Raw genomic sequence first — 72,089 nt, forward strand, 5'->3', positions numbered from 1 at the left:
GCCACTCCTTAACAGCATTCTCATAATATTTCTGAGAAAAATATTTGCGTAATCTGTCAAAAATAAAGACAAAGGGCTAGATTTACTAAGCTGCGGGTTTGAAAAAGTGGGAATGCTGCCTATAGCAACCAATCAGATTCTAGTTTTCATTTATTTAGTACCTTCTACAAAATGACAGCTAGAATCTAATTGGTTGCTATAGGCAACATCCCCACTTTTTCAAACCCGCAGCTTAGTAAATCTAGCCCAAAGTGTTTGCCTACTGAAAAATGAAAAATCTAAGTTTCATTACAGTAAAGTGAGATTATGAAAATATACAGTGTTCCAAAAGGAAATGGTAGAAATAAATAAATTAGGCGACATTTGTGTAAGATATACAGGCCTAGCACCTATCCGATGGAGCTAGTGACTTGTATCACTAAAAGTGTCAGTTCTTGCAATCAAATCAATAGTGTATAAGGAAAGTATTGTCAACTGGTGTCCCCAACTGGGGAGAATGTGACATGATTAAGAAAAGGGAATGTAAACAGGTAGAAAGGAGGGAAGGTCAGGGGAAAGGATAATGATGGGCAGGGATAAAGAGTAGGAAAGATGCTGTGTATCTCAATGCAAATTCCCACGGCAGTCCACTAAAACCCCCAATGGTTATAGCCTAAAATCACCCTGACTTTGTTGGGCATTTAGTTTCGGCTCCATCCATTGGTTCCAGTATCCAGTGATCTCATCGTGGTCTCCCACTACTACAGCCACTGTAACAGTGAATGTTTTTGACATGTCCAGGTTTCTATAAGTTGTGAACACATGAAAACGTTCGCAGGGAGTTGGGGCATTCAAATCGGGAAGACAATATATAAACTGGTTCTGAACAATGTTCAGTGTCAGAGCAACAGGTTTCCTACTTCTAGCAACTGTCTCTATTATTTGTGCTATATTACCTTGCTGACTGATTCCTTCAACAAAATGGCTGCTGTTATTGTTCTTACTTAGTTATTTGGCTCTAGTGTATGGTTCTTATATTTTGTCACAAATGTTTTTTTGTGACTTTAGAAAAAAGAAACTGCAGAAAGTAAGTTACCTGTGCTCCTCTGCAGTTAGCTGCAGAGAGTGATGTGAAGAACTGGGTGAACAACTGTAACACTAATTATAATTTTGTTTTCATATTAATGATGTGATGGGGTGATGAATCGGTAAACACGACCACCCTAATATTTCATCTTCCGCAGCTGTAGCTGTTCTCCGTTGTATGGCGCGTATCAAAAATCTGCCCGGGCAGAAACAGAATAGGAGTCTAGTGGTTCCTCATGAGATCAATTCCCAGCAATATACTGTGTAGGTCCTCAGACCTGTAATGAGTCCGTAATTAGTCAAAATATAAAACAGGCTGACGCGTTTCGTCTCTTAGAATGAGACTTTCTCAAAGCCAAGGTATGTTGCTGGTGTTTAGTCCAGTTATAAAATCAAATGATATGATACAATGTGCTTTGGTACGATAAAACATGATCGTGGGAGCGTAGACACTAATGTGATATCGTGCCTAACAATCGTTTATCGTGTGATTGGCATGATAATCTTCATCATCACCATTTATTCATAGAGCACCACTAATTCCGCAGCGCTGTACAGACAACTCACTCACATGGGTCCCTGCCCCATTGGGGCTTACAGAGACAGATACAGACTAGGGTCAATTTGTTAGCAGCCAATTAACCTACTAGTATGTTTTTGGAGTATGGGAGGAAACCGGAGCACCCAGAGGAAACCCACGCAAACACGGGGAGAACATACAAACTCCTCACAGATAAGCCATGGTCAGGAATTGAACTCATGACCCCAGTGCTGTAAGGCAGAAGTACTAACCACTTAGCCACCTTGCTGCATGATAATCAGGTGAAAAACCTGAAGTGTCCCCAGCTTTAGTTATGTTGTACAGAAGCAGTAAATCAATTGTGTTTGCCACTTTACAACAGGGGCAGAAGGAGTGAATGTGAGGACCAATTGCAATCTAGTAGCAGCCCCCAGGGATCCGACTAACTAGGGCATTTAGTAAACTGGTTTCTGTAGGTGGTAAGTTTTTAAATCCGGGTCAGCAGCGCCAGCTGTTGGTTGGACCACCGGACTGCTCACTCAGGAATCGTTTGAATGACAGCTGTGACGTCTGAGCGGTATAATTACCAAGCACCAATAATACCTGACTCATGCCACAAGCACGTTAAATGATACTGACTAACTGAAATGTACGGTGCAAAATAAACGCTTCGTGATTCTTTTTGTCCCTTCTGGCTTTCCTTAGTTCGTAAGTCACATGATGAGAAGGGAAAACAGGCGATTATCAGGCCACAGCTGATGTAGTGTTATTACACGCTCCCTGCCCGAGTGACAGCCCTGATCTCCTTGTTGTTTGTGAGTGATCTGCGTCTTACTGTATTATACTGTATTGTCCTCCTGCTCCGTACTGTACTATACTGTATTGTTCTCCTGCCGCTCTGTACTGTACTATACTGTCTTGTACTGCCCCTTACTGTACTATACTGTATTGTCCTCCTGCTGCTCTGTACACCACTATACTGTCTTGTACTGTCACCCTGCCGCTGTGTACTGCCCCTCTGCCTCTTACTGTACTATACTGTGCTGTCCTCCTGCCGCTCTGTACTATCCTGTCTTTTACTACCCCTTACTGTACTATACTGTCCTGTCACCCTGTATCTCTTACTCTATTGTACTGTCCTGTCACCTTCTCGATGCTCCCTCTCTCTTTCTATATTCCTCATTTCTCGGTTGTTGGTATAAACATGCCATCGCTCCAGTCTGCTGGTTCTATGTTACTCTACATTCCTCTACTTGTTTCATACAATTCAGTCTGCTGCCATCTCATGTGATCCCCGGTTTATACGGTGGCAGAGTTTAAGCATACACTAAGTTTCATAATATTACAATAACAGGCCTGCTGAGGGGAGAATTCATCAAGTGACTAGATCCCTATACATAAAACTGCTATTACAGCTACAAGGGCAAAGTGCACGGATTTAGAGATACTCAAGTTTGTTGTTTGAAATCATGGCATGATTCATTTCATTTGCATCTTATAGGCATATTCTTCCTGCAGGAGGATGCAGAATTTTCCTAGTTTTACTTACTCCCTGACTAATTACATTGGCACAGATAACGTGAAGGTCTGTTTCAGAAGAGGGTTGTAGATTCACCAATATTTACTTCCTTAGGTGGCCATTTGTCCTTTTTAGAATAGAGCAAACAATTAACTTTAAAAACCTGTTGTTATAAAGATACATATAAGAAACTTCTATTATTGCACGTTTAAAACCATCACTGTCTATTTAAACTGATTTTCACACTTATTCGGTGTCAGATTTTTCGTATTGAGAACTGCCATGAAGATGTATTTTATAGTTAGTGGTACTCTTCTGAATATGCAGAGAGCAAAATAAATGTGTAATAATGCACATGCTTTGTACTGTATGTGTTGTAATGGGATACATTAATGCTACATGAGTAAAAAGTGTGACTTGGCACACATTGCCATTATGCATAACTTTATTTTTGTATCCAATACATTGACTTTGGTTTGGGATACTTTTATAGAAATATGGCAAGATGTAGTAATCAAGTTCTGACTTTTTTCACACCACTAACACACATACTTGTACTGAAAGACATCTTGTCACTTTAATTTGTATTTATCCTAAAAATTAAATATTCCAGGCCTTTCTAAATCAATGTTTGCCTGCCTCACCCTAGATCTGTGTGACGAGTCTGTCTGAGGATTGATTTATCACATGACATATTACTCTATGTATTTAATCCAGCTACCTATAACCGTGAACACTGATTCATCATCATTTTAACATGCTGTAATATTTCCTTATTTGTCATCTTCTGACATCTTAACAATTGGCTTCTAGGTTATTTTAATTAAAGGTTTTAACGTACATTTCTTTGTCAGCCATTCATTTCCCTCATTGCTTATAGGAGTTATTTTCTGCCCTTTTATTGATGTTTTCATTTTACATTAATCTCATAAATAAGAAAGATAAACTCCAGCTGTTTCTTTGTAGTGTTATTGTAATCAAGGAAATAAGCACAAGGGGGTATATGTAGTAAACTGCAGGTTTGAAAAAGTGGAGCTGTTGCCTATAGCAACTAATTAGATTCTAGCTGTCATCTTGTAGAATGTACTAAACAAATGATAACTTTAATCTGATTGGTTGCTATAGGCAGCATCTCCACTTTTTCAAACCCTCAGTTTAGTAAATCTACCCCAAGGCCTCTGTTGTAAAGAGATGCTAGCTTTACTACAACTGCTGTAAACTTCATTCAAACATTTTGGGAAATATCTGTTTAGTTGTTGTTTTGTTTTTTTGTGCCATTGCTGAAACCATGTTTACTATATGATTAATGCCTATATGTATTAATATTAAATCCTATTCTAGTTAATATGCATATTATGAATGGTTCTTACAGTGACAACACTGTTTTATAACCCTGCATTTTTAGTTCATGTCCAAAAGTGTACCTTTTAAGTCAAGTTTTATTCTTTTATAGGTCCATGGGGCCCAGATTTCAGATCTCTACAAATGCTGCGGTAATAATCACTCTTACATGTGACCTTTTCTTCAGTGATCGTTGTATGTTATTTATGTGAGAGGCTTGTGTACTAGATTGAAAAATTGAGTTTGAGCATCTTGAAAGTCCTTGTATGTCCAGTTTAGAACACCTGTCTCTAACCCGTCTTGTGTGCTGACAGTATCAGGCTTTCTGTGAAAGTACAGAGGTGTTAACTTTGTACTGAGTTGTGATTGGTAGAGCAGTGATAGGTGTGTCTCTTCAGTGTCATGAAACCTGACCAGCTATAAACATAACTTTGCACACTTGGTTACTAAATTAAATCCTGCTGTCTGCAGTGTAACAAATCTAGAAAAATTAGTTATAATATTTCCTCTGCAGTCATGGTTAAAATTATTATTTTAAATCACTATACCAAAGCCAGGCTAATATAGTGCACAAAATATACCTGTGATATCTGAACTGGTGTGTAGATATGGGTGGTTCCATCTTTCTCGTGTCTTTCTTAAAATATAGTGCTGGCCTCTAGTCTACACAATCTTTTCTATTGTTTTCTTTTTGCCTACCAAAAGCTTTTATTTATAGGGTGCAACAGAACGCAGCCAGTATCACAAATCTTACAAGAAAACCCAGAACCAGTGCAGATGTGAGACAGAAAGTATAGAGAGCTCTGCTTGTTACAGCTTAGATTTTTTTAATGCACTGACGTTTCACAGTACGCATTGCTTTAAAAAGGAAAAATGTATTTTAAAGCCTTTAATTAAAATAATCTAAAAGCCAAATGTTTTGGTAGCGCTTCATTTTGTACATCTATATACAATATTTTACTCTATGTGCCTATGGTGTGCTGCAGCATGACCTGCTAATCCTTGTGCTAAAAAGATGAAAGGGAATTGTATAGCGTGCTATGGTCTGTACAAAGGTCCACCAGAAAACAAAACAATCGTAAAGCCTGTGTGGTCAATGCGTTTCAGTCTGAGATACACCTAGAAATATGCTGGCTAGAAACAACTGCAGAACTATTTATATTTTTAACCTTAATAAAAATAACAAGATATTATAGGAAATAATAATGTTTCACTTAGTAAATGTTATATTACTTTGCAGTTGCTTAGTTTATCTTCATTAAAACAACAAGGGGAAATTTAGTTGTGAGCGAAGTCTCGTTAGAGTCTGGCATGATGTGCGTCAGTGGCCATTTACAGGTATTATGGTATCTAAAACAAGGTAGATTTTACACGCACATCTATGAGGTGTGAGCAATAAACTAACAATGTTTTAGCATCCTAACCTCCCACGGTGTCGCATTACATGAGGCTTCAACGGGACTTCGCTCAGAATCAAAATTCCTCCCAAAATGGCTGAAATAACTGCTTATCTCCTAAAGCTGCTCTTGATGATGTAGTTGGATGTATTTTCATAATTAATGTATAATTGCAATGTATAATTAAGTCAGTAGCCATTTAGTACAGCTCCAGATATGCCTATATTGAATTGGTAATAATACTGAAGTTTGTCCATTACATTGCACAGGTGGTTCTGTGTCAGTTATGGGCTAACGCTAATTTAATGCACATTTTCTTGCTTATACTAGTCTCCTTTGTGTTTTTACTCACCTTACCCTGCCTAACCAATGTGGAAATTGCTTTAACTCTGCAGACTGTATACATTAAAGAGCTACAAGCAATACAACATTTCCAGGATCATCAAGCATCCTTACTGAGCACCAGGGTTTTTAACAGATAAAGCTAGGTAAGTGATTAACAGGCAGGAGAGGCGGTACATATTGTCAAATGAAACATAATAATAATTAGTTCCTCTTAATAAACAGCTATGACAGATTGAAAACAGCTAATATTACTCACCTACCTGGGTTGGCGCAGAGTCTGAGCCATGAGTGCCCATTCCATTTATTTCTTGGGATAATGTAGTAGAACTAAAAGTACTAGAAGATTCTAGCCCGGAGGTAAAGACCAGTGTAATACAACTTTACCTTCAGGGTCCTCCTTATGCCCCCTGTCATTGGAGCATGAGCATGACATACCTGTATACTGTATTAGAATTCACCAAGTATGTGTTGAAAGAAATCTAAACTTTTAGATTAAGGGTATGTTAATACCAAGGTATCTATGTGTGCTCATTTAAAGTTCTAATACTTAATTTTCATTAAATGACATTCAATGTGATCCTTAGTTGAAACTGTTGACCCCTCTATTCATCGCAGTTCACTTGATAATAATACAATCTTATACGGAAGAACACTGTAACAGCACACAGTGAGAAGTTGTCGTAATAGTGTCACTGATATGGGTTTGTTCTCTGAGCTTTTATTGATTGAAAGCTTAAACAACAAGAGAGCAGTGGGAAAAAATCCTGATGATAGACATAGTGGTGACTTTTTTTTTTTTAATTCAGTGCTTCTGACAAAGTTGGGCTTCTTATGCATCCAGCGGACTGGCCAATCAGTGCTCTCAACACATGAGAAGCCTCTGTGTAGGAAGCCCCTAATGTCTATAGTCTACATCCTTAGTGGGATTAGTAGCTCTTTATGTGGTGGGTCTAACTGGTGGGGGATTGTGTGGCTGTGAATAACTCTGAAATGACTTTGTCCTGGACCTTGGACTCCTAAAATTTAGGTGGAAAGGGTTTTGTAATAAAATGATTAGTATTCTATTGCCAACTGCTATTCATTGATGAATACCACCGACTTTACTTTCTCTGCAATTAACTTTATTACTGCTGTTTGCATGGGTAGTATTAGCGTAGATATGCACTATTGGTTATTACACTATTTAGTAAGAGGACGTTATAGTGCTACAACTAATAAGACAAGACTACAGTTATTTAATTACCAGCTAGAATATAAAACATGAATGGTGATATATACTTTTTAAGCACATTTCTATGTTATAATAGGGATTTCAGTATTTTTCTATAAATAATTTTGTTCCGCTTGCCTCTATAAATCTTAACAGTAAGGAGTCTACTGATGCAGTGCAAAACATTGTACATTAACTTGCTTTAGGCAAAGACTTATAATGTTCTACTCTATCTGTACAACATCAGTTCACTTGCAGAGTCATGTTCTAAAAATGATGCTATTGAAACTGAGATGTTAATTGCACTTAGATGTGAATTATTCAAATATAATGGTAATATATCTAAGGCATTGGTGTCCTTGTTTTCCTTTTTTGTGGGCGAGGGAGAGTTTGTAGTTTAAGAGGTCCTCGATAGCAGTGTAGCCTCTCTAAGGTGAATTGCTCTGCAGCCTCTGCGCATGGTTTTTCCAGATCTGCACAATGACCAGCAACTGGTAACAGCAGAGATAATGGACGCATTTCCCGTCATGTTTTGTTTTTTAAGTGAAGAATTTTTTATTGCATCTTTCCAAATAATCCAAGCAAAATATTTAAACAGAGTAGTCTCCCTACAAATACAAACTAGCAACCGTATAGAATTCCCTTGAAATACAGGATATATATTATGTAGATATCACAATGTAAGTATTATAAACGGACAATCAATCATACTTAATAAGTATTTTAGAAATATTTAAAAGAAGAGTAATATATTAAGTGGAAACTAGAATACCTAAAGACACTATATCATCATCCTCACCATTTATTTACATAGCGCCACTAATTGTACAGCACCTCTGTACAGAGAACTCGCTCACATCAGTCCCTGTCCTATTGGGGCTTACAGTCTAAATTCCTTAACACACAGACTAGGGTCAATTTGTTAGCAGCCAATTAACTTACCAGTATGTTTTTGGAGTGTGGGAAGGAAACTGGAGCACCTGGAGGAAACCCACGCAAACACGGGGAGAACATACAAACTCCTCACAGATAAGGCCATGGTCTGGAATTGAACTCATGGCCCCAGTGCTGTAAGGCAGATGTGCTAGCCACTTGGACACCGTGCTGCCCGATGCTGTCTCTATAGAAAAGCTCCATGATCATTCAGTGCTATGAGATCTGAGTACTCCTAGTGATAAATGCTCTCAGTACATAAGGAGGTTCTGTGGTGATTCAGGCATATGTAAACCTACTCCACCCCTCACCCTTGTTTGGCGCACTTGAAAGCGAATTGGCAAAATATAGGTTGAGGGGTCTCCAGATTTATATTTCAGAAGAAATATAAGCTTTGCGTAAGGAGTACAAAAGCATGTAGCAGAGGATGACTGAAAGCATTGTCTGCAATCACTGATACCAATGGAGATTGGACTCTACTGCACACACTACTGTCACTTTAAATAGAACATTGCACAATGGAAAGCTTATGAAGGAATTACATATGTTTCTGGGTGACAAGTACCAAGTATTTGGATTAGAATTGATTGTTTCCCCTCTCAAAGGTAATTCAAGCTTTGTTTTACCTCATAGGAAAATCAGGAAAGCACAATCAGAAAAAAAACCAAAATGTAAGATTTCCTGCTTCATGGAAAAAATGCCTAGAAAATAATAGATTTCATGATACTGATGAAAAATGATCTCTTGATATTGGTTGCAAAAAAATATATATCCATACTGACAGTCATGTTAAAACTAGTGCACCTCTATATATTACAGTACATTAATGAATTAACCAGCTGAACTGAATAGAAACTGCTCAGTTCCAGTCCACACATTTTAGGTATGTCTATTCTTTGATAATAATCTGAGATTACATCCAGTAGTCAGCAATACTCTGTGGTTTGAATTCCTGTTTTGGGTCTTAAAAGTGTCCGTTTGGGTCTGAAAGGTTTGACTGTGAGTGTTTCTTTTTTTCTTCTCCTTTCAGATAATTGCAAATCTTATGCATAAAAATAGATAATATTTCTAAGTAATGTCCGTGCAGTTGCTATTGGATACATATCTTTATTTATGGACTTCTAGAAGGAGTATCTGGAGAAAACCTGATCTAAGGCTTATATACTCCTGCTGCAGATATTTTAATATTTACTCCAGTAGTAATTTTGCATCACATATTCAGCAACGCAAGCAGCTGTGCAGAAAAGCTACAGACAGGCGAGTTATCAATACTAGACTCCAAGCGGGTAATTACTCGGTCAGCTCTAAACTCAGTACTACTTCTTCAAAGGGAATAGCAGCAGCAAAGACGTCTATGTCCCGAATTAAGAATACTCTTGATTCTGTCTCCAAAGCTGTCTCAAGCACTCATAGTGAATTAATTTCACGCATTGTACGCTCAAAGCCAACTACTACCCATGGTGGGAAAGAAGAAAAGGTCCAAGTAAGTGAAGTTAGTGCTACTCGGTCAGACTCTACAGAAGGTAAAGGTGAGGAAATCATCAAAGAACCATTTATAAATCAGTCTAAAGAATTAGTTTGTACTGCCGAACCTACCATTCATCTCACCCAAGCCAGCCCTGTGGATTCTCTTCACGAAAGCACTGATTCCAGGACTGGTCTATTCCATGCAAGCTATCTTACCACTAACTTTGGGGAGACCTATAATTTCTTGGCCACTCATATAAACTCATACTTTGCAAATAGTACAAATAGTACAAGTATGGACAGTGAAGGTAAAAGCCACAATATTGAAATAAACGGTGATAAGGAAAAAGACTTGTCCTCTGCAACAGAAGATAACGAGATTTCTGCCAAAAGTAGTATTTCGAACTTTATTACCAATCAGTCTAATAATGTCCATGCGTTTGTGGGAAGCTACCTCGGTGGTCTTGTGCCTAAATTGAGATCTGAGCAGAAGAATGCATTAGAGGAAAAGGGAAAAGAGCAAGACGGAAATGAGACTGTCAGTACAAGTGAACAAGAAATAAATAAAGAGAAAAGTGCCGATGAAAAAGCTAAACGGTTGTTTCTTCAGAGGGAAAAGGTGAGTCAGCCATTTATTGAAAATTATTGCTAATCTTTCTACTTTTATGGGGTGCAAGAAAAATGACATTAAACACATTACATTGTCTTTTTTTTTTTTTTGCTGAGAAACAGATTTACAACTACTAAAATTTAAATTGTAAACATGTTCTATAAACAAATCCCATTCTGTTTTTTAATAAAATTAGATTATTTTTAGGTCATATTAATTATCAGTCTTACTAGTCATAAAGTTATTTTTTTTATAACTGCAGCCTATTATAGAGAGCATTGTAATGTCCCTATATACCACCTCATAATGCCATTATATAGTGCCTCCTAAAGCTCCATATAACCCTATAACAACCCCCTGGCTATTGTACTTATTTCACCCAAGTTAGTTTTTTTTGGGTTTTTTTGTATTGTAATGTTTTAAAATTTGTGTACCCTAATTCGTAGTGAGATGATTTGCAAATAATTGTTATTACATTTCCTGTTGCTTTATGTGGCAAATAAAACTCACAATAAAGCTATTTTAAGACCATTTGCCTTCAAGAGAAGCCAGTCAAACCCTTTAGGCTAGGACGGGACCAGTTTTGCCGAAGAACATTGCATGTGTAGGTAGTCTCATAGGAATACATTGGTTACTTATCATGCAGTCTGTTTCATGTAATTAGTGTCACTCAATCTGCAGCAATAAATCAATAATGTAGCCCTAGTTTTGGCTTTTACACATTCTTTCTCTTGCCAGCTGTGGCTCAAATTGAGTTTGGCATGCATTCAGCCAGCTCCTAATTAATGGGTCTGGTTTTTTTTTTTTTAGGCACGGATAAGAATAGTTAAAGGGGAAGTTCCAACTTCAGGGAAAAAATGTTTTTTCATCATTTCCTTATGGCCCAGAAATATTATTTTTTGTAATAATTGCAGCCAGTGATTAACTCCCAAAACTTTGCAGCTGAGCTGATGTCTGCAACTTGGATGTTAATTACTCAATTACATTTATTTCAATTAGTTGGCAAAATATAATTTTAAGGTCGCCAGAATTCCATGTTCTTGGTGTTTGTGGGAAGGGTTGTCACTGAAGTAGTAGGCAAAGTGTCCCCTCTGAGGGGAGTTGCTGTGCAGCTCACTATGTACCCGTTTCCTTACCCTAGCAGTAACTATTAGTTGCCAATGAAAACATTCCACCTTGGGCAGCAGTTTCAGAACAGGTGACTTTGGCAGGATGCCGCAGCAGGGTTGTGGGTTTGTCAGTAGCCAGTAGCTGCAGGGATCTAGCTGGAAGTCATTACATGAGAAATCAATGGGTGGTGTAGCTACAAAATGGTGAGAGAGGGGTATGTGTTGCATTTGAAGAAAATATGTAGTATAAGATTAGAATGATTAGATTATTTTTTTCGCTGACTATTAGGGGGGAATTCAATTCCTCCCAAAGTACCGCCGGGTTAAAACTATTACCGTTATTACGGTAGTTTTAACCCGGCTCCCTGAGCTGCGAGCAAAATGCCGGCGTTAGAGCTACCGTAATAACGGTGATAATGCGCAGGTCGCGTTACTTTTAACAGTAACGTGGCCAATTGAATATGCCCCTTAGTGGTGCAGAGAATCTGGGAAGTTTCAACCAAGAGGCAGCAGACAAAAACTGAATGATAAGTCTAACATTAATAGTAAAACTTGATTTATGTCATATTGTAATGTAGCAAAAATCATACTCAAAGCAATTCTATTAACACAGAATTGAATTTGTTGTCAATTCAAAACAGTACCACCCATTTTAAAGAGAGCTATAATAATATATATTTCCCTTTAGTTTCATACTTATGAACAGATGTCTCTTGGGTGGGGATTCATATAAATTAGTGTTTTTTTTTGTTTAGTGGCAAATGAAAATGAACTTGTTTGCATACCTCATTTACTGTTCCTAAACTTCAGCCCCATTTTAGTGTAAACATACATAGGCATTTTTGCATTAGGCTCCTTGACATTTAGATTCATTCAGATAGGTTTACGTATGCATTTTGGAAATGCATGTATTATTATAACTGTATAATTATATCTTTTAAATCCAGATTATTGCCCGAGTGAGTGTAGATAACAGAACAAGATCTTTAGTTCAGGCGCTGAAAAGAACCTCTGATCGGAGATTGTGTATCAATCGCACTGAAGAGTTGAGCTGTCACCTTCTAGAGTTTCCAGAAACAAGAGGTGTCGCAGTTAAGGTACAGTATGAATGTCAAACTCAATTGTGATTGATAATTCATTTTACAGTATTGCTGAATATAAAATGCATAGTGCAAGTGACTAAATAAAATGTTGGAAATCTAAGTAATTCTTTTGATTATTTTTGCTAAAGATTTTGCTTAATAAATGGAGCCCAAAGCAAGATACTAAATAGGTCACTAGTTTTACAGTGGTTATGATCTTGCCAGAAAAATGCAGTGACATTTAGTAGGATATAAAGTTTAAGATTTGTGTTGACAGCTGTGAGTAAAACATGACAGAATATGCAGATGTGAAAGAATTTGTGTATTGCACATGATGTAGGTCATTACATGACAGATACAGTGATTTTAATTGAAAACAAATTTTATTTTTGGAATGGTATCCTCATTAATAAGCCTGTTATACACCTGACATTAAACTGATGATTATGTGCAGGTTGAAGTATGGGAGACTAGGATAGGATAGAAAAAAGATGTGTGGCAGAACATGGCCGACAAAAATTTATGAACTCAGCCTATTTTTATTTTTTGTCCTGTGATCCACTATCTCCCCAAGAGGTAATATCATAATATTAAAGTATATACACTGTATGGACAAAAGTATTTGGCCACATCTGTTAATTATGGAATTGAGGCGTTTCAATAAGACCCGTTGCCAGAAGTGTATAAAATCAAGCTCCTAGCCATGCACTCTTCATTTGCAAACATTTGTGATACAAAATGGGTTGTTCTGAAGAGCTCAGTGACTTCCAGGTGCGGTACTGTGATAGGATGTCACCTTTGCAATAAGATGGTTCGTGGAATTTCATCCCTGCTGGATATTGCACGGTCAACTGTAAGTGATATTAGAAATTGGAAGCATTTAGGAACAACAGCAACTCCGTCACAAAGTGGAAGACCACGTAAAATCACAAAGTGGGGTCAATGACTGCTAAGGCGCATGGTGTGGAAAAGTCGCCAACGCTCTGCTGATTCCATAGCTGAAGAGTTCCGAACTTCCACTGGCATTAATGTAAACCGACAAACTGTGCAGCAGGAGCTTAATTGAATGGGGTTCCATGGCCGAGCAGCTATATACAAGCCTCAAATCACCAAGACCAATACCAAGCGTTGGATGGAGTGGTGTAAAGTCCGTGACACTGGACTGTGGAAATGTGTTCTGTGGAGTGCCGAATCACGCTTCTCTGTTTGGCAGTCAGATGGGCGAGTTTGGGTTTGGCGGATGCCGGGAGAACGTTACCCGACTGACTGCATTATGCCAACTGTGAAGTTTGGTGGAGGAGGGATAATGATATGGGGCTGTTTTTCAGGGTTTGGGCTAGGCCTCATCTCCAGTGAAGGACAATCTTAATGCTTCTGCATACCAAGTCATTTTGGACAATGCGATACTTCCAACTTTGTGGCAACAGTTTGGGGAAGGCCCTTTTCTATTCCAATATGACTGTGCCCCAGTGCACAAAGCAAGAACTACAAAGACATGGTTTGATGAGTTCGGTGTGGAAGAACTTGACTGACCCGCACAGAGCTTTGACCTCAACCCCATCGAACACCTTTGGGATGGACTGGAATGGAGATTGCGAGTTAGGCCTTCTCGTCCAACATCAGTGCCTGACCTCATAAATGCTCTACAGAATAAATAGGCACAAATTCTCACAGAAACACTCCAACATCTTGTGTGTATCTCCTCAACCATAGGGTCCCCAGAATGAAACTGATGCTTACACTGTAGATTAGCGATGGGCAACAGGTGGTCCTAGGGCCCTTTTTGTTTTCAGATTTGTTTTATATAGCTTGCAACATTTCTTTAAAATGCCTGCTACTATGTTATTACAGTTAGATGCCTCTTTCTTTGATTAATTGTATTGTTTTAAATTTTTACTGAGATTAAGGGTAATGTGCAGCGCTTTTGAAGTTTAGAATGCTTAACCATGCGGCCTTCGAAGTCTTTCAGGTTGCCTATCACTGCTGTAGATCCAATGGGAGCATCAATACATTGCTGTTTTTTAAAAATAATCTTTAATATGGGTGACATATATCTAAGTTATTCATATTGATGGTGTTTTGCGTTAAATCAGTTGAATGTTTGCAAAGTAGACTACATCACCCTTTTATAAATAGGCGAATGATGATGATATGCAGAAACGCCAATTTAGACCTTTATGAATATACTTAAGAAAACTACATTTTTAAACAAAGCCAATGACAGAACAATTCCATCTCCTGAGTAGAAATGTAAAAAAGTAACCACCACCATTTGCTCCCCATAAGTAGTGGTGGATATTTCTCTAGGACCCATCCACTGCTCTGGCGGGATCCCTGAAGTAATTGGTGACCCCAGTAAAAGAAGTGGCAGCTGCTGTCATTCGGTCGCTACAGGCCACCAACAGTCCCAGCGCCCATTGTTCCTGCTTTGAGTCAATTGCATCATCAACCCAATGATACATTATGACTGGGGCAGAAGGCAGTACTGACACAGTAATATGCGGTCTATACAGTACAAGACGTTCAACCCAAAAGCTAGAATTTAATATATATATATATATATATATATATATATATATATATATATATATATATATATATATATATTTTTTTTAATATATACATGATATAAACTTAAATTAAACATCAGAAGGGTGGAAGGGTTTTATTTAATTCTAATACTGTGCCCCTATTCAGGCCAGGCTCACCTGTTACTTTGCGCTTTATACCACTTGGTTCTCCAGCACAACTCTTAAGCAATGATAAATATATAACTGCTTGTAACGGCCAGCACATGACACTAAATAATGACAAGCAAGTTTTGAAACTAACCGTTTTGTTTTTTTCTCAATGAAACCTCACTTTGTTGTAATCTTGGGCTTAAAATAGTATTGACCACACGATTTCACTCTTGTGTTGAGTACTTTCAAAAACACAAAACACTTCTTGGACAGCAAGGGTATGGTTCTAAATGCTCCATGCTGTGTGCTGAGTATGTGATCAAACAAGTATATACAACTATGCACATTATTAGGCAGTGAACCTATAATAGAAATAGGCTTTCATAAAAGAGCTCCTGTTAACATTCATAAATATATATCCGCTTATCATAACTGAAGATAGAGCTGTAGCCTTGGGTACATTATTATATTATAATAAATATATATTATAGCATATCCCATAAACCAGTTAAAGTTCACTGTTTTGAACTACTACATTGCATTTCTGTACCCGTTTAGATGTGTTTGCAGTTGTGTTCAGTTATCGGTTTTTAAAAGTGTCTGTCACAAAACAGGAAGTTTTTATCTTGTTCAAGCCAAACGCATATGGAATCACATGTTAATGCGCCTTACCCACATGTCATTGCATTTACAATATGCTCTCATTGGAGTGATGTACATTTCAAACTGCGTCCCTGCATGTTATACGCATCGAAATGAAACAAGAAGTGTTTAAAATAAAGGAATGCAATAAATACAGGTGAAAATGCAAATATGTATGATCACATTCTGTACAATGATTTTTCTTTACAAATTGGTTTTAAATGCGCTTTACTTGCTTTACAAATTCAACTTAAAGGCAGAATTCTAACACCAGTGATTACATAGCCTTAGACTTTTGTCACATTACTGTATTGTTTTCAGCCATAAAAATGCAGCATCCAAAAGCTGTATCAAGCTACTGTAATTACATATTATTTTTAATGGAAAATACTGCTTACCTATTGATAGCTGAATGTCACTAAACTAATTTGAAAGTGTGATTTTATTTATTTTTTATTTTTTTTATGTATATTTGGCTGGAAAATTATTAAATTAAAAAATCACAGGTAACCTAACAGAGAACAATAGTCTCCATTTAAGTACACAGTAAAGGTGAATACAATGCCTCAACATCTGAAGTTCTGTCCGGGTATAGGCACGTTGGGTTCTGTGAAATGTGAATAATTTTATTATGGCAATTTTTCTAAGCTTCTGGTACTTTTACCTATTTTAGTGCATTGAAATGAAATGTACCTCATATTAACTGAACCAGGGATTTTGTAACAAATAATTTAACTTTTTTTTTTTATTCCAGGAAAAAGTAATTCCTTATTTATTGCGTCTACGACAAGTGCAGGATGAAACCCTGAAAGCTGCTGTAAGAGAAACGCTAGCCTTAATAGGTTATACCGACCCTGTTAAGGGCAGAGGGATTCGAATACTCACTATTGATGGTGGCGGAACTAGGTAAAGATTCTTTTCTGCTTACATTTTATAGACATTTTTTTAAACACTTAAATGCTGAGTAAAATGTTTATATATGATAATGAAACGCATTAATAGAAACCTAATAAGCTTAGTCCTGTCCAATTAAGACTGGTGTCAAATGGGAGCTTTTTTTACTCCATGTTTATAGCACCATGTTTATAGCACAATGTCTAACCGTTCCGAATTGAAATCCTCCACAGTAATACGGAGAGCATATGACATTAGCGCTTTTTTTTCCCCTGAGAGGTTTTTAGAATGCTCCCCAGTCAAAATAAATTATACTTTAGTAGACCCTTTCACAATGAAGGGCCTGATTAATTAGCACAAAGTGAGCGCAATTTGACTTTTTTTAAATTGGACAGAAGTTGCATGCAAGTACGCTCGTATTCAAGTACCAACGGATATGAAGAAACGTTCCTAGTTGAATGCGGCTATGAGTATGCTCTGCCTATACGGCAGACGGACAAAGGACACACTGCAGGATACACACAATGCATATGTATATATAAAGTCCCATCCGAATGCAAAATAAAAAAAAGAATTGTTAAATTAACACCTGTTAATAATATAATCATTCATAAAAATACATTGGGGGGAATATTTTTCTTTATTTTTTTTTACATGAAATTAATTTATCAAGATAATGTTTACTATATATAAAATGCATTTTTACATATGCTCTTAATTGCAAACACATGTTTTGGCATGCATGCGCATCCTTTATCACTATGACTCAGCACTTACACCTTCCCTGTAGCTGGTGCAGGTGATACGGCTAAAAATCAAGTACCTAAGAGATACCCAGAGCTTGAAATGGACGGATGTCAGTGCGCTCAACCTTGGCACGCTCTATCTAGAAAAGCAATTGCATTAAAAGTGCCCGTGTGACAATACCTTAAACCACAGCAACAACAAATTATATGTACTTTAATGTATGAACAGATTTGCTTATTTTATCAGGGGTTAAATCCCAATTTTCTTCTTTTTCTCCCTCTTTTTGCGGTAGAGGTATAGTCGCTCTACAGACTCTACGGAAATTGGAAGAACTGACCGGAAAACCAATTCATCATCTCTTCGATTACATTTGTGGTGTTAGTACAGGTACATTCAAATCATGTGACATTTACAGCCATACGAAGACTTCCTTACTAGCTCTGACTATTTATAGAACCGTATATCGAAATGCCTATTAAATCTGTTTAAGAAAGTGAATGGCCTTTATAGTGACGCGTGTACCACTGTCATATGGAAAGTGCACATTTGTGTTTTGAAGTTATTTTCATGTGATATTGAAATAATTGTCGTATAGAGAGGGATAGAGCAAAGGCAGAATCAGTGATTGTCACTTATAATCAACATAAAATATGTTTGTGTGATGTCAGTAGATGTGCAGTACTTCTGAAATAATGACAGCTCGGAAAAAAGTTCAGTGGCTGTCAACCCAAGGGTAAGGGCTCCAACTGTGAGCCCCTGTCACCAAATTAGAACAATCACAGCTTACCGGGAAAACACTCCTTCATTTTGTGTGCTTGTTTTCTTTATTTTTCATGCTTTTGGAAAGAGAGACAAGAAAATATTTACTCAGCAGGTGACCTGGTCTGCAGCACAGCAAGTGGCCCTCTTTTCTCAGTAAATTAGGGAATGCATTTATAATGTGCTTGAGAAATTGTCATTATTTATCAAGGTCATTAGAAAATTAGATCACCACAGCTTATACATGGGATTTAAAATCTTTCGGTCTTTCGATTTTCTCTGTCTGTCTCTCTCTGGATCTCTGTGTGTGTGTCTCTCTCTCTCTCTCGGTGTGTCTCTCTCTCTCTCTGGGTCTCGGTGTCTCTCTCTGTCTCTCTTTTTTTTATTTTTTATATTTTATTCAGATTTTCTCTTTTATAAAATATTAATTGAGATGAGACGGACAGGATCAGTTGTTCAAGGTGAAGTGCCCCCTTTTTTATTTTACAGTCTTCCTTAATGCCAAAAATGAAAGCCAAGGTTGTGATCGTTCTGCTGTCTGCCGCTCCTTGTTATACCATTATTGTATTATTCATGGCGTCTCTCTTTGTGCAGCATCATTACCCATTTCACCTTTCCAAGTGCACAGAGCACTCAAGGCATTTTTTCCAGAATGCTTAGAAGTTGTTGCAGTCAGATGATGAGCGTTTATATGTATTTAGAGCTTATATATTCGCTTTGTACGCATTATTTAGATTTTTGTTTTCATGCATATATTTGAACTAGATATATAGTATAACAACATAGGTACCATTTCTAATGTATAAAACTATTTTTCAAATTCCATGTTATTGTGTTTAATTTTTTTAATCGGGAGGTTACATTGTTTCTGGCATTACATATTTACATAAATGGAGAACACCAGGTAAAGGTCATTTACCCCCCCCCCCCCCCGCCCCTACAAACTACCTGTCCACCAAATATAAAGTCCATAGACATCCCATATCAGGGACCTCAGAAATTCATCAGCTATCGCTTCTCCCAGGCTAACAGCTGACAGGCGGCTGAAATAAACTGATCAATAGAGGTCATTTGTGCCTCCCACATTGCTTATTCCATTTTCAAATCCACCTGTTTTTCCATAGAAGTGCATGGATTTGTGGGCCAAGTCCAGAACGTTGAATAAAGGCAAGAGCTCAGCAGATCAGGGGTGTTTTGCCCACTGAATGTGAATGTGGTTAGCTATGCACCCACATGCCAAAACAAGATTTTAAAGGGGATTAAATGGAAAAGGTTCTTATAGGTCAGTGGTCCCTGTGGTTAGAGAGCATTTTTCTTCCCTCTGTACTCTGCAGGTGCCAATAATTATGACTTGTCTCATTTCACATTCAGTTGGATAACTTTTGCACTCTCTGCACTTTATACAACACAGACCTATAATAGCGACAGTCCTGATTCCCCGCATTAGTTAATTTAAGGCATAAATTAGGTCAAACTGAACAGTATTTTAGGGATCAAATGGAATACTTGAAATGTATGGCTGGGCTGGTCCTACGGTGGTAGTTGGCTGGCTCAAGTGACTTTTTAACTCTTTGCACCATACACATTTTTAATATTGGTGAAACTTTAATTTGCCAAGGGTTTCAATTGTACAAAAATACAACCGTTTCATTTGAGGGAAAAATTCCATATTTGCCAATGTTCTACTGAATGTCCCTATTGGGCCACAGCTTTATTAGTAGTATTTTTTGCTGATTACTTTTACACTTAGCCTGTTGGTCATGGGAGTCAGGTTTTCAGCGATATCGGGGGGTGAATATCTTATAAACTACTAGAGCCCTGTGCAGCAGTTCTACTGTGTAGAGGAGTTTATTGGAGAGAGAAAATACTTTTTAACTTGATTTCTTACTTTAACCAAACTTGCAGATAATTGTTGCTTGATTTTCGGTAGCAATTTTTCCCTTTACTACATTTCATTTTTCCAATTTCTATTCTGAGGAATCTTTATACACCAATCAGCCACAACATTAAAACCACCTGCCTAACAGTGGTAGGTCCCCCTCGTGCCGCCAAAACAGCTGTGACCCATCGAGACATGGACTCCACGGGACCTCGGAAGGTGTCCTGTGATATCTGGCACTAAGTCATTATCAGCAGACCCTTTAAGTTCTGTAAATTGTGATGTGGGTCCTCCATGGCTCAGTCTTGTTCTTCTAGCACATGCCACAGATGCTAGATCAGATTGAGATCTGGGGCCATGTCAGCTCCTTGAACTCTTTGTCATGTACCAATTTTTGCAGTGTGGGAGGGCGCATTATCCTGCTGAAAGAGGCCACTGCAAATAAGGGAATACCGTTGCCATGAAGGGGTGTACTTGATCTGTAATGTGTCAAAGTAACATCCACATGAATACCAGGACACAAGGTTTCTCACATCACAATGCCTCTGCCGGCTTGCCTTTTTCCCATAGTGCATCCTGGTGCCATCTCTTCCCCAGGTAAACAACACACCCGGCCACCCATATGATGTAAAAGAAAAGTTGATTCATCAGACCAGGCCACCTTTTTCCATTGGTTCATGGCCCAGTTCTGGTGCTCCGTTGCCTATTGTGGGTACTTATCGGGGTGGACAGGGGTCAGCACGGGCACTCTGACCAGTCTACGGCTCAGCAGCCCTATATGCAGCCAGCTGCAATGCACTGTGTGTTCTGACACCATTCTATCATACCCAGCATTAACTTTTTCAGCTATTTGCACTACAGTAGCTCTTCTGTGGGATTGGACCAGATGTGCTAGCCTTCACTCCACACACACATCAGTGAGCCTTGGGAGCCCACGGGAATTCTCCGACCCAGTCATCTAGCCATCACAATTTGGCCCTTATCAAAGTCTCTCGGGTCCATACGTTTGCCCATTTTTCCTGCTTCCAACACATCAACTTCAAGAACTGACTGTTCATTTGCTGCCTAATGTATCACACTGTGACGGCTGCCATTGTAATGTGAAATCAATGTTATTGACTTCACTTATCAGTGTTTTTAATGTTGTTGCTGATTGGTGTGTATATATATATACTGTCAATAGCAGTGTAGTAATACAGTGGTAAAAGCCAGTACACAAATTGGTTGCATAGGAGAGGTGTTGGTTTCAGTGAAAGAGAGATTATATTGTTCTGAGAAACATTTCTCTGTTTCTCAAACACACTACTCTTAAAGAGAAATCCACCTTCTATCCCAGCCATACAAAAGGACATTTATTAGCACCTTTCAAAAGTTAGTCGAGAGTGATTTGGAACCGGGATTATTCATCAATCGGCTCATGAGCATTGCCTACATTGACTTTTCACTCCTACTACTATCGAGATGGAGAAACGGAGCTAATCTGCGCATGTGCAAAGGATCAAGCACAGACCGCAGGCACACAGCCGCCAAACACATCTGTACGAATCGCAACGGCAAAGAGGAAGGATGGTTCAGCGGACCGGATTCTCCGGGTAACATTCCAAATCAAAATATGATTTGACACTCTCTAGTCTTGTAAAATAACAGTTAGCCTAGTTCCTGTGTACAACTAAGTAGTATGTGTTAAAGTGCCAAACGGGGGCAGTTCCATCCAGTTGACCTGAGTGACGAGCAGTGCTGATAGTTGACCGTACATGGTCAGGTGCAGTCATCATCTGATTTTACAGCCATTACAATCAATATTGGAAAGATTTGCATTGGATCTTGATCGCGATCAGCAGCACATACAAGCATCTAATTCAATCTAAAACTACCTTATTGACAGACATAATCACAGCATGTATCGGCACTTTTAGTTTTCTTGATTGCAATTTAAGCTATTTCTATTGGCTATAGATGTGTTATTTTAACATTAATTGTTTGGTTGTTGGGAAGCTATCACTACAGGTGTCTTTTGATTTGTGTATCTTTCCTGATAATTCTGATTATTCCATGAGCTAACCATATTTAATCTCTGAGTGGAGATCTATTTAATGACCAATACGGCTGAGTTTTAAACATGTATTAAATGCAAATACATGTGCCGATTCCTAAACAGCAGCCTGTACTCTTGCTTTTTTTGGTAAATACTAGTTTTGATTGTGTGTGTATAATCTATAATATAAATGTCTAGTGGCGTGTGTTAGTCTGTCTGTGTGTGTGTGGAAAAAATAAAACCAAGCTGCAGCGCCACCTGCTGGGCGGAGTTATACACTGACCTACTAAATTCTTAGCGTGTGTGGGAAAAAAAATTCGGAAAGGGCTGAAATTTGGTATACTAAGATGTTTTTAATTTGTTAATTTAATTTGTTAATTGTTAAAAGTGTTTATAAAGATTTAAAAAATATATATATATATATATATATTTCTTGAAGGAGAAGTGACAGTTGGGAGTGGTTGGTGGTTGCCGGGGGTGACAGTGGGGAGTGGTTGGTGGTTGCCGGGGGTGACAGTGGGGAGTGGTTGGTGGTTGAGGCCTGGGCTATGGCCCAAATGCATGACAAGAACCTTTTAACACCTTAAGTAGCTTGATTTGACTAGAATGCATGAGTATTATGCACGGGTTAACTTGTTTAATATATGTCCACAATCATACCAGTATTGATTGTGTGGTATTTTTACTTAATGTATATGTTCATAATGCTACTAGTTTACTCTTCAAAATTGGCTTTTTCAGGCACAAGCATTGTTTACTAACCTAGGTGCAAAAGTGCAGTAGCCCATAGCATCCAATTGGATACCTGGAACTAGACTGGTGAGAACTAATTGGCAGGTGGCTGCTATTGGTTCCTGCACTCGTGCATCTAATGAGTAACCCTGATTGGCGCTAGTTATAAAGCTGTACTGAGTAATGCAGGCTCTGTTTGCTTGTATATGACTAACCCTTCTATGATTGCATGGAGCTTGAAAGACTTGTTATTTATAGATCGTTCCTGGTAAGCATGTTGTTTACTGTGATTGAGTATTCAGTTGTGAGGACAGTAGAATATTGCTGTTTCGTTGGAAATTTTCTTGCAATAGTAGCTTGTCTTGTCTGTATCTTAGTTTCCTACCCTTGATCTGGTTATAAAGTTATGCAGCTATAGCTAATACAGAAGTCAGCATTATGTATCACTAGCTAGGAATTGCTGTGAGATATCTATACTTCCTTACATTGTTATGTCATGGTCAGGGAAGCTATGCAGAGATAAATTGATAGGCACATTGATCTCATTGTGAAGCTTCCATTTTAGTACTGCCTGGGTGACTTTATCATTAGTAATGTGCAATTAAACTATAATTAGTGCAATACCTGTATTAATTAATTTAGTTTGGAAGCTTTTTACAATGCAAGACCTAATAAATATAGTGTGTGTGTGTGTGTGTGTGTGTGTGTGTGTGTATAATTGTGTCTGTAATAGTACCATATACCCGGTTGTCCTTTGAGTTGGATGTATTGTCCAATGACCTTGTCAGTGAGCCCCAAACAGGGCAAAACATCTGTATATATGTGGGTCTTAGTGCTTCTCTGTATCATGGTCAGAGTGCATTCATACAAACTTCTGCTATGTTATGGTGCTGTTGTAGTCGAGCTATGTGGTAGCTTAAATGAATCTCTGACCTTTTTCATTCTTTGCCAGCCTATCATTTCAATTTACCCATGTGATTCAAAAATGATTCAGGTTTACCTAAACTTATCACTTGTTGTTTTCATTGTTACAAAAATAGTGTATATTGGAGCATTGGCTTCAATGCTACTAATATGGACCAAAAAGATTGCAAATCATAGGAATTAGCTTCAGACTGCCGGTAACATCAAGTGCTCTTCGGTGAATTAACCTTCCTTCATTGCCTTTGGTCACTGTTTATCTAGGATATCAATTGGGTCGATAACAAATAGGCATTCATCTATACTATTGTTCTTATTCAATATAATTTACAGAAGAGCAGAAATGTAGTATCTCCTACTCACAGTAATGAACATGCAACACAATGCATAACAATGGTTTTAATCTTTTTGCATTGTGCTCATTTGAGAAAAGAATAGGTATTGACGTGTACTTCACATCACCAGCATATTCCGTAGCTCTTTACAAATGGGCCACACCTTTATCTAAGCGAATTGTGGTAATCAGTAGCTACAAGACAAATATATATATTCAAAACTGGTACAAAGGAACAGATTGGCCATAGAAGTCAGATTCTAGCTCTAATGTTTCAAGTGCAATTTAGAAAAGGAAGTTCTTATCTAATTTTATAGGCAATACACCCATTTTCAGTTGCACTAGTTTTCATAAATGTACTCATAGTTTATCAATATTACATGTTTTGCTTTCAGATAACTATTGCATTGTGTGTACACTAGATGGCAGTATAAGAGCATGCTAACATTCTGTACTTATCTCTTATTTCCATGCAATGCTTAATGAAAGGATTTTGCGAAAGGGCATGACCAATGGTTTTGACGTGCCCTTTGGAATTAATCGGAGAGAATATTAAAAAAATGTTGAAAAACACAGTTTCTGTCTATTAAAATTTGGTTGTGCATTAAACATCTGAAAAATGATAACACCATAAAATTTAGCAATTTGCCTGCAAACCACTTATGTAATTGTACTTAACATGTATACAGTATTACAGTGTTTTTTCTTTTTAAATACAGCAAAGTATTGTAATAAAGTACATTCTATACATTGGGGAGTGTCCTATTTTAAGTGTGTGATGATTTTCAGAATCCCATTTCTTGGAGATTAATTTATGAAGCTCATGTGAGGCCCCCCTTAATCCCTATTCTAGAATGATTGCTCTAGTTAATAGAATCCCTGCATAAAAGTCTGGAATCTAATGCACTTTGGCATAAAAGTAGCAGGCACTGTGAAGAGTAGATCAATGCTTAAAAGGGCAGATAATCTGAGCTGTTTATGAGTACATGGTTATGTTGTTGTTTTTATAGGAATTACACCTTGATTGTGGTGTGTGTGTGTGTGTGTGTGTGTGTGTGTATATAATATGTGTGTGTGTGTGTATATGTGTGTCTATATATATATATATATATATATATATATATATATATATATATATATATATATATATATATATATATAGTGTATGTGAGTATAATAAATGTTGTTGTTTTTTTTTACAGTTTATGTATGTATTACGTGTATATATATATGTTCGTTTGTGTGTGTTCATACAACATCCAAACAGTTTTTTCCTTTTCAGGAGCGATACTGGCATTTATGTTGGGATTATTTCAAATCCCACTTGATGAGTGCGAAGAACTGTATCGTAAATTAGGAAGTGATGTCTTCAAGCAGAATGTTATCGTTGGAACAGTAAAAATGGGCTGGAGCCATGCTTATTATGACAGTGAAATCTGGGAAAAAATGCTTAAGTAAGTATGTAGTTTGATGTTTTTCGAAATCAAACCGATTTTATTATCTTCATAAGACCATTCTGGGCACGGGATAAGTTGCGTAATGTTACCATTGTTTCTAGGGATATAATCGCTATACAAATAGTTAAGAATCTTTAATATATTAAATTTGTAAAGCATGCAAGTTTATTTCATTCTCCTTTTGTATAGCAGATATGTAACTCTTTCATGACAGTCATTTGTAAGTTTATTGTATATTTTCACCTGTTCTTCTTTTGCATTGCCATTTGTCTAATATTTCTGTATTGTCAGTTTGTATGCCCTGTCTGGTTAACTGGTCCATTCAAACCATGCCAATGAAAGCCATACTGTACATACAAAGGGATCTTGAGTTATACTTCCACCACAGCACAGCCATGTAGGCTGCTACATGATGATGAAACTATCCCCAAGGTTGGAGGACTATAGACCATAGAGTATCTAGCATGATTCACAAGAAATATGCCTCATTTAACAGTCTTTGGTTTTAGTTCTGGGAGATTATTAAATCATTGGAAAATTAACTCTTTATCCAGCATAGGGATTTTTAGATAAATACAGTAGATATTAAATATGTATTGTCTGATGATTGCCCACACACACACATAAGACTGTTGTTAGATGAGTGTTTCTGAACAAACTATGGTGACTTGCTCTCTCCTTAATCGCTCCATAAAGACATTTCTGGTGACAGATACCAACACGAATTTTAGAACACAATTTGAAATTAAACAATAATAGTTATAAGTGGTTGCATCCTCAATATGTGGTTAAATAATGAAATAGGTTTTTATAATCCGTAAAAAAACAACCAAATTCTTTAAATAAGAGAGGAAAAAGAAGTATAGATTTTGGAAATTTATTTTTACCAAATCTAAAGGTCTAAAGAACCAATATATGTCCACATTTCTGAACAAAGTAAACTGCTTTGTGACATGGGAGCTCGACTTTCCATAGACTTGACTGTATCAGTCACTGGACCTCAGAATGCTGAATTTTTCTACATGGAAAAATGCATTGTTTCTATGATTTTTATTTTGTTTATATTACCCAATTATCACCATCCTGGCAATGTGGAGAACTAAAATTGTCAGATTATGGTAACGGAATACCTAGTATTCTGTTTTAGAACATATAAATACAATGTTAAATGTCTAAAGTTTTGTAAGTGTATTAGAAATGTTTATGTTTGTAGATGTAATGCGCTGCCTTTTTTTTTATATTGTTTATTTTTACAATTTAGTTTTGGTTTCTTTTTTAAATCAGACAGAGTGCATTGTCTCCTCACCTTATTTCACACAGAGCTGTTCAGATCTGCCGCAGCATAACCACAAAATAATCTAGCTAGGGCTATATTTACTATATCAATGTATCTCTACTTGCTATAAAAAGGTGCCAGGGATAACCTAGTATCCATCTTAAAGGACTTGTAAGAAAGCCCAGGTTGTTATACAGGTGCATGCTTGGTGTAGGTCAGAGGTTTGTCTTTTCTCGTCCTCCATCTGACATGTAACACCAACACTATATTCATAAACATTTGGGTTTATGAACTTAAGTGTGCAGTACTAAAAAGCTATTTTTATGTTTTTATTGTGCGTCGTTTAATACAATTAAACAAAGGTTGCTTGTGGTTATACGCCTATGTACATGACATCCAGTTTATCACATGTATGCCATCCTATATAACAACACATTTCTCGAACATCACACCAGTGGGACTCTAAGTTTATTAAACTGACACTTATGCGAACTATAACAGAAGTCAATAGGCAGTATAGTAAGTAATGGAAGGAGTGGGGCTATTGTCAGACTGGTTCCATGCTTAAAGAGCTCACCATCAATGATCTTGTTCCTGTTATACTGCAAGATTAAGTGATGAGTTGAAGATAAGCTAATGGTTTTGGAACCAGGGTCAATGGGAAAAGTCATTGTTTTATACTGCAGAACCAGCTACACATTATTGTCTTTATGATGATTGTCTTCAGAATGATTGTCAAAATGTTTTATTGTTCAATACTGTAGCTATATATTGATTTCCATAGACTAATAATTTTGTCTGGGAAAGCGTTGAATTTCATATATTTACAATATTTTTGGGCTAATTGTATTTTTATTTTGTTTCTAAAGGGAAAGGATGGGTTCAGACCTAATGATTGAGACAGCAAGAAATCCTATGTGTCCAAAAGTAAGTATTTAAATGGATTGTTAATATTGTGATTTCCTAGCAGACGTTTACTATATTGCAAAATGTTACCACCGTGTATTTATTGATATCTACAGTACAAGCACAAATATGGATCTTGCTGGTTAAGCCAGGAAAACAATAAATATTGTTTTAAAAGTATTAGTAGTAGTATCTTTAATTATTGGTCATATAAAAAAACATGCAACAATTGTGCATATACATGCAAACATACACTTTTATGTTGGTCTATAGGTTTCTTTAAAGAGGTTTTCCACCTTGTTACACATTCTCTAACTTAACAGCGAGCCTTTGATTTATACTTGTTAACACTTAATGTAGGCTATGCTTCATTTGGTCTTGGCCAGTGGTGAAATTAGGGATGGGGGCCCAGGGGGCAAGATTATATAGTGAATCACTCCTATCTCAAAAAAATAAATAGATAATAGTACTTTTTTAACTATTTCTTCAGTACCATCTGGTAGACCTGGCACATGACATTACGGTACCGTCGGGTAGACCTCGCACATGGCATTACGGTACCGTCGGGTAGACCTCGCACATGGCATTACGGTACCGTCGGGTAGACCTCGCACATGGCATTACGGTACCGTCGGGTAGACCTCGCACATGGCATTACGGTACCGTCGGGTAGACCTCGCACATGGCATTACGGTACCGTCGGGTAGACCTCGCACATGGCATTACGGTACCGTCGGGTAGACCTCGCACATGGCATTACGGTACCGTCGGGTAGACCTCGCACATGGCATTACGGTACCGTCGGGTAGACCTCGCACATGGCATTACGGTACCGTCGGGTAGACCTCGCACATGGCATTACGGTACCGTCGGGTAGACCTCGCACATGGCATTACGGTACCGTCGGGTAGACCTCGCACATGCCACACATTGCATTACAGTCCTGTCAGTTAGACCTCATGCATGCATGCAGCAGACTGCTCGGGTTGCACCTGCACAGGCACTGCCAGTGGACAGTGTCACAACTCAGCACTCTGGTGATTGGGCTCTGATGACTTCATCACCCTGAACTGGCTTAACCAGAAGATAACCTCCACTGTGATTGGCAGGCAAGTCAGAACACAGAAGTGGCCATCTATTCACAGCTGAGTGGGATACCTGCACTGGGTGTGCAACCAGTACAATCCAGACCTCAATAAGTTAGGCAGCACTCTCGTCCACCGGACTGCAACGAAAAAGAAAATGGCAGATAGGCTCTATCGCTCATTATAATATATATACAGACACTATTGCTGGACACTGAGCAGGACGGACGTGTCCAACGTGCTCTCCGTTGGACTCCTGCTGGATCCTCCTCTGGGCCCCGCATTTCACCCCTGGTGATGTCTCTCTGACGCTGGCCGCAGCTCCCTGCTGTTGCTCGGGTGCCCATGGCTAGTGCTACCCGCGTAGTCGTCCACCCCTCCCCGGCATCCACCTCCACTCTAGGCCATGGCTCGGGGCCCTACATGACTTCCACCTGGATCTACTCCACTTCTCCAATGGGCTCTGCTGTTCCGTCTTAACTGCCTGCCACCGCTCCAGCTCCTCTGTCGACGCCGGCTGCCGCTCTCTGCTCCGTCTAAGGACGTCCACCTCTCCGTGCTCCGGCCCACGCTTCCAAGTGCCGCACCATGTGTTTCTCCGGCTCCCGCTGCAGGTGATGATCTGGCTACACGCTCTCCTCTGGCTCCTGTTTCCTCGTGCTTCTCCGACCTCCACAAACCCACGAAGTGCCGATCCGGCTCCATGTGTTCCTCAGGCTCCCGCTTTGGTGTGCTGCTCCGGCTCTCCACTCTTCTGGATTCCTGATGCTGCTCCATCTGCTGCTCCAGCTCCGTTCCTGACGTTGTTCCTGGTCTGCTTGCTGCCACGTCTCTCTGGTGCCTCACTCCCGGTGTCCCGCAGCTCCGGTCCTGACACCATCCCTGCCTCCAGTCCGCCTCCGGCCACAGCTGCCTCCACGCTGCCATACCTCGCATCCCGTGCTTCGGTTCCAATGCTCCTTTGGCCCTCCTGATCTCCGTCCACCTGGACCCACATCATCTCTGGTCACCTGTACTTTGGTCCTACCTGACTCTCTGGATCACGCGTCTTGCCTTAACCCTGATCCCTAGACCATTGTCCCTCCAGCAATCTACCCGTGACCTGGACTCGCCTGCCTGGACTATAGAGGCCTGCATTCGCCTGTTTCCGGTGGTCTCCTTCCTCCTGGTACCTGGCTCTCTTTGTCCTCCCTTCTACTTTTACATTGTATTTTTCATTTCAATTTTTACATTGTGTGTTTCAGTTCAATTTTACGTTGCATTCTTCACTTCAATTGTACTATTATGTCACCTTAACCTACTCTTATTTTAAGCCTATTTTACTGTGTTTTATTTTACTGCATTCCATTTCATTTTATTTTTATTTCAACTTTAATTTTATTTAATTTAATTTTAATTTAATTTTATTTTATGTCTACTGAACTCCATATTGTTTTCTGACATTGCCTTTCTTTTCCACCCTGTCTATAGCCCTCTACTGTTCTACTCTGCTCGTCAGCCCTTAGGGAACTAAAAGTCTAATTTGCTCTGTTCCACTACAATCTCCCTTTGCTGCCCTCTGTTACTCCCTCACCCCTCCCCTGCCAACTCTGGCCGTTCTCTTTTCCCTTGTCCCCCATCTCTCATCATGCCACCTCGCTCTTTTCCTATACCCATCCTCTCCCCTAGCCCCCTTCTATGGCCTAACTCTCCCAGCCCCATCTCTCACCCTCCCCCTCGCTCCATCAACCCTGACAATCTCATCCACATCTCCCCCGGTCCCTCCATCCCTTTTTCGTGTGCTCTCTGGAACTCTAGGTCTGTCCGTAACAAACTGTCCTCCATCCACGACCTCTTCATCTCCGACTATCTCAATCTTCTTGCCATTACCGAAACCTGGCTCACTCCCTCGGATACTGCCTCTCCTGCTGCTCTCTCCTATGGGGGCCTCTCTTTCACTCACTCCACCAGAACAGATGATCGTCCAGGAGGTGGAGTGGGCCTCCTCCTATCCCCTAGCTGCACTTTTCGGGTCATTCCCACTTTACCTTCCCTCTCCTTCTTCTCCTTTGAAGTTCACTCCATTCGGCTCTTCTCCCCCATCCACCTTCGTGTCTCCGTCATCTACCGTCCCCCTGGCCCCACCTCTCTTTTTCTTGACAACTTCGCCGCCTGGCTCCCCCATTATCTTTCCTCTGACCCTCCATCCATTATACTAGGAGACTTTAACATCCTTATTGACAACTGTTCTGACCCTGCCACCATCAAACTTCTCGCCCTTTCCTCCTCCCTTGGCCTCACTCAGTGGACCTCCTCCCCTACCCACTGTCTTGGTCACTCCCTCAACCTTGTCTTCTCTCATCTCTGCGATCTCTCTGACTTCTCCAACTCTCCCTTCCCACTCTCTGACCACCATCTCCTCTCCTTCACTCTGTCCTCCTCCCCCGCTCCCACCTCGCCTAAAGCCACCCTCACCAGGCGCAACCTGGATGCCATTGACCCCATCTCTTTCTCCTCCTCTCTTGAAACTCTCCTATCACCGTTGCTCTCTATGGCCTGCCCTGATCAGGCGTCCTCTGTCTACAACAAATCCCTCACTACTGCCTTAGACGCTGTCGCCCCAGCCTCTTCTATCCGCCGCCGACGCCTTATTCCCCAACCCTGGCACTCCAAACTTACACGCTTCCTTCAAAAATGCTCTCGCACAGCTGAACGCCTCTGGAGAAAATCTCGTTCCCTGGCTGACTTCCTCCACTTTAAATTTATGCTCTCCTCTTTCTGCTCTGCCCTGTCCCTTGCTAAACAATCCTGCTTCAAGTCCCTCATTTCTTCTCAGTCCTCCAATCCCCGTCGCCTCTTTGCCACCTTCAACTCCATCCTCTCTCTCCCCCTTTCCCACCTTCCCTCTCCGCCTCTGACTTCTCCACCTTTTTCTCTTCCAAAATTGAGGCCATCAGACTGAACATTTCCTCCTCCAATCCCTCTCCCGCCACCACCATCGCTTCACCGCCCTCTATTAATCAGCTCTGGTGCTCCTTCACCCCTACATCTGGTGATGAAGTTCGCTCCCTTATTCTTTCCTCTCCACCCTCTACCTGTCCTCTTGATCCAATCCCCTCTCGCCTCCGTCGCTCTCTTACTCCTACTGCTTGCTCTCACCTGGCTCACTTTTTCAACTTATCACTCTCCTCTGGCACAGTCCCCTCTTCATTCAAACACGCTCCCATCTCTCCTATCCTCAAGAAAGCCAATCTTGACCCCACCTCCCTTGCGAATTATCGCCCTATCTCTCTTCTCCCCTTTGCCTCCAAATTACTCGAGCGGATTGTCTGCAGCCGCCTCACCAGACACCTCTCGGTCAACTCCCTCCTTGACCCCCTCCAATCTGGCTATCGCCCCCTCCACTCCACTGAAACTGCCTTGGCCAAAGTTACCAATGATCTCCTATCAGCCAATGCCAAGGGTCACTTCTCCCTACTCATCCTCCTCGATCTCTCCGCGGCCTTTGACACTGTAGACCACCCCCTCCTGCTGCAAACTCTTCTCTCTCTCGGCCTTTCCGGTTCGGTCCATGCCTGGTTCACCTCATACCTTGCTAACCGCTCTTTCTCTGTATCCACGTCTGGTTCTTCCTCCACCCCCTCCCCTCTCCCTATTGGAGTCCCTCAAGGCTCTGTTCTGGGCCCTCTACTATTTTCGCTCTACACTTCCTCCCTTGGCGCTCTCATCTCCTCTTTCGGTCTTCAGTATCACCTCTATGCTGATGACATTCAACTCTACATATCTTCTCCTGATCTTTCCTCCTCCCTCCTCTCTCGTGTATCTGACTGCCTCTCAGCCATCACCTCCTGGATGTCCTCGCGCTTTCTCAAAATTAACATCTCTAAAACTGACTCCCTTCCCACCATGACCTCTCTATCGTTGTTAACAACTCCACCATCTCCTCTGTCGGCCAACTCCGCTGCCTTGGGGTCACTCTTGACTCCTCTCTCTCTTTTGCCCCCCACATTCAATCCCTCGCCCAAGCCTGTCGCTTCCAACTCCGCAACATTGCCCGCATCCGTCCCTTCCTCTCTCAGGAAGCCACCAAAACTATCATACACGCACTCATCATCTCCCGCCTTGATTACTGCAACATCCTCCTTACTGGCCTCCTTCACTCCCACCCCTCCGCTCTATACTCAATGCGGCTGCAAGACTCATCTTCCTTTCACGCCGCTCCTCCTCTGCCTCCCCTCTCTGCCTTGCCTTACACTGGCTCCCTTTCCCCTACAGAATCCTTTTCAAACTCCTTACCACCACGTACAAGGCTCTCTCTCAGTCTACGGCCCCTTACATCTCTAACCTCATCTCCATTCACACTCCTGCCCGCTCCCTACGCTCAGCTAATGACCGCCGCCTCTCCTCCACTCTTATCACCACTTCCCACTCCAGAATCCAAGACTTCTCCCGTGCCGCCCCCCTCCACTGGAACGACCTCCCTCGCTCCATCCGTCTCTCTCCTAATCTGTGCTCCTTCAAACGAGCACTCAAAACTCACCTGTTCCTTAAAGCCTACCAACCTTCTACCTAACCCGCATCTCCTCCAAACGTTCTACCCTCTCTCCTCCCGGTCCCTCTCCCCACACTTCAACTTCCTCCAATTGTGTCTGTTTCGTTCACCCACCCTTAGGATGTAAGCTCGAATGAGCAGGGCCTTCTTCCCTCTTGTCTCCACACCTGTTCTTCTACTCCGCCTCTACTGCATTGACCTAACTGGAGTTTCTGAAGCATTGGTATTTTTGTTTATTGTTCTGTACTGTTATATCCTGTATAGTCTACTGTTTGCTTTGTGTACGGCGCTGTGGAAATCTTGTGGCGCCTAACAAATAAATGATAATAATAATAATATGTTATACATAATGTACTGTTATAGTACAGTAGCGCATTATAATCAACCTCCCAAGTCAGGGGAGCCAAGTGCAGCTGGAAACTGGGAACGCCATAAAATGCTGAAGCAAACGGCTTACATACAGGCCCTGTGAACATAGGTAGAGATCAGCGCTAATTTGCATTTATAAGTTAATCATGGCTGTTAACAGGGATTTACCCACTCTAAGGGAATAGATTTTTTTTTTTTTTGTTGAAGAACCCTTTTACAATGTTCTCTTTTAATTTTAATAATTATACATTTGCTACTGCATTATATTAACACTAATTTTATTTAAGTTGATGATAGGTCTATGCTTAAGAACTCTTCTTATCTTCTGTTACATGTTAATCCGTATAATCTGGTACTGCATTTAATATTGTGAGAAGATGGAATATAATAGGCACAATAAAATACATGATTCCTCCATGAATGTTTTGAATACATCTAATAAAATTTGAAATCAATACAGTATACTGTGATTCCAGCTATTACACAGACTCTGTTCATTTCAAGAATCTAGGCTAGCTTTACCGATATGCAACATCAATCATATGATTAGTTCATGAATATTTTTAATATTTTTCATATTGAAACATAGGGATAGTAAATGGTTCTTTTCTTTTGTCTTTTTCCAAAGGAAAGTTTAAAATGTAATTTATTAACCCATGAATTTTTAATCTCTTTAATGTACATTATTACTCACCACTTCATCTTCTAGAGGTTGTTATACATACTAAAATGCGTAATCATGCATTGTCTTTTATTTTTACTTTTCTTTTTTTAAATATTTTTAGTGAAGGAATGTTGGGTACACTTATAAAAGCATATAACATACATAAAACATTATTTAATAATAACTGTATAAAGTACACAAAAAAACACATTTTAAAGTGACACTAATTTTCATTTTTTTGTAGCGTAGGTTATGTTTGGGTGAAATGCACTAATGTGCAATATTACCCCACAGCCTGAGAATCATAATTCATTTTATTGAATATATGAAACACATGTATCTTGGTTTTTGGTTGGTATTAAACTAGCCAAAGAAAAGGAAGCATGCTTATTTTGACAAACTAAGCTTCTTGTAATGCATATCTTGTCTAGTCATTTAATGCAAAACGTTTTTTAAAGAGGAACTCTATTCAAAGTAGACCCAATACTTCACCCTACCATAGTTTCTTGAAAGTAGAAATGTAGTTGTTTGTTAAAAAATAGCATATATAATTTTTGTTGGCAGCATGATGGCTTAGTGGTTAGCACTTCTTCCTCACAGCACTGGGGTCATGAGTTCAATTCCTGACCATGGCCTTATCTGTGTGGAGTTTGTATGCTCTCCCCCTATTTGCATGGGTTTCCTCCGGATGCTCCACAATCCAAAAACATACTGGTAGGTTAATTGGCTACTATCAAACATTGACCCGTGTGTGTGTGTGTGTTTTGGAATTTAGAGTGTGAGCTCCATTGGGGCAGGGACTGATGTGAGTACAGCGCTGCGGAATTAGTGGCGCTATATAAATAAGGGAAAGTAAGGTGAAAATAAATGATGAAGGCATCTCCCTTTAAATAAATGGCAGCTGATGTCCACCTTCCTCTTAGTTCACATATTGAACAGTGCCGCACAAGTTGTAAATAATTCAGTAGCTGGAAACCAGTCTCTCTTCCATGTCTTTTACATTGGACACGCAGTTCTTAATTTTGTGATCCCTGAAATAAGTAACAACTACTTTACTAGATATGTCAGGTATGTTTTATTCATTGGACATTTCCAGCATGTGATTACAGCACTCTCTTTCTGTCTCCAGAACATATGTAAGTTCAGTATTACATCTAGGATTATTTTTCTCCTTTCTAGACAATGCAAGGATAAAAAAAAATGGATTTTTCTGATATTTTTTTTTTAACTTTCAAAACAAAAGGCTTCTTGTGAGAGTGGGTTGTTTTCCAGCATTTGACCATCATTACTTACCCTTAAGTGGATCAATTATTCATTTAGCATAATACAACTGTGGGATGGGGAGTTTATTCACTGCTATGTTCTGCTATATCAAGTGCTGATGTAAAGCCATTAAGTTTCTGTAAAAAAACAAAGGCCACTTTATAGAATGTTGCATTGCAAATAGTAATCTGATTAACAGAGGCACCAGACTGTTTTTCTGAATGTCAGCCACTCTGTGTATCATTGGAAAAGTTCTTGATGAGTCATTACTGTGGTATTAAACATCCTATATTGACTAAAGCTTCCCAACAGGAAGTGCTGGATCATCATGTGAATTCCAGTCTCTGATGCTTTGTAGAACATTCTGGATGACTGGTCAGCAATTTGTACATCATGCTATTTAGGTTATGATTCCACAGTACAATGCCATGATAGAGCTCTTGTGCAACATAGGTGTGCAACAAAGTGCCTTGCAAGCTGGCCTCTGAACCTAAAATACAAAATGGCTTCAATAAGAGGGCTACTAATAACATTCATAAATACATATGTAAATGTTTCAGGAGCTTAGCAGAAATATGTGATTGTGAGGGATAGATTTTCCTTTACACATTAATTCCATTAACCCTGTGATACCTTTTGGGGCGTTTTATAACCTTGCATTCTTGAGATCCCATATCTCATAAATGGTCATTAAATATGGTGTATGCTCTCTACTGAGGAAAGTGATAGTTCACCATTTCCATGGGGCCCGTTTGGGACCAGGAACAGTTTTGTTTAGTTCCCTACCCCACTATTATTGCATACAGTGTCAAGTTCTAAAGGGACTTCAGTCAATGTCCCTCTCTGACAAGGTGAGGGCCTATCCTGAAGTACCTCACAAAATAGAACTTTATAATATAACTGACTCAGAAGTAACTCATACAAGCCAGCATTACTTGGTGATGTGCTAATCACACACTTTCAGCAGTGAGAACCCTGGTGGCAGATATCAGGCCTTTCAGCTTCACAGCAGTCTAAGCTTAGTCTGCTAACATGGAGTGCAGTCCTTCCTATCACTCACTATACCAGGAAATCAGGGCCTACAGCTGAAAATTGCAAGTAGCTAGAATGAGTGATAAATCTTTCAGTGCCACATAATACAATTCCTGGTTTCTCATATTTGTACTATAGGAATCTAGGGACACATATATCCTTTGTTAGTATAAGAGAAATTAAGGTACAATTGTCAATGACAATTTATTTTTAGTGTGTATTTTATATGGAGTAAAATATGTTTGTATCATGTGTGCTGTTGGTTTGGACAGTACACAAGGTAGGATGTAGATATTAATGCATACTTATACACCCCAATGAAAAAAAACACTTGTCAGGTGGAAGACTTTACTAGTCAGTTACATGTTGTCACTTTATTTTGCTTTTTCACTGAGTGGCAGTTTATTAGGTTGCTCGTTAGTGACAGCATCTTATCTGTAGACAGTGTTGTTTAATGTAGGTTGCCAAGGATTGATGTCTGACAAGATGTGTGCAATTCAGAAGGAGAATGGAGAACATATTTGTGACTTTGAACATGGCATTGTAATGGGTGTTAGATACTGGCATGAATGTTTAAGGGCATTCTCACACACAGTGTGGTCAGAAAGACTGTGGGTGCAAGGGACTGATAAAGGCTGACATGACTTACAAATTGAGTAACAGGTAGCTATAGTCACTCAACTAAGACCAAGGGGTAAATGTATCAAATGGCAGTTTAATTCCAGTTGGTTTGTAGTCTCAAACCGCTGAACGTTTCATCCGGAAGTTTGCGGCTTCTGTCAAACCGCTTGCTATGCTCGTCGTTTTGGAAAAGAGGAAATAGCTGGTAAACCGCCACTGTTTGTCTATAACCCACAGTGGTTTCTAAAATCCTGCCAAATTTGAGCTGGAGACTGTTGCTTTGTGTTTTTCTGTTTGATAATTCAACTCACGTGATTTTGACATCTCTAGCATTATAAAAGGCTGGGCTGTTCCTCCTTTACTTTGATAGGGTTGTGAGGAACTAGTGGATAGGAGAGAGGAGTATAGGTGAGTGCTTGGATAGTTTATTTGTGGGTTACTGGTGCTGTTCTAAATCAATATCTGAGAAAGTCTTGTTTTTTGCTGTTTGTTTTTCTGTCTTGTTTCCTGTTAGTATGTCTTTATTGTGAATTGTGTGTTAGAGGATTGTGCTGTCAGTGTTTAGAAGTGATTGTTGTGTGAGTGCTATTTGTCTTAGTCTAGTTCTTTTAATGTAGTTTGTGTTTTTTGTGAGGGGGAGAACAGCTAGAGCAGAAAGGGGAGAGGAGGCCCTGTAGTCTGAGGCTGCCTCCATGGAACCTGGTGCTTCTCCTCTTCCTCCCTCATTTTTGCTTCATGGACCACAATGACCACATACATGCTGTATCATGTATGCATTACAGGATTTGGGCCCTTTTTATGATCATCATTCATTTTAGGCCAATAAAAGCAGTTTTTTCTAAACCAGCCTGTAGCAATCACTTATTTAGGTTGGTTGATTTTTAGGTCCGTTTTGCTTCATTCATTCGACTGTTTGTATGTAGTCAAAGTTAAAAGTCGGGACAGCGATGTTGAACGCTTTGCTAGATGAAACAGCAATTTTTGGGCAGCTTATCAGCGGTTCTGCCTTTAACACATTGGGCGATTTAAAACCTGCGTGTAAAAATGCCTCAAAATGTCGGCTTTAATAAACAGCCATTTTGAGACATTTTTCCGTACGAATTGTAAATACATTTACTCCCAAAAGTGGTGCCAAAAGTAAGGAGTAATACTTCCTAATCTTGGATGGGGTAAAAGTGTGATTTAAGGAGGCTAAGGAACAGTAACAGTGGTCACGGGAATATGGAAAAACATTGCCTGGTCTCATGGTTCCTGATGTTTTACACGGATTGTAAGATAGTATTAGGATCAGAGTATTGCACCGCATTTGACGTTATGCAAAATGTTGCTGGGCAGTTAGTTTTTATTGGTCTACAGAATGAACCGGCGAGCGCAAAAGGTAGAAATGTATAATCTCGCAAAAAGAAAATAACTAGGCAAAGCTTGTTTATTTTTAGAGAGATATTTATAAATCATCTCTGGGCTTGTCAGCCAAATTGGCGTAATCTTTCATTTACCCCTGGGGCTATATGTGTTCAGGGATCTTTGCCATTTAGTTAATGCAGCTCTTATTCAGTGATATTTTGATAACTTTGCAGTATTACAATATTAGCATGCAGCTGTACTGTTAAACAAGATGTACCATGTTCTATAAAATATCTATTAGAATATTTATTATCATTCTACTATTGGTGTCTCTCTTGTTGTAGGTTGCTGCAGTGAGCACTGTCGTTAACAGAGGAATACCTTTAAAAGCATTTGTGTTCAGAAACTACAACCATATTCCAGGTGTTAAGTCTCCTTATATGGGAGGATGCCAGTATAATCTATGGCAGGCAATAAGAGCTTCCTCTGCAGCACCGGGGTACTTCCAGGAGTATGTTCTCGGAAGTGACCTACATCAAGTAAGTGTGCATACTCATCCACCTCCTATTTGTCATTTACCTTATAGTATTTATTGTGTTCATATTGTAATACAAGCTGTTATTGTCCTCACAATGTTATAGAGGCTTCAGAAGAACCTCGGTTTTGTGAATGTGCCTGAAGGCTGCTTGATAATCATGTCAAACACATCCTTGACTTCACATCTTTATTTCTCTACAGTCTATGATTGACCTAATCCCATAAAACGAAAGAGAAATCTGAACTGAAATGAGTTGTGGGGTTTATACAGCCTTAACAGTAATAAAAAGCTTTAATGAGGAATAGAATATTGTGCCTTCCGGCATCACTTGCTAAAATTCCTAAACAAAAGAGCGCCATATTACCCTTCATAGAGCAAAGCCTATTCCTCTTCAGTGCACCTCTGTACATGTGGACAGCATAGTTTAACCAGCACTGTTTGACATTTACTGCTCATAAATCACATGTCTTTAGCATTACTGGTATCCGAGTAAATTGTATTACCTTAGTGTCCTTTACATCTGGTAAATTGTCTTCATATTGCATCTTCACTCAGACGTCCTTTATTTGTCCCCGTGTGATGTTCATGCCTCTTTTCTCTTTTAATTGTCCCTCCCTTTACTATGTTATGCAGGTTATGGCTAAGAGCCAAACACTATATTAGAGCTACGGGGTGAGCTATGGATTAGGATCTTTGTAGTCTCATGTGTAAGGAACAGTTTAGTACTAATGTGATATGGACATACTTTAATACTGGTTATCAGTATTATTTAAAAAGTGCTATATGCTAACTAAAACCACTTATAACTGTACAGTTGTGTTGCACAAATCTTTTATTTGTTTTAACATATTACCAAAGAATTGGGTGATTTACTAGCTCAATGATGCATTAATCAGTGTTTCCAAAAGGTCTATGTATTCCTAGTGTAATGTCAAGAGAGGAAAGCAAAAATGCAGATCGATACCTCCCAAGTTGCCTGGGACTAGAAATTGTGGTTGGGTAAAGGTGGGGCAGGTGGTGTAATTTCATATAAGTCTTGTTTCAGATGCTGGAGAAGTTTAATGAGCAATGAGTTGGAGTATACGTGTTGCCGTTTATAGAAAACAATGTTTGGAATATATGTTAAATATATTCTCTTGGTAAATTGAGAGAGCTGAAAACACATTTGCTTTTCGTCACATGATATTTGTCGTTGGCGAGCAGTTGATGGATGCTGAATCACTTGGTGGTGTTGCCTATAACATAGACCAGACAGGATTATGATAAGAAAATCATGTCTCTGGCACGTGTACTAAAAAGGAGTTAGAAGGTGGACATGAATGAGGTTTCAATTTCTGTTTGTATTACAGAGGCCTGATTATCTACTAGAAGTTAATACGTACACTAAAGAACTGAGCGTAGAAGAGCAACATACTTGTATAGTACTAGAAGTTAGTAAGTTCATAGGTTTAGGCTTGTGTTTAGTAGGAAGGAGGAAGTAAATACAATACATGTTAGTGGACAGAAGTATGGAATTCTGCTTATGTGTGTTAGGTGACAATGGATTAAAAGGACTCTAACCTCCAAAATGTTTTTCATTTTTTTTATCCTCCATGGCAGCCATTACAATGGTTTGGTGCTCTTCTAGCATTCGGTAGAGACAGATAATTGAAATACCCCCAGGTAATATGTAATTCAGCTCCTTCCCTCCCCTTTGTCCTTTTCCTCTCTCTCCAGCTATGGATAAAGAGGACAGGTAGTAGGTTGCTATTTTCTGTGTGTAGGCGTTTACCTGCTGCCAGTGATGCACCACTGCTGTGGAGGAAAACTGGATACTCCGGTACCAGTATTTGCTACCTTGGGTAGCAAACGCAGTGCAAAGGTATTGAATTTTGTATTCAAATTAGAAAATGGCTTGTGCTGTCACGAAAGTACTATGTGAATACACACGCACCATGTCCTGGGTTAAAGGGCACTAATCTGGAGGACCATGCAGAAAGGACCTCGGAAGCGATAGTGTTTCACAGAAAGCACTGCTGGCCACCTCCTGAGTTCAACCCCAAACAGCTGAAGGGCACCACCCTAGGTAAGCTCCTAAATTAGGGGTGCTTGTTTTCTGGGTATTAGTTAGTTAGCTATTTAGTGATACTATTCCATCCCAGTACTTTTGTAGAGCCTGTGAGATATAAGTTGAACCTTCCGCTATAAATGATAAACATATTTAGAGTAAACCCTGCATTACAATAGAATAACCTGATACCAGCAGTGAATTGTGGGAGTGTTGGGGTTTTACTCAGTCATTAATTCGTTATTAATTCAGAAAATTATATGGGAATTATAGGGGTGGAATAGGATGAAATGGGTCCTAATTTGTTGTGTATATTCGTAAGATATGGAGGAGACTGAGTCATGTTTTATAAAAACAGTTGCAATCTGCAGCACGATAGCTATCCTAAAAACACAAATGAAACCACAAATAGATGCCTTAATCACACTTTGAAGCGGATAATAAAGGTTTTGACCTGAACTCCATAGAAATGTTGACCTGGGCAGAAGTAGGTGCTCTAAAACAGCCCACAATCTCAATTCGTTACATCAATTATGCAGAGAGGAATGGACCACATTTATTTATTTTTTATTATTTTTTTATATATTATTATATAGTGCCAGCGTATTCTGGAGTGTATTAAAATTGCAAACAAATAGTAATAAAACGAGAATAAGTTAGCAAACGACAAAGCAGTAAGAGGGTGCTGCTTGCTATCTTACAATCTGTAGGAAGACAGGAGTTTGCTACATGAGATTTACAGTCACAGATTACATATTGGTCCATTTAGATTGCTACGGGAAAACTTGCTTAATGGAGACTATATGTTCCAGACACAAGCAATATGGGTTTGAAGGTGAGGCGGTTGTTCAACAATAGAGAGAGAGTGTAAGTTTCAGTGAACTGTGCAGAGGGCTAGTATTCTGGTAGAATAGCCTATGGAGGTTAAGAAGAAGGTTTGTTAATTTGATGAGCTTGCCAACAGATGTGAGTTTTCAGGGAACAGTTGAAGGGTTGGAGGCTAGGCAAGTCTAAGGGCTAGATTTACTAAGCTGCAGGTTTGAAAAAGTGGGGATGTTGCCTATAGCAACCAATCAGATTCTAGCTGTCATTTTGTAGAAGGTACTAAATAAATGAAAGCTAGAATCTGATTGGTTGCTATAGGCAACATCCCCACTTTTTCAAACCCGCAGCTTAGTAAAAGGGAATTTCTCAGAGTGGGTGCAGCCTGAAAAGTCCTTTAACTGAGAATAGGAACGAGTAATCAACACGGATGAGAGAGGCAGATCTTGGACGGAGTGGACAGGTCAACTTGGGAGATATTCCGAGACAAGTGAAGAGTTACATGCTGGTGTATTTGTGTTAATGAAGTTGTGTGTTGGAAGTATTTTCTATTGGATTTGGCAAAGTGCAGGCAGTCGGTGTAAAGGCTGGCAGAGCCGCAGTAGAACAACTACTTCTCTGCCAGGAAAACTATTCTAGCCTCTGCATTCAAAATAGATTTCTACGGTTGAAAGTCTGGTTAGTGGCAGACCTATAAAAAGGGAATTCCAATAGTCAATGCGATATATAGTGTGTGCATGAATTAAAGTTTTTGCAGTGTCTTCTATGAGATATGTGCATATTCTGGAGATGTTTCCTCGTTGCATGTAAGAGAGTTTGGATACAAATTGGATGTGGGGGAATAAAGGACCGTTCGGTGTCAAGCATGACACCTAAGCACCGAGCTGGAAGGGTAGGTTTTGTTATCATGTTAACAGAAATATAGATGTCCGCTAGGTATCCTGTCTGATAGAAAGATTATCATCAAATAACAAGTACAGGAAACATTTGATTAAAGTAATTTATTCTATAGGATGTGTCATTAATCAAATATAAAGCTACACATTGTTCCAACATAAACAATAAGTGCTGGATTACTTTGTTCAGCAAAGGCATAAATACATAATTTGTGTATGTAATCTGTTTAATCAGAGCTTGACGGATGTGTTGACTCCCAGGTAATAGTGTAGAAAGCATGTTTAGTTAACTAAAATCAGGGACCTCTTTTTTTCTGTCTAGGGGAAGCCCTGAAGCTAATTAACGTTCTTAATGCATTCATTCTTATGTAGCTGTAAAAAAAAAAATTAAAAGGATGCATCTTTTTTTTATGTTGAGATTTTGCTCCCTTGTGTAGTAAACATTTTTTTTTATTAAATTCTTTGTCCCCTTAACAGTAAACAAAATAAACTTGTCACGCATTAGAAAAATACTTACTGTTAAATTGTAAGTATTGGCAAGAACTGAGTTTCTTATATTTTCTTGTTAACAAAGGAGCCAAACTGTGAGAGTAACTAGCAATGCAAAGCATGTCTTTCCAAGTAGTGATGTGCAATGGTTACTATGGAGTCAGAAGACTGTGCTCCCAAATATTACAGCTGGGCCTGCCAAGTCATATATCTCTCAATGTATACTGCAGTGTGTTGCTCATTTTATTGAATTCAATTGTATCATTATAGTTTGAGGATAAACACAGTTTTGTACTATCTCAGTTTTTACATTTGCAAAGGCAACATTTGCTTTTTAACAAGAACTAATTATTTATGCAAATGACTGAGTACTCTATATTGGAAAGAGGAAATATGACTATATGTCTGCACAGTATGATACTTGATTTATCAACTGTAGAATTAACTGTATATATGGCAAATAGTAGAGTTTAATGCCAGTCTTACAAACCAGGCTTAGTAATTTTAACTAGTTTTAAGTAGTGATGTGAACGGTTGACCGGTTCAGGAGCTTGCTTACTGGTTGACATCCAGGAGAGTGATAACATTAATACTAAAGCTTAAGTAAAGCCTAATCAAAATGTATAATAACACACACCATTCTAAAGAAAAAAACATTTGATAAATGGTGTACTTCCATCTCTAATATTTCTTACTGTTTTGCCTTATAGGCAAAATGCATACTGGCTAGAAGAACCTTTAAAACTTGAAAGCTGCATATTGTCTGAGAGGGTTTGGACCCTCTGTGCCACTGTAAACCAGCAATGGGTGCCTTTGAGCGCAGAGTGTAATGGCCCTTATGGTTTTTACCAGAGGGCCCCAAAAGGGGACAGTCCCTCCTTTGACCTGTAGCATGTGGTCATTCTGCAGCAAAGCTGAAACCCAATAGTAAGCCAAAGGCTCTGGTGCTGGCACATCATTGCCTATAGATATTGATCCTGCTAGAGTCAAAATCCAGAATATGAACAAGGCAGAATTAGAGCTATTGTGCTTTACAAGGTTAACTCTTGTTCAGGCAAAGCCTAATAGAATAGTTATTACGTTGTTTGGACCAAAAACTTGTCAATAAAATATCTGAGGATGGGTATTTGAAAATATTTAGTCCTTTGGGAAACTAAGGGATCTATATATGCTGATCACACCCTTGCTTGCTGAGTAGAGAGATGTAGATGATCAAATAACCGGAATCTATAAAAGCCTGAGAAATAAAGACATTCAGCAGACTCTTTGGCTGAGCTGGAAGATCACCACTTGGCATTCCATGGTTCAAGCCCCAGGTTCAGGTTTTTTTTTTTTTTTTACATAAGTTAGTTAATGAAATCTCGCGTGATCGTGAAGACCCAATCCAGAGCCTGCATTAAAACAAACTTTCTCATTACAATTTCTGCAGTTTGTAGACATAAAGGAGGAATCTAGTAAAGCATAATTTTCATGAATATTGATATACATTTTTTAAAAAATAGGCAAGGTTCCCTTGTCCATGATACCAAAATATGAAAAAAATAAAGTAAAGTTTATTTGCATAAAACATTTAATGATGCTGACTATGAAATATAAAATCATTATTTTTTTGATCCACTGTGGTTCAATGGGAAAATATATTGTCTTCTGAATCTATTTTAGTTCAATGTGGGTTAAAATCCTGAGAAAAAAAAATGAAATGTCCTCATACTATCCTGTCTGACACTAAATTGTTCCTTATTTGCTAGCCAATTACAAGCGGTTTCCCACACAGTCCACTTGTGATTGGCTGCAGATGTGACATGGATGTAGCATAGTTCTTATTTATCTGGTGAAGTCTCTGTCTGATTAGACATACTTCCCAATGATCGCTATTTACACAGGACAATCTGATTTCAAAGAATCCAAAAGAACAGATCTTAGCAGTTGGGAATTGTGGCAGGGTGAATTGGGTGTTACAAGATTGTATCCCAGTTGTTAAAACTACAATGTTGAGAGGTATGTCCATATAGTAGATTTAGCAGACATTCTTCTTTGGGTAATTTTCTTGTCATTTGCAATTGTGTATCGTGTGGAAAAGTTGTTTTGTCATTTGTCTGGATCATCTATAAACAAACCATTGTTGTCGTCATCCTACATTTTATTATTGATTGCCAATTATTTTCTATGTCAAAATATTCTGCGTAGGAGCATAAGTACACATCATTCTTAAAAAAATCTCTCCCATATGAGAAAATAAATGTTCATACTGTATGGTTCTTTTATTTTAGAGAAGATATATCTTTTCAGCTTTATAATTACTTACTGATTGCTTGGTGAAAGATTATAAATGTAATGTTTTTCAAATTCTAAACAAGCAAATTTACTTCTGTGACTGTCATATTATTGTTAGTTTATCCAGCACATGATGTAGGCTTCCAGAAGGTTTATACATTGAGGACAGGAGCCACCATGTATTCCGTAAATAGGGGTTGTTACATAGATTTAGGCCTACTTTTTATTTAAATCATTAGCAATAAGCTAATTTTGCAAGTCATTTGGTTTCCAGGTATCTATAGAAACGTGCTAAGGATCTTTTTTTTTTCTTTTTTTTCTCTACCCAATTTAACATCCCTTGTGTATCTATCACAACGGTAGTAAAATGAGATCCAGCTCAGAGTGAAACAGTGCTAAATAATTTATGATCCTCTCTGTCTCAAGGTTCTCTTCAAAAGAAATCAAAACGAAAAACCTGTTCTACTTGAGAGGGGGGAGAATTTGCTAAAAAATGAAATGTGGCCATGTTTGTGCATTGAATATACTCGTAGTCATAGAAGGATTAATGATAGTATAACATATCTCAAATTAATCCAATGCTTCATTTTAAATAATTGAATTCAATATAAAAAAATCTGATTTAAGTAAAAATGTGTTGTAGAAATCTCAATTGTATTATTTAATAGGCAACTAAGTATAATAGTACTTAATAATTTATTTCACTTAAAGCAGAATAGCTATATATTTTTGAAATTCAGTGTTTTTCCTCTTTAGTGTCTTTCCATGCCTTACTGTTGCATTTTATCTGTTACAATCAGAAAGGTACATTTATAACAGTGTAGAGAGCAGTCAAATAAGACATTCATAGAACAGCAAACAAAGCTTAAATGAGGTTCCCATACACAAAAATGTCATTAAGCTGTCTCATTGTGGACAATTATTTATGGGATTGGAATCTGCTTTTATGGCAGCATCCTACTGTTGTGACCAGAAGAACACCTTTTTTCTGTCTTAAAACGTTATACCCGTTGAAACCTAATTTTATCCCACCCCCATAATCTTTACGGTTAATATTAAAGCGTTTACTGTATCCCAATCTTCACCCATCAACCCTAATCCGTTCTGGCCACCATGGAAAATAGCAGAGAGAAAGGGCTTTTTGGTTTATCTGCAACTGATCCGTTTGTTTAAATTTGGCAACTGCACTGTGACTAATGGGTGGCCTATTTGGGTGACGTTGGTTGAAATCATTTGCTATAGCACATGTTCTCTGATCTCCAGATATCAGAGCAATCTCAACACGTTCTGTTTGTTTTAGTGCTATTGTCTTTAATGTCACTACCTACAAAAAAATCAGTTAAAATTCGAGAATGAATACAGTTATGTAATAACAAAGAACACCATTGTTTTTCTTATAAAAGTCTGCATCTGTTTGATATGTCACATGACTACCTTCCCATTTAAAAAATTAGAGTTGCATCCAAGGTGATTGACTTTAAGATGGCCGCCATACTGACCACATACCCTAAACCAGATCATATGTGTAGGCACTGGACTAATGTCAGCTTTGTCCAGTTTCTTACCTTGTCTTACATCATTTTTTTACCTTCTTCACATTGAAGCAAATTTGTAATGTGGCAAACTCTGTTTCTAAAATATTTTGTAAACATTTTGTTACAGGACGGAGGTTTACTTATTAATAACCCATGCGCATTGGCTATTCATGAAAGTAAGTGTTTATGGCCAGATGTGTCTATCCAATGTGTGATCTCACTGGGTACCGGACGCTATGAGGGGGCAGGAAAGAGTACAGCAACACACACAAGTCTGAAAGCCAAACTGACCAATGTGATCAGCAGTGCTACCGATACTGAAGGTAAACATTCCCTTATTTGGCTGATTAAATTGCCTTTTGTATGGATTTAAATGTATTTGTTAAAAGGGTCCAGGAAGTAAAAATTTGAACATAATAGTAAAAAATGCAACTCGCTATTAATATCCCTGATATATCGGAAGCGTCTTTCTACATGATACTTCCTCTTTGCAAGTCTATTAAAGTACAACACAGAAAGATATTCACAGCCTTAATGTACAAGTGCAGAGTGCTAAATCTTGATATAAATTATATATAATTCCAAAAGTGTTAAATATTATTATTGTTTGCAGCAGTCATAAAGTTAAATAATGGTGAGTGTTCTAAAGATGCTTAGAACAACCTGTATTATATTTTTTAGATTTAAGGATCCTGTAAGTTTTCTACATCTGGTTGATTGACAAGATTTCCAATGTTCTGATTTGTGTCCAGTCTGGTCATAAATCTTAAATTTGCAAAGATCCTGTAGTTGTCAATATTAACTAATATACAGTCAGGATCAAAAGTATTGGCACCCTTGTAGTTTTTTCCAATAATGCTCCAGATCATTGTTGACCATATAAATATTTTGGTATCCACATATGTATTTATTTGGTTGGCAGTGGAATGAAATACAGTAAGCATAAAAACTTGGTAAATAATAGCTTATTCAGCACAAAAGTCCGGAGATGGACCATACACAGGTGTTGGCACATTTGAGAAGTAGTTAGAAATAATTAGATTTCAGGCAGGTGATTCTCCTTCACTTTACCTTGCAATGAACATGGAGAAAAGAAAGAAATTCAGAGAATTGTATGAAGGGGTCGCATGGACAATCTCAAAGCTACAAATCAATCTCCAGAGACCAGTTTCCACCATTGTAGTGTTTTAATGAAGTTTAACCGTAACATGCTGTAGACAACCATACTGGACATGGCCACAAGAGAGAACTTGATCGAAGATTGCAGGGCAGGATTATTCAATTGTTTAGTAGTTGACTGAGGGGCTTTCTTCACTGGAGTCAAATTGACCTTCCAATACAAGGTACATTTTTTTTCAACTTGCACCATGGATAGATGAGACCAAGATGGAGCTTTTTGGGAAAGCACATGATCCCTATGTTTACAGAAAGCAAAATGAAGCTTTCAAAGAAATGAGCATCAGTCAAGCATGTGACGGGTACTGCACTGCATCTGGCACTGGGTGCCTTGAATGTGTGCATAGCATTGTGAACTCTATGGGCTAGATTTACTAAGCTGCGGGTTTGAAAAAGTGGGAATGTTGTCAATAGCAACCAATCAGATTCTAGCTTTCATTTATTTAGTACTTTCTACAAAATGACAGCTAGAATCTGATTGGTTGCTATAGTCAACATCCCAACTTTTTCAAACCCGCAGCTTAGTAAATCTAGCCCTATGAGTTCAACATTGCACTTCATGGCCTTGTTATTTAGTGTCAGAAAACTGGGTTTCTATCGATGGTCAGGGGTGTTAATAATTTTGTCAATGACATTTATTTTAATTTTTTGCTTTAAAGAATACACAATATTAAATACAGAATAAAAAACAAATATTCTGGCAGAGAAAGAATCCTGGAGAAATAGATGAAATAGTAATTCCACCTTATGTTTATAGGAAATTATGATTTATTTGAAAAATCTGGAAGGTTGTCAATATTTTTGCAACTACTGTGTGTCACTGCATTTGTTTAAATATAGATGTATATATTTTTATTTTTAATAATGCATCCAAAGTTGCAAGACTAACAAATCAGTTAATACCACTTTAACTGTCACATAACAAAAACATCTCGCATTTGAACAGTGTGAAAGCATAAGCTCTTCAATATCCATTCATAGTTTTTTCTTTGAATTGATTCCACAGTGATTGTTTCAATGGTTCTTGTTAACAATGAGAGTGATGGTGAAGCTATTTTTAATCTGCTGATGTTGTCCTGCTCTGCCAGCTCAGCATATTCACAAGTTGTGTGGATTGCAGTTCTTAGCATGGCCAATATTTAATTTGACTGAAACCTTACTCTGATACGCATTGCAGGGCTTATTCAGGACAGAACTCTTTTGCTATTGATACGTTTTATTTTCTTCCAGAAAAATGTGTGTTTTGTTTGTTTGTTTTTTAACAGTGCTTGACCTGCACAGACTGTAGCACTGAAGACAAATAAATACACACACATTCACATTGTGGTTTTATGCATGTCTTAGGTACTGTATCACATACAAAATGGGAATTGACAACTTTGCATCAGAAATCAGGGAGTATTGTGCCTCAGACACTTTTATAAATGAGTATTGTAAGGAAAACAGGCTTATTTGGGACATGTGTATTTACAAGTGATTTAACCATCCCATCACTCCACTGGGACCCTCTCCCTTTGCTCCAGATGGAACCCCTGATAAAATTAGGCCTCCACAAATGAAGACCCAATGTTCTCTGTTGTATAACCTGCTCTGCTAATTGTCAGGCTCATGTCAAAAACACAGCATAGTAACCAATGGAGCTGGAACTTTGAATCATGAATTGAAGTGGGCACAACATTATGCTCCAGTGCAACCTTCTTGCATATCGGGTCCTCAGGGCTGCCCCTTTTACCCACCCAAGGCATATAGGAAACTGATACCAGGGAAAGAACTCTCACCATTCTGTAAATGGGGATTAGTACTTTTAATGTAATTAGTCATTGAATAGATAATTTTATCCTAACTGCAATAGAAGAGTGTTAGAGGTTTAACGTGGAGGTGCAAGGTCGATTATGCTCTGGAATTATGTATATATTAAAGATGTTCTTAAAATAAGAACAAATATTAAGACTTTACTAATATAAATATATACATTAATTTATATGAAAGTTAAGAGATTTTGAGAGCTAAAAACAATGTCTAGAATTTCAAATATAACATTTGTTGCCTGAAAATTAGTTCGCTGCTCTAACAATTGACAAACTGGAAATAGTATGAATATAGAAATTGCTTTGTAATCACACAATTTTTTTATTTTTTTTAATCTTGCTTCAGAGGTTCACAAAATGCTTGATGCACTGCTACCACCAGACACCTACTTCCGTTTCAACCCAGTCATGAGTGAAGACACACCACTAGATGAAAACCGCAAGGAAAAGCTCCTCCAACTACAGTCAGATGGTCAGCATTATCTAGATCGAAATGAGGAAAAACTGAAAAAAGCCGCCAAGGTGTTGAAACAAGAAAGAACAACAATCCAGTGTGTTTGTGACTGGGTTAAATTAAAATCAGACATGTGCGATGGCCTTCCACTCTTTTCCAAGCTGTAAACCTGCATCCGTGATTATGCTGAATGCCACTAAAGGCTTTTCGCAGACAGGTGCAAATAGCACTAAGTGATGGGGTCTGTAGTATTGAACACATTACATGTGTGTTGTTTACATCTTCTCTCATAGCAAACGGTAAAGGGATCATTGAGCGTGAAGCTGCTGTAATTGCTCCTCTTCAAATTTAATCTGGAGAAAAAAGAAGGACCGAAATACTTCATTTAAAATAGGTTTTAAGTTAACATTGTATTGGAGAAAAAGAATGTATATTTTGTGGACTTTTTTATTATATTTGTATTGATCCCTTGAATTTATTCAGTGCAGCTTTATACATTATTTATTTAAAAACTGCTACTGTATTTTGTGCGTGTGCTGTAACTAAGCAGTTGTCAAGCACAGCCCATCCTTGTAAATTCCGTCCTCTCTACTTGTATAAATCAAAATTAGAGGAGAGGACCTTTGAAAATTTAACGATATCTGGAAGGTCTAATCAAAATGTTTCTTACAGAGTTGTAACCAAGCAGTAGTGGGATGTGTTTGGGCAATGAAGTGAAGACTTTTTACTTGCATGCAGTGAAGTGTCCTCTTACTGGTTTCTGCAAAATCATAACCATTGACATTTATAATATACTGTTTTCATAATTTCCCCAAATACAGGATAGAAACAAATATCTTATAGCACTAACCAAGTAAGTAGTTTGTAAAATGTAAGGAAACCCCTTTAAATATAAAACTAGACTGATACTATTTCAAAATTAAATATTTGTGGATTATTCATCCAAGTAAAATTAAACTCTTTAGTTACAGTTAACATCTAGACACAGTCATGCTCTTTATGCAAATTTTCTTGAGTATTTTCTGAGCAGATATGCTATGTTCTCATCCGTCCTTTTAAACTACCATATAAGGTCTGTTTAATTCTTAATTATATTTTAATGTTTGATAAATCCTTCTGGACCTTTTATTATCTAAAGTGCCCTATCACTCCAGAACGTTTTGAATTATGGGTGTCACTGCCATGAAGCACCAACCTATAGATCACATTAACATTAATTGAAAGACTAAATACTTTATCATTTTCCACCTACCTTTTTATATTGGATAGTTATGATTTTCCTGCACTGGGTATTCCATTGTATACTTGAAAGCTATGTTCAGCATATAAATGTATGCACACACCAGTGCATTGATTTGCTTCATTTACTTTACTTTTCAGAGATTGTATTAACTATTCTAACAACATCTCTATTTTTGATAATTTATTGGTGATTATTGAAGAAACGTTTGCATTCTTTGTTAAACATAAGATTATCAAACTTTGCATCATCCTTTTTCCAGTCAATTTTTTATTTATTTATTCACAACTGGAATTCGACTGTTTCAACAGTGGCCTCTTGATTCCAACATAAACTATTAATGATAATGCTGCATGCAAAATCTTCTGCTTCGTATTAACACTGTCACTGTTTGGCCAGTACACATTCCCATGGAGGCCTGCATTCTAAATAGTAAATCATGGCCATACATAAAATAAAATGTAAATTGATTAGCTATGAGCTTAAAGTGCAGAGCTTTATTTTGTTTTTTAAGGGGCTGATGGGGTTGAAATTCATACCATTTGTCATTATCCTTCCTGTTGAACTGAACTGACTGTAAGAAAATTGAGAAACCAATGGTTTCCCATCATTTTGATATTGTCATAGACTTGACTTCAAGTGATCCCCGACCTCGACCATGACCCTGGTACCTCCCCTAGAAGGAATTTAACACAGGTAACAGTGCTTCAGTCATCTCAGTTGTAAAATGATGCATTGCCACCTCTGGTTAAATAAATTCCCTTTCTCCCCCTTAAAAATCTGATCTGTGTTAGTATATTGGTGATACAGAACAAATCACATTATATTTCAACGTTTTGTATGTCCTGAAACTATAAATCAGAAGTCCATCAGTTACCAATACATGATGCCTTTTCAACAGTTATTTTTACTATAACCACCTGCCATTGAATATCACAACAATGTACAGGTAGCATGACTTAGGCTGGATACACACTATAGTGTTTTCAGAAGATCATCAGGCCAATCAAATAATAAACAACTGTTCGACCTGATATCTCATTAATGTGTACACTTAAACGATGACCAATTATTGTTCAAAAGCGCACTGTATCCTTTCATTTGATTTTTAAACCGGACTAAAAATCTCAACAAGGGAATGATGTTGTTCCAATTCTGCAGTCTGTATGCACTCATGACCGCAAGTGTCCATATATCTCTATGGAGTGTGCAGAATCACAATCTTTTCAGCCGATGGTCATTATCATCATCCACATATAGCGCTAGCAGATTCCTTAGTACTTTACAATTGGGAACAAACCGTAATAAAACAATACTGGGTAATGCATACAGATAGAGGTAAGAGGGCCCTGCTTGCAAGGTTACAATCTATGGGACAATGGTTTGATACACAAGGGTAAGTGCTACATCATATTGAATATTTGTCCAATTAGAATGCAAAGGTTACAAAGTATTTAGTGGGCTGTATGCTCAGTCGCACAACTATGTTGGTCAGAGGGTTGTTTGTGTTCTGTTAGTTGTGTAGAGGGTGGTAATAGGGTAACCTAGGGAGATTAAGAGGGTAGTAGAATTTTATAAGCTTGTGTGAAGAGGTGGGTTTTCAGAGAACGCTTGAAGGTTTGAAGACTAGAGGAAAATCTTGTGGTGCGAGGGAGTCCATTCCATAAAGTGGGTGCAGCCCAAAAAAAGTCCTGTAACCAAGAATGGGAGGAAGTAATGAAAGTGGAAGAGAAGTAGAGACTGACAGTGACTCAACAGCAGAAAAATGATTTGCAAGGTAAATAAATCTACTTGCTGCATGCAATATAGATTATAAGGGCTCAAGTCTGCTCTTGGGAAGACTAGTAAGGAGGGAATTACAATAGTCAATGTAGGAGAAGATGAGTGCATGGATTAAAGTTTTTGCAGTGTCTTGTGTGAGATATGTATGTATTTTAGATATATGCAGTATGATGTAAATATAGAGTTGATGTGGGGAACAGGATAGTTGCGAGTCAAGGATTACACCTAGGCAGTGAGCTAGCAGGGTGGGATTTATGATCATATTGTCAACAAAAATAGAAATGTCAGGCAGGAAGCTTCTATTGTTGGGTGGGAATATTAATTCTGTTTTTGAAAGTTTGAGTTGGAGAGAGCATCCAAGATGAAGTGGCAAAAGAACAGTCAGTAAGGCAAGGCAACACAGATGGTAAGATGTCCGGAGAGGATAGATAAATTTGTGCATCATCCACATACAGATGATACTGAAATCCAAAGGAGCTTATTATATTTCCAAGAGAAGTGATGTAGATAGAGAATAGCAGAGGACCTAGGACTGAGCCTTGTGGTACTCAAATTGATAAAAGAAGCGGAGTGGAGGTTGTTTCAGAGAAATTAACACTGAAAGAGCAATTAGATAGGTAGGATGAGAACTGGGATAGGACAGTGCCTTGAAGACCTAAGGATTGTAGCGTCTGCTGAATTTGACTCTGTTGACCACTCTCTCCTCATACAGAGAGATCCAGAAACATTAAAAGAGAGTAGTCCCGTTTAGTTTTAGCTGTGATAAATCATTGACAACCTTGGTGTGCGCAGTCTTTGTGGAGTGTTGAGAGTGAAAGTCTGAACACGATCCAATAGGTTGTTTGCAGAAAGGAAACGTGTGAGGCGAGTGTAGGCAATTCTCTCAAAGTTTTGAAAGGCATGGGAGCTGAGAGATGGGGCAGAAATTTGAAAATGTTTGGGTCAGAATTTTGTTTTTTCAAAATAGGAGTAATCACTGCATGCTTGAATGATGGTAAGATACCAGTAGAGAGAGAGAGAGAGAGATTACAAATTTTAGTTAGAGGTGGAATATGCACATGGACCTACCATTTTGTGAGGGTATGGGATCAAGAGGATAGGAAGATAAGAGAGAAGAAACTTCTTTATTTGTGGGCTCAAATGAAGAGAGGGTGTCAGAAGATGCTGGAAAGGAATTGAGCTGATTGCTAGTCGAGGGAGATGATACCATTTCAAGTCTGATCTCATCAATCTTGTCCTTGAAATAGGAAACAAGATCCTGGGCACTGATGGTAATTGGAGTCGTTGGGGTGGGAGGATTGAGAAGATTTAAATGTGTTAAAAAGACATTTGGGGTTAGAATCCTGAGCATTAATGAGAGATTGGAAGTATGCTTGTTTAGCAGTGTGCAGAGCATTTTGATAGAAGTGGTAGATTGCAGTATATGCTCTGAAATCATTAGAGGTACAAGATTTATGCCAGTGACTTTCATCTTTACAAGAGGTTTTTTTCTAGATTTCGTGTTCCTTTAGTGTGCCACGGTTGACAACGAAGTCTACGCAGAGTATGAAGAGTGGAGCCACTTGTTCAAGGGCAGTTGCTAAGGTATGAGGAACTGCCATATCGGGGGAGGAGATTGTAGAAATTGGGGAGAGGTGGTGTTGGAGAGAGGTGGAAAACTCTTGAAAATAAATAGAGTTCATATTCCTATTGGTATGAGGAGGCTTGGAAGAGTTTTACCGCAGGGTGGTTAAAGAACTGGGAGTGAGCGAGTAACTGATTAGGTGATGATCCGGGATGGGAAAAGGAGTGTTAAGAAATTAGAAACTGAGCATAGTCTAGAGAAAACAAGATCAAGACAGTGGCCATCCTGATGAGTAGCTGATTCAATCCACCGGGAGAGGTCAAGTGAGGAGGTTAAATAGAGTAGTTTTGAAGCCTCATTTGAATGTGGATTAGAAATAGGGATGTTTAAATGACCCATGATGATGGTGGGGATGTCAGAAGATAAGTGAGGGAGCCATGCAGAGACATGTTCAAGAAATTGTTGGTGTGGTGCAGGGGGGGGGATACATCAGTGACAGACGAAGAGCACAGATCTGAAGGTAAATTGTGTAAAATGTGTTTAGTGTGTACACGTGAATCTGCATGCTGATGGGGACTTTTTTTCTTTTTTTTTTTTAATCGTTGGTAACATCGTTAAGGATAATGGGAGAAACTTTGCAAGGCATGATCGGATAAGGCTGGGTACACACTATGCAGAGTGTAACTGACTACTGACACTGCTGTAAGTGTAGTTGAGAAAGACATCTATTATTTCAACACAAATATTTACTAACCAGTGCTTATTTTAAAGATCCATTTACTTGTTTGTATATCTTATCTAAATCTGACAATAGAAGTCACGCTTCTTACTTCCCACATTATCTTTGTATCTGAAAAGTACAAAAAAGTTTTCAGTTATAGATGAATATTTAGAATTTTTATCTAAAACAAATTTGGTGACAAAACACTTTTAAATCACTTTCCCGGAAAACATATTTGCAACCAACCCTAATTTATAGACATGTTAGTATGTAAATACATAAGTGGAAAGTGTTTTGCTCTTACAAATACTGTGGTTTGACAAGATAAATATTAAGCTTATTCTTACATCATGTTAGATATAAAACAAGAACAATATCCCTTGAGAAGTTTATAACTTGTAAATGCCTAAAAAAATCAATATAAAAGATCCACTTAAAGCTCGCAATTCAATGCATCAAGAGCAGAGACTAGTAAATAAAGTGTATAATGTAAGAGGGATGCCAACAAAAGATACTCAGTCTGCATGAAACAAAAATAGCCTACTTGTTAATGGATTCTTTGAATTTGTAAATACCACTTTTGTGAACAATAATACCTGAGGGAGTTACGAAAAAGTGGGACAAACAACAATTTGAAAAAGACTGTGGTGTATTAGTTTGAACTTTGGCATTCACTACATAGACTGATTTCTTAGTATTGTTCACCTACTAGGATAAATGATAGATCATCTACTTCCCAAGGGCTTGTACACACATTGAGGGGTATATTTACTCAACTGCTGGATTGAAAAAGTGGAGATGTTGCCTATAGCAACAAATCAGATTCTAGCTGTCATTTTGCAGATTACATTAAATAAATAACTACAATCTGATTGGTTGCTATAGGCAACATCTTCACTTTTTCAAACCCACAGTTTAGTAAATATACCGCCTGAGTGTTGAATGGGAACTAGACCCAATTATGCAATTTTCACAATAATCTCTTCCAGACAACTACTAAAACCAGGGAACCCTCATGTTCATGACCCCAGGGAGTATTTACTCCTGCAAGCTTTGAAAATTTGGAAGCAGTTTAAAAGTAAATCCAGGGCATTTGTTTTCAATAAAGCCAATTGGATACGCTACCATAGCCATCCAGTCCTCTACATTAACAACCTTTCAGTGCTCTGAGTTTGCTTTCAAACTTCTCCTGTCAGTGTTGCAGAGAAGTGTTTGTTACAGCTCCATTGGTGATATCACTCGAACTGCTTTGAACTCAAACAAATGACCTCCACTCTTCCACTAGTTGAGGAAAGGTAGTTATTGTTAATATCTCATGGTAAGGTTAAGTTCCACTTTAACATAAAACATAGTTTTACTGAGCTAAATACTATACTGTATCTCTACATTATCTGAACGGTTTAAAGTAAATGTGTCCAGCTTGCTTTCTGCCTCATCGGCTACTGTTACTATGAAGCAAGGCGCAAAGTTTCTTGCATTGCTCTGGAATGGACAGGGACAAAGGGAGCTGTGCCGAAGTCCTGAGTGATTGGCTTGCAGTTCTCTAAGTGACGGAATATTCTACAGTGTTTGATTGTTGCTCCTAATTGGTCACCATGGTCACATCTCCCTACCCAGTGGGGCACAGCCCCTGAGTTTTGGCCAGGGCTGTGAGAAGAGCACCATAATCCTGGGAAAATGCATGAATGAAGTATCTCCAGTCAGGGAAATGCTTAGTGTGGTGATTTTTTTTATTTACAGTATAATTCTATTTGCAGTATAAGACTATTTATAGTAGCTATGACCTAAGGTCTATCCTAAAGTCAAATCTACAGCATCAATATCTATTCTGTCCCAAATCAGTACCCAACATTGCAATAAAGTAAGCACTTGAATTAAACACACTGTCTTCAGGGGCTGCCTGAAGAAAATCAGGGTGGCCTTCTAGTCAAATATTTTGCTTTGGCCCAATATGCAGATGATTTCCAGAGAAGTCATATAGTGAGCCGATTATTGTTACACCTTTGCTTGTTGGTTCAACTGTCTGTATGAGAAGAGAGTGGTCAACGGTGTCAAATATGAACAAACGCTGCAATCCCTAGGTTTTCAAGACACTGTTCTATCCTGGTTCTCATCCTACCTTTATAATCGCTCTTTCACGGTTAATTTCTCTGGGGCTGCCTCTGCTCGGCTTCCTTTATCAGTTGGAGTACCACAAGGCTCAGTGCTAGGTCCTCTGCTGTTCTCTATCTATACCGCTTTTCTTGGAAATCTAATAAGTTCCTTTTGGATTTCAGTATCCTCTCTATGCGGATGATACCCAGATGTATCTATTCTCTCATGATCTCTCAATATCTGTGTTGTCCCGTGTAACTGACTGTCTTTCTGCCATTTCATCTTTGATGTCTTATCGCCAACTCAAACTTAATCTTTTTAAAACAGAGTTAATAGTATTCCTACCCACCAACGAGCTGTTATGCACGTTTTGTCGCTATCCAATAACGATTGTCGAATCTCGATTTTGTGTTTCCAACGCACAAATATTTATTCTCAAAAAAGTAGAATAAAGCGAAATAATAATAAGTACAGCCGTTACTTAACGCAGGCGCTCTGGATCCATTGAACAGTCATTCAGGTCTGAAGTCTGTGGACAAGATGCTTGAACACTAGATGAAAATCTCCTGCTTATATGCAAACAGAAACACAGTAAAACAATGCAGATGGTGTGGCTTGCTTCTATTGGTCCAGGCTTCAGGAAGGTCCAGGGGGTTGTAGATCATAGGCTAGTTCAAACTAAAGAATCCAAAGGTGGGGGTCATCTCTCCAGGGGATGTACTCCGACTTTCCCTCCAAGAATCCAGTCTCAACTAGTCTATTAGCATTTTATAGTCAGCATCATATTAAAGGTTTATTCCCTAACACCAATAACTAGAGTATGCAATGTGCGATCTCTTCTCCGAATGAACTGGACAGCTGCTGATGATTAGGGGATTAAAATGATATCAGACATGACATGTTTCCTTTAACCTGAATCATAGGTTTTACTAATATGCATATAACTTATAATATTAAACATGAATACTACTATCTTTCGACATAAATGACTGTGTTGCAACTACAATTAATGTGTACTATTTACAAATGTATATGTTTGTGCGAATGTGTGTAAAAGTGTAGAAACTGTTTATTGCCACGTGTTGCGGCTGGACACGCCCTTCCACGCTGTAGCGTGCTCTACGCATATTTTCAGACAAAGACAACCAAGTTTGCTCAATATTAATTGAAATGACTTTATCCAATTTGCTGACTTCAACAGAGCGTACCTGACCTTTCTATTTCTGTTGTTAACATGACCATAAATCCCACCCCACAAGCTTGCTGCCTAGGTGTAATCCTCGACTTGCGCCTATCCTTTGTTCCCCACATTGACTCTTTATCTAAATCAAGTTGCATACATCTAAAAAACATTTTCAGAATTCGCACATATCTCACACAAGACACTGCAAAATCCTTAATTCATGCACTTATCTCCCGCATTGACTATTGCAATTACCTCCTTACTGGTCTTCCCCAAAACAGACTAGAACCCCTAAAATCTATTTTGCACACAGCTGCAAAATTGATTTTCCTTGCAAATCGTTATTCCCCTGCTGAATCACTCTGTATGTCTCTATACTGGTTGCCTGTTTTCTACAGAATCCAATCTAAAATACTTTTACTAACCTACAAGGCCATCAACAAAGCTGCACCAACATACATCTCCTCTCTTGTCTCAAAATATCTCCCAACTCAGCAACTCCATTCTGCGTCTTTCATCCACCCTCATTAAATCCTCCCATTCCCGGTTACAGGACTGTTTTTGGGCTGCACCCACTCTATGTAATTCTCTCCCTCGCATAAGAAGACTCTCCTCTGGTCTACAAACTTTCAAGCATTCTCTGAAAACCCACCTCTTCAGATAAGCTTATAATATTCCTCAACCACCCTCTTAACCTCACTACATTACCCTATTACCATCTGTTACACAATTTCACACAAGACAACTACCCCCTGACCAACATTGTTGTGTGACAGGATCATTTAGCTTATGAGTCACTTTTACCTTTACAGTCAGGCTGAGCCGAAATGCAAATTGTAGCCTCAACCTCATGTGTCAATCTCCCATTGTCCCATAGATTGTAAGCTTGCGAGCAGGGTCTTCCGACCTTTGTCTGTTTTACCCAGTTTGTTTATTAGTTTAGTGTGTTTGTCCCCAATTGTAAAGCGCTACGGAATATGTTGGTGCTATATAAATAAATGATGATATGTACTACAGATGCAGGCCTTGCCCATTTACTGCTGTTAGTTTGGAAAAAATCTACATGATTAATGCATCCAAATTAGATAAGCTATAGCACATGTAGTAATGATCACCTTATTTTACATTTTGTCTAGTCTGTATATAGATTCTCATTATGTTAGCAGGTTGTTTTTTTTTTTTTATTATCTAAGTCTGCTGCGCACAGTAATCAACCCAAGTATTTCTTTTACTCAGGTGATAGGTATTTTGATGGCTATAGTTTGAGAAAGAAAAGATAAAGAAAGGAGTTACTGCAAAAATGTGCTTGAGATATAGGTTGTATTTCTGGGTTTGCTAATGTGAGCTGACAGTTGAAATGTCTGTACCTGCTGGTGCATTGCTGAGAGTGTTATTAACATATTTGATGTATGACAGGTCACTATGTTTTTCCCAAGGCTTTGTCCCTCCTGCATAATAAAGAGTGCATAAAAACAACAAATAATATTAAAATTAGAATTCATATTAAAGTGTGATCAATGTGAAGAAATTTAAAACGTAGAAAGAGACCGGAAAAAATGGAGATTATCAGAAAAAGCTGGCCTTCATCAACTGCATTTTTGCATGTCAAAAACAAGACAAGACTGCTTTTGCACTCTTGCATTGAGTTTTAAAGCCCACCCCATCCTTCTCCAGATTGTGTTTGACACCAAAATTATACTTTAGTGACCTTGGAAATTTCAACTTTTCAGATCTGTATCAGCATAATAATAATAACAGCAGCACAATGCTGTCAACAAGCCTTTAAGCAGTGGGCACCCAATTATTACTATAAAATAAATGGATGTATAATTTATATATTAAGTGCTTTGTATATGTTGGGATGTGTCAAAGTGTGGTTTATGTGATTTTTAAAAATTGCTGTAAATTGGATGCAGCTCTCAAACACAAACCGCATTATTAAAATGCATAAAATTGCATCCAATGTTTGGTGGCTTTAAAAGACGCAAACCGCATGTGGTTTAGAACGTGCATTTTATAGCAAATGGCTGATTTGCAACTCTGCATCTTTCTGTGCAGTATTGTGTCCTGCCTGTTTGACATTGCAGTTTTGAAAAAACTGCCTTTTATAAATTACACAGTTTTAAAACGGGCCATACACTTATCTACTAAGGATGAGTTCTCCATATTGTTACGACTGAAAAAACTACATACAATGCACAAGACAGGTGGCAGTGAGGTGCTGTTTATGCGTATTGAGTAATAGCTGTTCATACATACCTAAAGGAAGAGGAACTGGCATTCACCTATATGAACAATAGGCCACAGGAAAATAAACATAAGTTATAATGTGGATTAGGAAAAGATTACAAAAAAAGATAGTTTGTTTAAAGACAACAGGAACACTTGGCAAATGCAATATCTATTTTAAAATATAATTAACTTATATAAATATAATTTAGTTAAAAGTAATACTCACAAAAATATATATCTACATGTTTACACTAGCAAATAACGAATGTGTTATTTCTGTATAGCAATGTTTACATAAGATTGCTGACAGGAATTTTAATTTATAACTAAAGTGCAATATAAATGCTGTTCTGTGCCCTTAAGTGCATATTTCTGCACAAATTCACCCATTTTTAGGTGGAGCACCTATAAATGTAGAAAAGCACAGTGTCTATAAACATGGTTAAGGTAATCTTACTTACCTGAGGGTGATTCTTGCACTAGCTTGTCCTTAGGTCAACTGGTCTCTCTTACGGTGATGTGTATATCCAGACCTGCAGCCCTAAACACTTTACAACAAGTGGTGAGTAGTAAATGATATGATTCCTTCCACCATGGCGCTAAAGACTACCGCTGGTGTATCTTGATGTGGACCCAGTGTCTAGGCTGCACTGCTAATATGGCTCCTATGGTAAGGCAGCTATGACCTGTAAATGATGGGGCTTAACGCATTTGATTAGAACTTTGCAATAGGTGAAGAAGACAGTCTTCCCATTAAGACATGATGAGGGCTTAGTCCATTTCTTCCATAGGTATAGGCCTTATACTCATGAGGACAATAAGTGTGCCTAGCTATTACAATCCAGTTGCTGCGCAATTTTTTCAAAACGCCGTTTTGTCTCTATGTAATGTGATGCCTGTGGACTTTGTAAAACTTTGCAAATTTCTTTTGTAATATGACCAGTAAAGCCTCTCACTATTCATAGTGAGTGAAATATTAAACTGAGTAATGAAGTGTTTTAGCAATTCTTTAATAAATGTAATTGGATCTGCCTTAGTAAATTGACACTCTTCCACCCATAATCAGTGTATACATACAATTGTCAGCATATTTTCAAAACTACACCATTTCCTAGTTATTGTGCTATGGATGTAAAATGTGTAACAAACCAATTCTGGGTTACTGCTGAAATCATCCCTCATTTATTCACGTTTTGGATATATGATCAGCCCTACCAGCTGAGAGTGCCACAATTGATCAGAATGTACTGGACATTCTGCAGGTAGATTTTTCTAGTTTTGGAGCTTGATCCTCTAAATTCTGGAGGGTAACCACACGCGACTGATCAGTTTAAAGTAGAGATGGGCGGGTCCTGTTCCCCGAGAACCGAACCCACCCGAACTTTGGGTATCCGAGTACCGAGCCGAGTAGCTCGGTACTTTCCCGCCCGCTCCGAATCCAAATCGAGGCCGAACGTCATTGTGACGTCGTCGGATCTTGGGGCTCGGTTCTCTCGATACTTGAAGATTATAAATACACGCCTCCACAGCAATCCATCGCCATTTGACAGAGGAAGAGAGCAGGGTGTAGTCACAGGCTGATTAGAGCAGGGACAGAAAATACAATATTCTGTCAAAATTACTATCTGTCAGCAGTATCTACCAAATAATTTGTAGCACTCCCCAGTGCTTTTGGGGTCCCCCCCATAATTGTGCATAAATATTTCTGGCTGTCAAAATTACTATCTGTCAGCAGTATCTACCAAATAATTTGTAGCACTCCCCAGTGCTTTTGGGGTGTCCCCCATAATTGTGCATAAATATTTCTGGCTGTCAAAATTACTATCTGTCAGCAGTATCTTACCAAATAATTTTTAGCACTACAAGTGCTTTGGGCTGAAAATGGATTCAAAGCAGTCCACATATAAGCAGCATGAGCAACCAGGTTCTGTCATCATTCCTGATGTTAGTGTTCCCAGTACGTCATCTGGGCAAGGCGATGTCAAACTACACAGTGTTTTGAAATCAGTCCAAAAAAAAAAAAAAATTTACTGTATTGAAGCGAAAAAGAAGTGTTACTGAGCAAAAGTTAAGTGCCAATAAAAAAAAAATTGCCAACATGCCATTCTACACACGCAGTGGCAAAAAGAGAATGAGGCCTTCACCTTTGGCTATAAGTGGCAGATCCCAAAAAGTTACCAAGCCTACAATTGGTGCACAACTACTGTTACGCGTCAAAGCCGAGCTGCAAGATAACAGGAAGGCATTAGAGGATAATGTTTGCTCTGTTTCACAAATGACACCAATCCCTGGGGAGAGTCCATCCAACAGTGGGATGTCTAATCGTGAGCATTCTGTTTAGTGTACCCATAATGAAGGACCATTTCAGCAGTTCTGCTGATGTGTACCTGAACAGCCCGAGTGTAGCCGGTGATAAAATTGAGGATGCCAATTTGGAAATAGAAGAGGATGAGGGGGAGATTTGTGGAGGTGACGAGGGTGCTAATGAGGATGTCGATGATTATGATGCAGACAGATACCAAATTTCTCAATTTCTATTTATATTCTAGATTATATAACGGCTGAATAGTTTTCTATTTTACTCCTAGTGGAGAGGGGATCTGATGCAGACAGATACCAAACTGCCTTTGTCCATTTCTTTGTATATTCGAATTTCTAGTTCTACAGTCTATGCAGGCTGCTTTTTTTTCTATTTTACTACAAGTTGATGGGGAAGGGGGGTGTCTGATGCAGACAGATACCAAACTGCCTTTGTCCTTTTCTTTGTATATTCGAATTTCTAGTTCCACAGTCTGTGCAGGCTGCTTTTTTTTTATATTCAACTAAAAGTGGAGGGTGGGGGGGGGGCATAGATAGCCACCAAACTACCATAGTCCATTTAATTTTACTTTTTCGTTCCACAGTCTGTGCAGGCTGCTTTTTTAATATTTAACTACAAGTGGAGGGTGTAATATACACCCAAAGATGATGGCTACATTGCCAATAATCAAAGATGGAGGAGGTAGACAACCAGGTTTGTCTGTATAATTTACAGACAAGTGTTCGAATTAAGGACGGCCTACCAGGGATTAAACTGTTTTTTTCATAATTTATTAGCTTTAGAATTACCTCCCTTATCTAAGAAACTGGTGGAGCACTAAATTAGGTTATTTTAGACCAAAAAAAATGGTATTTTTTTCAAAAATAGCAAAACAAAACCAAAACACGCAAGAGCGGTTTTGCAAAACCAAAACACGGAGGTAATCCAGATCCAAAACCGAATACAAAACCAAAACACGGGGGTCAGTGACCATCTCTAGTTTAAAGTGAAAGTAACATATGTATAACCTGAGGTGAGGAAAGAGCCGCTATCTTTGCTGCTGTTCTCCTAGTAACTGTTATGGCTAACGGTCTTATTATAAACCTGTAGAACCAGGTAGAGAGGTCTTCACCTATAGCAGTTGCCTTTCCCATAGAGTTAGTTATGCTCACGGGTACTTGGATGCCCCCAGGTCTTATACTGTACAGGTGTATGAACGTAGCGCAGAGTAGTGGGGTGTAGAGCTAAGCGTGGTCAGGAAACAAGCCGAGGTCTAGGTCCGAAGCAGACAACGTGGTCAGAGTCAGGCTAGATGTCAGGGCTGGCAGCAATCAAGGAGAATCCAGGAACGAAGCAAAGGTCAGGGCAACAGGCAAGAATCTAAAATCCAATAAACGAAGCCAAGGGTCATACACAGAAAATCCAAACAGTAACACAGGTTCAAGCACAGGAGCAGCCTAACACAGAGAAACTGAAACTATAACAGGCAGGGAGGCTAAGCTCTCCCTGCCTTATATACAGACACTGGGCAATGGTAGCAGGGGACACCCAGCAGTGAAATCGGCCACAGGCGCTGCTTAATGAATATACATACAATTGCGCACGCTCCCGGCTGCACCTAATGCCAGGACGCGGCGCTAGCTAATACAGCGTCCCGACCGTTGCCTTGGCAACGGCCGGGACGAGAACAGGAAGTGACATCCTGGTCGTCATGGAGACTGCTGGGACGCAGGTGTGGGGAGAGTCGTGGCAGCCGAGCACCAACGTGGCTTCTAACAGTAACATCATATGGTTTGGTTTATTTATAGCAAAGTAGGTAATGTATTAAGCAATAGTACAAATTATGGTCCTTCTAATTTGTGTGCCCCCTGAACTGAGGCATCCTCTTGTTTACTTAATTGTCCATAACCATGTGTTAGGCCAAAAAGTTATAGAGAATCAGTAAAAATATTAACAGATTTTTTTCCCACATGCATGACTAAGTGCAATTAGTTCAGCAATCTAAGCTGAGTAAAGAGAGGGCAAAGCATTACATTCAATGATTTCATGCTGAGAGCCTACAGCATATTCTCCCCTATCAAGGCCTCGTGTATATGTGTTGTCTTTCCCCTTGAGTGGTACAATGCCTAGTTTCGCACTTTCCTACGGTTATCCAAATACTAGATTGTTATGGTAAATAATTATTCAGGATGGCTGAGGTGGGAAATGTACAGAGCCTCCAGTTGCACGCTCAGCTTAACTGCATTTAAAACAAAGCCTGGGACTAGTGTGATACCCTGCATATGGGAAAATTCTCTAACTATAGGGCATGTAATGGGAGTAGGTGATGCCACCACTTGAACCAAGTGCACACGCATTCGATTTATCAATATGTGCTGTACATTTACAACACATTCTTAGCACATTGAATGCCTCCCTTGCAAATAGTGCATTAGGGCAGAAGTTCCCAGACATGATCCTGTTCTGCCCGATTGTTCTTTGCACTTACAGACTTTGCAGGTAGTGGTTCCACCAGCTGGGAGGTGGAAATATTCCTACACAAAGTAGCTGACTGTTTACCTTGGCTACTGCCCCTGTGGCAAAGGGCTGGATGCTGAGGGTTGGGGACATAAGTGAAAAGCACAGCCTGAGAACCACTGGTATTCATCTGGATAGGGATGCATGCTTATGATGAACAATTTCTATTTGGGAACCACCTGAGTGCAGACTAGAGACTGTGAGAACTGAATCGCTGTCACTACTTCCATTGCTTATAGCACTCCCAACAGGTGCTCCACTACTTTTGGATGTTAGCGCTTGTATGAGGCTTGAATCCAGAAGTCAACGCAAGGCTCATGAGAGATGGCACAAACTGTGGCAGCAGTTACATTTCAGCTGTCCATACAAAAAGCTGATCCCCTCTTCTCTCTGACCTGCAACAGTCTCTGGCAAATCCTCACTCACTGATACGTACCATTAAGACAGTACTGCGTCCATTATTATTATCTTTTATTTATAAAGCCCTGTACAAGGAGAAGATCATGACACAAACAAAATAAAAAGACATTAAAAAAAGGTAAGTATGGCCCTGCCCCAATGGTATTATAATCTAAGAGGTGTTTAGAACACTTCATGCATGAGGTACTGGAATAACAACTGTGGCTGCTATAAAGGAGCAGTCAATGGGGAAAGGCATTTCTATGCATCTGTTGGTGGTGCACACTGTTGGAATGAGAAAAGACAGTGGAGGAGATGTGAAACATGAACCAGTCACTATAGGAAGCTTAAATCAGCCTTTACTAATTATCCCAACTGAACCTCATTCTTCTCCAGGCTTTTTTGCTTTTGTGCCACAAGGTACTATTGTAGTTAGTTATCTGCCAGTTCGGAGTAGCTGTGTGTTTGGTGCTTTTGGCCAATATCATAGGCGCTGCTCGGTTCCTCACCAAAGAAGGAACTGCAATGGTAACAATTACTGCAATGAGTTGGTATCCACTAGATTTTTTAAATAACTTTGTCCTTGGTGTAATGACACTCCATCACAGGGCAGACATATCATTGGGAGCTGAGGTTTTGAAAGAGGCAATATCCCCCCTCCCCCACCCCCAACAAGTCAAGATGTGCCCACATTTCTCCTATTAAATCTGGAAGCCTGGAAGGAGACTCAACTGGCACCCTGGAGGGGTCATCTCACCTGCTGGCCCTGGTGCTGCTGCAAGATACTCACATATACTCTCATTTTCTAACCTAAAGTAAACAAAACTTTTATTTTAATAAAAGTGTGTCCTGTAAAAACATATTTTTTTTAAAAAAAAAGTGTGAAAGTGAATGTACTGGAGTCCTCTTTTGTGTCCCTTTTTTGTCTGTTGGCTACTGTCAGACCACTTCAGTCATCCTCAGGAAATGAATTTAAAATGGCAACTGGAAGTCAAACTTGTTATATGTACATCTGACACTATCATAACAAACAGATGTGATGAATGTCTAACAAGCTTGACAAACATAGAACAGTCTCTAACAGGTTTGAAACTGCTCAAATAGGCCCAAACCTTGGGAGAATATTTCAAACCTGCAAAAGCTAAAACATTTCCCTTATTTTCTTGAACTTTTGCGAACCATTTTATTGTACAAGAACAGAACACCTGAAAAAACAGTAACAGCTAGTTTCTTATTAAGGAAAAAATAGGGACTCTATGTACCCTTCAGAGTGCAAGCAAAAAGGTATCCAGATGAATACAAATAGAGTAGAAAGAACAACATAGCTCTAGTATAGAAAAAATAGATGTTGAAGGAATATAGGAAAAATTGTTAGACACAGCAGGAAAAGTAGATAATTCACCGCTCTAAATCAGTGATGGGCAACCTTAAAGTGCCACATGGGCAGCCCTCTAATCTTTAAAAGGTTTGCACATTACCCCTAATTTCAGCAATAATTAAGAGACACAAATTTGTGATAACAGACCAAGAGCCATATTTATGTAAGATAAGCAAGTGTTCTGCCCTAATTATGCAGCCTGAGAAGGAACTTCATGAATGCCTTTGGGAGGTGGTCATGGGGGAGGTACTGGATCCACAAGTCAGCGATAAAGTAGCCAAGAGTTCCACATGCACTCATATTAAGGAAAACTCGCATAAACTTTTGTTTCATTGGTACTTGGTCACAGCTTGGCTTCATTACATCTATCCGACCTCCACTAACGGGACTGCAGTGCTGAGGGCACCCTGCCTCATATTTAGTGCGATTGTCCCAGGATCCGGGAGTTCTGGTGTGAAGTCTGCAAATTGGATCATGTTATCAAGCAAGGGCGGCCCCCATCCATTTTTACTACCTCCTTCAACAGCCCATCCCAGATACACCAAAGCACATGCAGAAAATTAACAGGCCACATCCTCACAGCAGCTAAATGCCTTATGGTTCTTAAATGAAAAATGCAGATCCCCATTGTGATCCTTGCCCTTAATAACAAAGTCTGGCAGATCTATAAGTTTGAACATCTCCCTATCGTAATACATGACTGACCGAACCAATTTCTCAATGTCTGGAATTTCTTTTCTCCTTGGAGCTCTTTTAAAATATTTAACATAGACATGCTAACCTCCTCTATAGCAGTAATAATGATTTTATGACTTCTCAATATGATGATTTATAATAATAATAATAATAATAATAATGATGTCTTGTAACTTTATCTTGTGGTTTGAGTGTAGCCCATCGTCCCTCCTCATCCCCAGTTTTCTTTTCTGTACCCATTTTATTTTTTGGTATTCTTTGTTTGAAATTTGAACAAAAATATATTAACAAAGAAAAAAGGATATAAGCAAGTTATAAACAAATCTGGCAATTTTTCTGGGTAATCAGATTTCCCACCAGCTTTTGAAGGTTATATATAAGGCTATAACAGGCACATCACAATTCTGCTTGGAGGTTTCCATCCATCAACCTGTTGTGCTTGTTGTTTTATTATGCCCTGTGCTAGGAAATGTCTGTGCACGTGTGTAAATGGAACCAAAATGGACAAAACCTTTGCACTACACTGGTGCATAGCATGACCTGCTTAAAAAAATATCTTGTTTTAATGAAGTAAACAGGAATCACACAGAGGAATGAGCTGTGTAAGCATGGTTCAGACTGCATATCCCTCCTCCTCTAATCTGCATTGTGTGGTTGTCATGTAATACGGAATTCAGCTGCTACAAGCAAAGAATTGGATCAAGTTCAGCCTTATTCTCTGGCCCACGAGCTTCACCTTCACCATTATTAAATAAGAGTTGGGGCCACAGATGAAACTCAGTGTGGCATATGGCAGAGAATACAGAACAGAGGATAACAGAAATAGGCGCTAATGAATATCCAGAAGCTGCCAAAGATATACACGAAAGTCCACTTACTTTCAAATAATGGCTGTTATAGATGCAATAGTATATCTCACAGCGCTAACCGGATGATCACACACAAATTCGTCAGATAATCATGGAAAACTGTAACGAATAATTAGATACATAGCACAGTACTGTCTTAAAAGTATAAGTGACTATAGTGTCCCAGGGGTGATCCCTTGTAAAGTGTGCAGCGGATATTGGGCCAATCTAAGTAGAACCACGTGAGGGAATCACCGCAGGGTATCTGCTTACAAGAGGAATTCTTTCACACTGCATTCAATAAATCTCTGATGTTGAAAAGGGAGTCCTTCTATGGAACTTGACTCCAGCGATGAATATATAAAGCCAAAAACAGAATGACATAGTGTAATTCCATTTATTGTTGGCAAATATAAAACATTAAAACATTAAATAGAAGTGGTGTACTTCTGTCAGCGTACCATAAGTCTGAGATAACATGCACAAAAAGACAAGAGGATGAAGTTACCGGATCCGGTTATTCTCTCCACTGTGCGTTTCAAGCCTCACCGGGCTCTTTATCAAGGACCTTGATAAAGAGCCCGGTGAGGCTTGAAACACGTTGGATGATTTTAAGGGCATAACTACCATCGGCTGAGAATCGCTACACTGCACAGTGGAGAGAATAACCGGATCCGGTAACTTCATCCTCTTGTCTTTTTGTGCATGGATGGGGCATACAACAGAAAGGAGCTGCGGGCCTTAGGTGAAGACTTGGTGGACTTCAAGCAACTTTATGGCCTCCTGTTGCTCATCACTGCATTCAATCTTGGACAAGGTGGGAAGTTATTTTCTCAAATTTCCAAGTAGGAGCAAAGACTTTTATTTAGACATTGTCTTAATAAACCCTGCATTACTGGATGTATCTATTCCTCAGCCTGAGCTTACACTGGATATTGAGATACTTTAATAATAGCATTTTAATAGAAGATTCTGTGATAAGAATTTGTCTGACTTTATTGGCATGTCAGGACCACAAGCATTGCGGTATAGTTTTCATAATTACCTGCTGTTAAATTTAGCATAGGATGTGCTGGAGAATTAACTAGAGGGTCTAACACCAGGGGGTAAATGTATCAAGGTCCGATTGTTTCAGCAATTTAAAATAGCGGCAAATCGAGGGTGATAACTCGCAATTTTAGTCCCCAAGTCAATGATGTATTAAGCTATGATTTTTACTCTGATCTTCAAAACCACTGTTCATCTCTGGCGATTTGCTGCAATGTCAAACACTCCCATATTTGTCTCCCAAATGTGTGTCCTAGCTGCGAGATTAGTAAACACATCACTATTACATTGGTCTATCTATACAGCCGGAGGCAGCTGGCAAAAGTTTAAAAATAGATAAATGTTCAAAAAAAAAAAGTGTGGTGTCCCCATTAACACTAGTTGAGCCAGCCTACTGCTTGTTATGTGAAAATTGGGGGAAAATATGTAGGATCCCCCCGATTTTCGCTGAAAAGAACGTGCGGATCCCCCTCTAGGAATGACCAACCCATTGCTGAATGCACTAGGGCAGTGATGGCTAACCTGTGACACCCCAGGTGTTGTGAAACTACAAGCCCCAGCATGCTTTGCCAGTAGATAACTAGCTGATAGCTGGCAAAGCATGCTGGGGCTTGTAGTTTCACAACACCTGGAGTGTCACAGGTTAGCCATCACTGCACACTAGGGCTCTTGCTACTCATGTGGGCTGAGGGTAGTAGGGTAATATCACCGATAATAAAGTAAAAAAAAAACAAACGGACGCCAATTTGTTTTGTGGAATTACAGGGTGCCATAAACAGTCTGGGCATGCTGATGCTTGTATAACTACAAGCACCAGCATACCCATGGCAGCCAGGTCATGCTGGCACTTGGAGAACTACAAGTGCCAGCATGGCCTGACATCCATGGCTGGCTGAGACCTGTAGTTCCACAAAACTAAATGTTTACAAAACCACAACACCCTGTTTAAAACCACAACATTTTAATAAAATAATAAAAACCCCAATAAATTCACTAAACATCCTCATTCATACCACATACATTTATTAAAAATAATAAAACCCCAATATACTTACCAATCTGAATTCTTCATCTGTTGTCAGCAGCTTTTAATCCAAAGCATGACCTGGCTGCCATGAGTATGCTGGTGCTTGTAGTTATACAAGCATCAGCATGCCCAGGCTGTTTATGGCACCGTGGCATGGCTGGGACTTGTAGTTCCACAAAACACAATGGCGTCCATTTGTTTTTTTACTTTATTATTGACGATATTACCCTACTACCCACATCCCATGGGGGTA

The 72,089-nt window shown here is 38.9% G+C and overlaps 1 protein-coding gene and 1 long non-coding RNA gene across 4 annotated transcripts; one reads left to right on the forward strand and one right to left on the reverse strand.

Annotated features, from left to right (window-relative positions):
* The first annotated feature begins 2,293 nt into the window (after positions 1–2,293).
* On the forward strand, positions 2,294–52,529 carry PNPLA8 (patatin like domain 8, phospholipase A2). 3 transcript variants are annotated; one of them, XM_075209038.1, is made up of 12 exons: positions 2,294–2,400; positions 4,558–4,597; positions 6,238–6,330; positions 9,361–10,416; positions 12,464–12,613; positions 16,676–16,827; positions 17,855–17,949; positions 25,505–25,676; positions 27,825–27,882; positions 39,115–39,309; positions 47,499–47,694; positions 50,702–52,529. In XM_075209038.1, exons 4-12 carry the CDS (start codon positions 9,406–9,408, stop codon positions 50,974–50,976), a joined length of 2,304 nt encoding a protein of 767 aa, XP_075065139.1. In that variant the 5' UTR covers positions 2,294–2,400; positions 4,558–4,597; positions 6,238–6,330; positions 9,361–9,405; the 3' UTR covers positions 50,977–52,529. The 3 variants fall into 3 exon arrangements, with proteins under 3 accessions (XP_075065139.1, XP_075065141.1, XP_075065140.1); XM_075209039.1 differs by lacking the exon at positions 4,558–4,597 and having other exon boundaries at positions 2,295–2,400; XM_075209040.1 differs by lacking the exons at positions 4,558–4,597; positions 6,238–6,330.
* Positions 52,530–59,193: 6,664 nt separating this feature from the next.
* Positions 59,194–63,122, reverse strand: LOC142150041 (uncharacterized). Its single transcript, XR_012690986.1, has 3 exons — positions 62,087–63,122; positions 61,653–61,678; positions 59,194–60,841 (listed from the first exon to the last, which is right to left on the reverse strand). It is a non-coding gene; the product is annotated as an uncharacterized LOC142150041 (long non-coding RNA).
* Between the last annotated feature and the right edge of the window lie 8,967 nt (positions 63,123–72,089).

Source organism: Mixophyes fleayi, chromosome 4, assembly GCF_038048845.1.
Source record: "Mixophyes fleayi isolate aMixFle1 chromosome 4, aMixFle1.hap1, whole genome shotgun sequence".
NCBI classification, from domain to species: domain Eukaryota; kingdom Metazoa; phylum Chordata; class Amphibia; order Anura; family Limnodynastidae; genus Mixophyes; species Mixophyes fleayi.

Coding starts and splice junctions, on each gene's coding strand:
- PNPLA8 (XM_075209038.1), top strand. CDS start 9,406: ATGTCCGTGCAGTTGCTATTGGATACATATCTTTATTTATGGACTTCT. Junction 16,828..17,854: donor ATTGATGGTGGCGGAACTAG/GTAAAGATTCTT, acceptor TTTTTGCGGTAG/AGGTATAGTCGCTCTACAGA. Junction 17,950..25,504: donor CATTTGTGGTGTTAGTACAG/GTACATTCAAAT, acceptor TTTCCTTTTCAG/GAGCGATACTGGCATTTATG.